This window comes from Halyomorpha halys, unplaced genomic scaffold (genome assembly GCF_000696795.3).
Source record: "Halyomorpha halys isolate HHAL.00 unplaced genomic scaffold, Hhal_1.1 Scaffold155.1, whole genome shotgun sequence".
Taxonomy (NCBI): Eukaryota; Metazoa; Arthropoda; class Insecta; order Hemiptera; family Pentatomidae; genus Halyomorpha; species Halyomorpha halys.
In genome coordinates, this window is record NW_027115270.1 from 236,288 (window position 1) to 289,189 (window position 52,902).

Here is a 52,902-nt window from a genome sequence, read left to right on the forward strand (position 1 = left end):
TGAAAATTTCTATAATTATATAAAATATGATTTTTATGATAATCAGGATTATCTAAAATATTACTGAATTAAAAACAAACATAATGTACACCAATTCTACACATAATAATTATGAACAAATAATTACACATTTAAAAATAACATATTAAATTGAATACCAATCTTGGCCGAAAAGTACAACAATAAATACTTTCAAAGTAAATAAATCTAATGAATTATTTGTTGTTAAGTATGAAGCTTTTTTCCCCACCAATCCTTGTTATTACATAACATTACTAAATTATTATAATTTATGAAAATAATAGTAAATAAAATTTATCATGGATATATTATTCCTTCAATACAAATAAATACATTAGAACTTCCAAGAATAAATAAGATCACTGCAGGACTGCCAACCTTTTGTCTTCAAATCCATTTACAATATTAAAAGCTATGTTTGAAACAAAACATTTGCAATATTTTAAGCTCATTTAATGAAAACTGTGTGAAAATTTTAAATATTATGAATGATAGTTTTATGTATATGGTGAAACAAATTATTATATTCCTTATGACTACCAATAAACCTGAAATCACTTTGATTTCAAAATCAATACTGATTTAATATTGATACTGTTTCCTTACCATAGAGGTATCAGTCTTCAGAATACCTTAACATACATTTACCAAACATCAATATATTAATAAAAAAAAGGGAGTAAATAAAGGAAAACAATTAGGATACAAATTAGAAAATATATACATCACTTTTAATTACAAAAATGAGGTGATGTTATTATTTTTAAAAAAAACTATACAATATATTTTTTTTCAAATCATAAGTAAATAGAATTATAGAAATTCCATTTAGATATATTTTTTATAAATATGTAATCTAATAACAACTTTTAAAACAATATTTGTTAATATTATTCATGAACACTGTTGTTCACAATAACATCCTTTTATTTTTTCAATCAAATAATACAAAAATGTAAGATTTATTATTCCTAAATCATCTTAATCTCTTATCAAAATCTTGATAAAATATTAATTTTAACTAAAAAGCTTATACAATCCAATAATCTTTACTTGTCTACAAACCAAAAGCTGACTAATTATTGAATTTTTTATTGATAAAAAAAAATCAATAATTGTTATGAAAAATAAATAATAAATTTCAAATACACAGACCTTTGTAAAAGAAACAAATTAATTTTTAAGACATCAATTCATTAATTCAAGAGAAACACAAAGTAATACCATAACGTCAAACCTTTATCAGCAAAGAATATACATTAGTTGTAAAAAGGCGCCCTGGATACAAAATTGATAAACGTTATCATACATGAGAAAGTAGGGCTAACTGTGCATTCAAGCCAATAACTGAGAGGAACATTTTGACAAATATTCAATTAAATAAATGAATAAACTCACCTTTGCTACTTGAAAATGTTCAGGTTTTAATGTTTCAACGATCTCCTGGTCATTTCTTGGCTGCTGGGAAACAGAGGATCGTAAACCATCCAAAACACCTTTGAAGGTAAACTTTTTCATTTCAGCAATTTTATGACGCCCATCTAAAGAAGAAAAATTAATCCTCGCATATCCCCTTCAGCAATGTCCACGCAGATACTGCTGACAATGCTTTGGCATAACAGGAACAACAGGTACCCTCCGCAGATCGTCTCCCGGGCAGGCAAGTCCGTCACCTAAGCCCTACCGACCCAATATCGGTTCAAAGCCGGCGGAAACTGTTATACCAAAGCTATCTACAATAAGAATAATAAAGATGCTATTCAACTTAAATATGATAATTAAAACTGGTTAAATGAGAAGCTAAAAACTTGATCAATAACTTTCCACGCCCGTGCTAACAGCTGGAATGACAGTGTTCTCTCCTGGGTTCCACAAGGTTCGAGGACCAACCATAGAGTGTAGCACAAGGCAACCGAGAAGGTTATCTAGCCTGCTTCGCTATTTGATAACAGGAGCAGCACCGGTCCTCCAAAAAGATAATAAAGTGATTTGAAATGTGCTTTGATTGAATTTAGTTACTAGTTAACAATGATTGTTAAAACTACTGTTAGATTTCTATATACTTGTAAGCAAGCATTTAATAAGAACACTAAGCTTGAGAGAAATCAAATATGGTATGTCTTGTTGATCCATAGATTTCTATTTATTTACTTTGCCACTTAAAATTTTCCTACTCATCACTGATAAAAAAATTTTTAGAGGCTCAATTTCAAAGAATAAATTATTATTTTTTTTAATTTCTTTCTTTCATATAAACATGTATTTGTGTGTTTTTAACTTAATTTACATTGAACTTCCGTATTTCCTCCAATTAAAATGTATTAAGTTAACACACCACTTATGGAGTAATCCAATTGTTGAGTTTTTAACTGTTATTCAAAATCAAATTGAGTCATTATAAGCTAAGTATTATTATTATATATTATTAGCATTGTGGAAGTCAGTGAAACAAATTCATTTCTTTTAGTTATTGAGTTTAACGGCTTTATGTACTTTCAGCAAAGGCAGCATGTCATTAGACTACTTAAGGAAGGCTATGAAATAGTTCACACCCTGTTCATTCGGTCTACATTAAAATAAATATAATGACTGGATTTAATTCTGTATCTACTTTTGATGTATGCACCATAATACCAATGTAAAAATTGGTATTAAACGTATTACTAGAACATTGCACAAAGTTAGTACACAGCCACTCGTAATGTGAAGTGACACTTGTATACTGTTACCGTGCTATATACAAATTAATTAGTGTTATTGTAGACAACACTTATAATATTCATCACCTTGCTCTGACTTAAAAACAGTTTATATTGTTTTGAGTAATAATTCTAGCAAATTTCCAGATTAAACTCAATGATTAGTTTGTAATTCTACTTAACCTGAGTCCTCAAACTCATCCATAACTTAATTCATTAATGTAATCTAATATTTAATTGGTGTTATGTTTTTATTATTTAATAACTATTCACTTCAAGTTCAAGATCATTCTATTATATTATACCAACTAAGCAGAATTACTATTAAAAGCTTTCAAAAATATTTTTCATGCTAAAGTTGTTTATAATTAATGAAAGTTAATATTAAAAATTACATTTCAGGATTGTTGGGGCATGTTTGGGTGCTGGCCTAGCTACTTATTCAACTATGATGAAGAGTGCGGAAATGGCTAGTTTGAGCATAGACAAAAGCAATTTCATGGCAGAACCAATCACTGATTTAGCAACATTAAAAGCGAACCCATCAGATATGAAAACCAAAATGGAATTAATGATAATGAAAATTCAGGTAGATGCTGGAAAGTTCTTAATCAGCATTAATTAAAACTGCTTTTTACTGAATTTGTTTTTCCCTTGTTTTTCAGAAAGACTTTTGTAAAGCTTTAGAAGCTGAAGAAGATCAAGAAACTAAATTTGTTGTTGACAGATGGAAAAGAGAAGAAGGAGGAGGAGGAATCACTTGTGTTTTACAAGATGGGCGTATCATTGAAAAAGCGGGTGTCAACATATCTGTGGTATCTGGGAATTTACCAGCTGGAGCTATACAACAAATGAAATCAAGGTAAATCCCAGATTTTTTTTTTTTTAGTCAAACAGGTTTTCAATGCCATATTATTTTTCAAATTCAAGAGCAAAAAAATATTACAATTATAAATGATAACTTTTTTGAGGTTTTATTTTAACTATAAATTACTTTCACATTATTCACAATAATTCCCTCCAATTATTTTGTAGTCTTGTTTATAGTCTCTTCCAGGGATAAATCACAAATTAAATCAAAATTTTTTAATCCGTTAGATTTAGATTGCATTAGTATTTCTTGTCTTTTTGGTAATTTTAATATCAAGTCATTATTCTCCATGTAGTTTTATGTGATAAAATATTACATGGAAAATAAAGATTAACCTTCCAATTAAAAAACATTGTACAATTTATTATGTATCTTATTGTACTTTGTGACTCTTTAAGTGACACTCAATTTTAAGTATTAAAATCTGGTGTGCATATTTTCTATTGGTTATATCATATTTTCTTTACTGAATATTCTGTATCTAATATGATAGGGGAAGGGAATTTGTTGGATCAGGACCTTTGCCATTTTTTGCAGCTGGTGTAAGTTCCGTAATTCATCCTAGGAATCCTATGGCTCCAACCATTCACTTTAACTACAGGTATTTTGAAGTAACTGATTCTTCTGGGAAGAAACATGTAGGTGGCATATTTTTTTGCTTTATTTATTAATAGTCTGAGTAATTTTTTTATAAGTTTTTTATACACAGTGGTGGTTTGGTGGTGGAACTGACTTGACACCATATTATCTCAATGAGAAAGATGCAGAACATTTCCATTCAACATTAAAAGCTGCTTGTGACAAACATGACAAAAGTTACTATCCAAGGTTTAAAAAATGGTGTGATGATTATTTCAAAATTACTCACAGAGGTATGTATATAAATTACATTAATTTAAACCTTAAAAATGTCTGTCTATAACATTAAATATTTTTGTTAATTTATTTATGTTTTTTATTACTTTTCAATGTGAATCCAATAAATTCCAGACAACCAAGTTTCATATCCTAATACATTTTTCACTCTCTAATGAAGCAGTAACATGTTTGAATTTTTTCACCTAATAAATACATGTAGCCTGCTGGGCCCTCCCAATCCAAATTATTAATATAATTAACTCAAAAGATCATAGCATTGACAACATTCATTTGAAATTTCCATAAATGTAATCCCTTATAAATGATTTTAAATTACTCATATTTCTTTCAGACACGTTAGATATTACTTGGCTGTATGAAAGTGAATACACCAAAAATACATTTGTACGTAATTCTGCTAAATTTGTTCTCTTTTCTTAATATTCTATATATCAGGTGGTATTCACATTATTATTATGATTTTACTTTGCATTTAATAATGTAAGTAGCGGTGATTAAAATTTGCAATGAAACATCAACAAACAGAAAATGTCAATTTTCTGACTTCATAAAATTATGATTAGGTGTTAAATTATTGCCTTATAATGGATTAAATTATGTTTTTGATTTATAGGATATAAATATTTTTATTTTATTTTTTAGGAGAAAGCAGAGGTATCGGAGGAATATTTTTTGATGATTTGGACACACCTTCAGAAGAGAAAGTATTTAGTTTTGTTAAAACCTGTGCGGAATCTGTCATACCTTCCTACGTTCCTATATGTAAAATCTTTTTTTATTTTGATTGACTTAATTATTCATATTAATTCTTTTGCTTTATTTCTTTTTAATGAATGATTATTTAAAAAAATAAAAGGCTTATTTTGTACAGTAAATGCTCATAAGGATGATCCTTATGGTTATTTTGAAAGAGAATGGCAACTAATCAGGAGAGGACGTTACGTAGAGTTCAATTTGATTTATGATCGAGGGACTAAGTTTGGCTTATACACCCCTGGTGCCAGATATGAATCCATATTAATGTCCCTTCCATTAACAGCGGTAAGTTCCCATTCATTAAATGAAGGTTAGAAACTATTATTAAAATGATTAATAATGATTATTTTTCTTCTCAGAAATGGTATTATATGCATATTCCAAAAGAGGGATCTAAAGAAGCTGAAATGATGGAAGTATTAAAAAATCCAAGAGAGTGGGTGGCTGAAGGAAAGAGTCGATAACTTTCCTTAAATGATTTTTTATTTTGGTGTCTGTCTCAAACTGGTCGGAAAGGATTATAGTTGTTTATTTCAACTTTGCCAGCATCGTGGTACAAGTATGTCAAGACTGTTTTAGTCTAACTTTTTTTAGACTGCAATCTAAATTCAATTTTTACATGTATAATTGAATCAGTCATTTGTGAAATGCTTCATTTCCAAAAAAAGCTTTGATTAAGTTTGAGTTAAAAAAAAAGTCCTTAAACATTACAATATCTTCTATTCATAATTTCTGTATTTTAAGGAGTACATTTAGGGTTTTATTGCTTATGCTATTTTTTGTGGAATAAGTAAAGCTTGCCCTGACGAGTAAATCTTGATAGTAAACACAGCTTTGGAATAGAGATGAAGTGTTTCTAAAATGAAATTCAATTATTCATATTTGTTTGCTAGGGGTAAAGGTATTATGTATGTTTATTTTTTTATGAAAGTAAGGTTTAGAAGTGAAAATAACTATAGTCTAAATGTGATTGTTGTGTGAAATAATTGAAGATGGTTTTGAGTTAAATAGCTATAATTCTGTGCAATAGGCTTAGTACCCTTTACTTCGCCCATATACATTTAGATTATAATGAAATGTATTGTTAAGATGTACAGGTATTCTTAAGTTTATAGTTGTTAAAATAAATTTTATTTTGATAACATAAGATTTGTCTGAAAGTTTTATTTAGACTAAAAGAACCAATCGTCTTGTTATCCTTTATTCCTAAAATATCTTTCCTGGCCTTACAATACCTACTTTATATGAGGAAAAGATGGTTAGGCTGCGATAAGAAAAGGACACTAATAAGTTAAAAATGTTATTTATTAGTGCCATCATTTCGGCTAGAATTTCTAGCCTTCATCAGGGCTAAGAGGAAAAAACACGATAACAACCAATGAATAAAAGGATATATAGAATGATTAAAGTAAATAAGTGTACAGAATGAAAATTAATAATAATAAGGTAATGAAATAAGTGGGAAATAAAACCTAATATAGGTAATTAAATATGTAAGTAATATTACATAATAAAGGAAATAAAAATATAAAGTTATATAATGCAAAGAAATATAGATTATTTTAATTTAATAATAATAAATTATGAAAAAAAAAACTAAGAGATAGAAAATATACGTAATTAATGAAACATGTAAATAAAATACTAGAATAAAGAAACAAAATATAAAGTTAAGTAAGACAAAAGATGTGATTAGTAGATATGACAATATTAATATATGTTGTACATAACTACTGACATGGGTAATGAGAGATAAAAAAATAATAGACAAGAAGAAGGGAGTAAAACAAAAAGATGAGAAAAAGAGAATGAAACATAAAAACACCAACCTGCTAGGAATGAGATGTATAATCCAAGTAAAGTGGCACATGCGGTGTCATTCTAAATTCAAAAAGTACATTGGAACGATGGCGGAGCTACTGGAAGGTCAAGACTTCGTTACAAGTTACTCGGATGTGTAAAAATAAGAAATTTAAAACAAATAATAATAATAATAATAAGTTTTTTATTTGTGTTCTTCTCTGAACACACCCCTACCATCTTCTCCTCATATATATTATCCCCTGTCAACTATCTTCTCATCATTATGAATACCAACTATATTTCTCAGCAGTCCAACAAATAAAGTGTTATGAACATATAACAGATCATAAATACTCTTGTTTAAATGAATTATGTTAAAACTATTACTCTACAACATGGATCCATGTTTCCATGTTTAATCCTCTAACTTTACAGAGCAGCAAGATATAACATCATTGCACACCATAATCCAAGGAATTGAGTAAATTTTGAGTTATTTTTTAAATTATTTATATGGCTTTTGCACTCAATACAATATCTTAGAGACAGGGAAGCAGTGAAAATGATATCATTATTTTCAGTTTCACATATTATGTTTAATAAAATATAATTATGTTTTAATTTTACTTTCATTTAACCAGTTTTAATCTTTTAAAATAATTTAATCTTTAAATCTTATTTTCTTCTGTTTGTTAATGATCAATGATCTTATTTACATCCCTAACTACCTAAGTACTTTATTTATATTTGTTTCAGTTACTTTAACTCACACAGTGATTTGATTATAATCAAAGGATTTAATTATAATCTAATTTAAGCTTTTCTTTTCCTACCAAAATGATAATATCTATCACAAGTTGCCAAAGTTACAGTAAACTGCAGTGTTTAAAAAATAAAGGTTATTAAATATAATCATAATGTATCTAAGAAATCATTTAATTACTTGTAAAATCCAAAATATTCTATCAGACTATCAAAACTCATTTCGTTTATTATGCAACAAACCATTATTGAGCAATATATAAAAAATAATATTTTCTATACCAACATATTATTTATTAAAGAATATAAAAAGTTAATGCCATTTTTGCTTACAGGTAAGAATAAATGAAAATATTTTGTAATTTATAGGAGGATCCAAACTCTTTTTTTTTGGCTACTTGTGATAGTAGATATTATCATTTTGGAGTGAAAAGAAAAGCTTAAATTAGATTATAATTAAATCCTTTGACCATAATCAAAAAGCTTAACAAACAATCAAATTGATATATCTAGGGCCGAAGGCAACTTTAATAGATGAATCTCTAATTAGAATAATATGTTAAATTACATGAAATAAAAACATATTATTTAATTGCAAGACTATCAATTCAACTACAGTAAATTTATCCTATTCATCGCATTAAAATAAAGATAATTTGTGGAAACATTTTGTAATCTTTGTGGACCTACCTGATGCTAGGGATGCACTGGTCCTATACCACCATGTCACTATTCCAATGGCAGGCAGATTACTGCTACAAATTATCAGTCCAGCTTTCCAGTTCAAATGTCCTATTAAAATATAATCCATTAGAAAATTGGAAGGATGTATTATCCATCTTTTCTAATAAGTAATCAATTTTGTATTTTAAATATAACACCTTATGATACTAGCTTAATTATGATACCGTCTTACAAGTGTTATAAACAATTTGAAAACGTCTATTTTTTTGGAAGTGCTTGAGAAAAAAAAAAAACATTGTAACATCAAAATACTTACATGATATAATTCAATAAGATATGATTGGAAATGAATTTGTGTTTAAAATGATTTTATGATATTAAATTTGTGATACATAACATAATAATGAAACATCATCTTTAAGAATATTAGAGGAGCTCAAGTTAAGTATGCCTCTTGTCCATTTTCTGATTAAATTTATTTTTAACAGGAAAAACATGATTTTGTAGTGAATAGCAAACTTCAGAGCCCTATGACAGAGGCAGGAAGCAATATGATACAAATCATTATTTTCAGACATACATTTCTGCTAACAATTTACAATCCAGATGCAAAATGAATTTTCCAGAAAATGCATTTTGATCTGTAACTCCTCATTCATTTGAATCAGTGTTTCAGTGTCATAATATATCTGACACTGAACTGAAATATGACCAATAATGTAATGAGAGCAAACAAATATTAAATAACTTACTCTTAATTAACTGTAAGAACGACTTTACCATCATTACTTCATCATGAAAAAGTTCCGTAGAACCCGGGAATCCATCATTGTTGCCACTACTTGTAAATAAAATAAATAATTAAGGAAAGTACTTATATTTACTACTCATTTAATTAAATAAATAAATGCCTCATTTTTCTCAATTTAACCAAATGAAGAAATGCAATTTCTAAAAGGTAATAAACATGTTTTAATTTGTTTTTAAAGGCTTTCTTGCATTCGTTTTGGCGACTCCAGCCAAATTCAATATTAATCAGCCCATACTTCAATAAACATCTTAATACGAATTTCGCAAAATCATCTTTTTGCGATGAACATAATAGACAACAGAGATATGTATAACATTCTGTACATCAAACATCATACAATCTACAGTCTAATCTACTGCCAAAGCTTTGTATATTCACCACTCTTAGTTCGAGTGATATAATTTACAAGTCAATAATAAACCTAAAACATGGCTGTAATATTTTCAGCACTATCTAAAGTATTGGTATAAAACATAATTTGAATATTAGATGGAATACACCAATCAAAAACTACTTTTTTCGTCTGCCGCATGGTTTTCGATCTCTTCCTAGCCCATTTATAAATACCCATCAATTTCACAAAGAAAATTTCGGGATGACATGTGACCATGGCACACAAGAAGGAAGCAGAAAATACTTGTTCTTCATCGTTCCCTTCTTTAATCTTGTCGAGGTGGGTGTGTATAATTAGTTAGTTCTGACTCAAAATTAAGATGTGAGGTACCATACACCAGGAGGCCTCGAAAGTGCGTGTTCAGTAGGCTAGGTAGCTCGATAGGAGATGAGTTTTACGGGAACTAGCTGTAAATCCTCGTAGAATGAAATCTTCACTCTGCAGCCTATCGGGTGTGAAGGGGATGACCAGTCATACGGGAACTAGCTCCAGGTTTTCGCAGGAAGGAAATTTCACTTCGTAGGGAACTAGCCTATAGTCGTAAAGGGGATAGCAAATCCTACAGGAAAACATTCCTTTTTCACTTTAAGCTTCTAATATGTTGATTTGTAGTTTATAATGGAAGAAAGAGAGATTCGGAGAAGACAGAGTGAAATAAAAATCCAATTTACATCTCCAAAAATAGCACTAGAACGTACTGGTCCACTATGTATATTGTTGATCACTGCCTCCTTAGAAGGAGAATTCCCTGAAGGAGAAATTCACACTCAGGTTAATAAAAATCCAAAGGTGTCTTGAATATGTGCTTTTAGTGGATCAGACGATCCTATAGTAATCTTTATTGATTCAAATAATAAACATAGTAGTATACTAATGTAATAAATAGTTGTAACAAATTAAGTTAAATGATTAACAAGAAACAATACACGATATTTGTGTGATGACTGCAGTGGTTCATGTTGCGGTAGCTAAGTTCGTCATGTACTAATAATGGTTTTGGTAGCTGTAGTAGTGATAGTATAGACCAGCATAGAGTGGTGTCGCTACAACCTCTTCAGTTGATTCCAGAATGGAAAGAGAATGAGAATTAAATTTTTGTATTAAATAGTTCCGTAGTATTTTAGAACCTCTTTACGTCAGTGCTTATCTTTTTCTTTTTTTTTTCTTGTGTTGATTTGCTTCACCACAGACAGCCACTCTCTTGCCTCAATGGAAATTCTCAGGAGACAAGAAAGTGGTCAGGATTGCCAATGAAGAGAAAAATATTTAATTTTTTTTTCAGTAATCACTATTAGACACAATTTCCCCTCAATTTTGACAAGTGGGATTCTCAATTGGTAGTTCAAGCCTGCTTTAAGATATTATCAAGAAGCATTACTTGGCAATAACAATTGTTAAAAATGAATCAATCGACTTTAATTTAAAAAAACAAAAATTAATATCTTAATAGCACCAAATTTGGAAAGTTACACATAGTCTTGGAGCAAAACAGACAACATTTTCTCCGTTAGTTGTAGCTTGATAATTAAAAAAAGAAAAGACTTTTTTCCCAGTATTCATAGAGAATAACCGGATATTATAGGTTTGTTCTAATACAATTTTTGACAATCATTAATCTGCTGTGTACACTTGGAATATAGGTGATGAGGTATGTATTCAGTCTAGGCATCAATTTGAGAGGTGCGGTGTACTTACATCAAAAGGCCTCCGGCAATGCTCATTCAATTAGTCTAGATAGATAGCAGATAATTTGACTGGAGAAAAGTTTCGAGCGCAAACGATGATTGATTGTTGATGAATGAGCAAATGATTGCTGCTCTTCCATTTCAGAAGACTGAGATGGCCAGAATTTGACCATCTTCTCAGTCTACTGCCAGGGTATCTAATCCATCGTCCTTCTTACTAGATTCATTGACCAGTGCTATTGTCTTCTTCCTTCATTATCCAACACATAAAGCTTATGGTGTCGAATAGCTGATATCTACCCATTTCTTAAACACTTCTCTATCCGTGACCAACTTCATCCAGAGTGAGTCCTCTGTTCCTTGACAGGTCCGATATCCGAAGAGTCCTCTAACTTACTTAATTAGTCCACGTGATCGTTTTCGCTATATTTTGGCTTCTCATACATTTTGTACCATATCGATCGACATTTTTTGCAAAGAACCAAACTAAATAAATTATCTTATGTGAATATTTTCGATATTTTCCTGTCTTTTTCCTTATTCTTTTAACCCCTTCTTACCGAAAGCTTTCCTCAGGAATTTCATCTCTGCCGATTTTACACGGTCTGTTTCCAATCAATTGGAATTGAACTATCCCATATAATTTTCGATACATGCTAACGATTGAAAGAAAAGTCTGCATTTAGTTAATCGGAATTCCTTCATCTTCTAATGCTTGATCGAGTTCCATCTGGGGTACATTATCAATTATTTCTGAAAGATCGAGGAAGGCGTGGATAGTCTTTTTTTACCGTTCAATAAACTTGTCGATTATGCTTCGAACTGTGAAAATGTTGTCCTGGGTTCGTTCTTCCTGCAGCTCGTATTTTACCTATCTTCGTGTTATTCTTTCCAGTATTCTGGAGTACAACTCCAGGATTATGGATGACATGCCTATTGAAAGACTGGCCTACCGAAGCTTCTTCATCTTCTTCTAGTTTTCTGACATTCACCATCTTCTTATCGACCATTATTGTTCTCACTAGCTTGTTAAAATAAATCAATGAAACTACAGTGTTTTGTAAGCTACCCTGAGCTTGTTCTATTCTAATCAAAAAAAGACAATGTGTTTCTAATAAAGACATTTTTCAGTACTTATAAAAATAAATGTATTGCATACCACTGGTCCCAAGGTATAGATCGTTTTATCAAAAGAATTAGAAATTGTTTTCGTTAGCTAATTCCTTTACTTAAGTTATCTTTTTATTTTTAATGAGTTGTTGATTTTCTCTCTTTTTTTATAATATAAATAAATAATAGTTCAGATGCACTATCTTAATTATAATACTACTTATTTTATATAGACGAGTCTCAAAATTTACCTAAGTCTTTAAAATAGAGATTACTTTTATTTAAATCAATTTTTGATAAATTTAAAACTTTATGTGCTTTTAGTTTTATTATTTGAACTATCAAATTCATATTATCAACGTTTGGCGCTATTGATATCGGTTTATAATACCTGAAATTGACTGGGTTTTGGTTTTAAATTAGTATTTTAAAAACTTATTTATGAAATGAACTAACGTTCTTGTGATATATCGCTTTGAACTTTTAATTATTTTTTTTAACCTATCATAACAACACAAAAATTTCGAAATCAGCTGTTGTTTGACAAATGTGTTCTGTGATACCTGTCACAGTAATGGAATTCTGTGTCTTAAATTCGTCAATTTAACAAAAATGTTCTAGCTCTAAATGAGCTGTTTAGACTTTTTAAAAAATTGTGAATTGTTAATGTAATACTGTTATTATTTCATCCAAATACAATCAGTTGATAAAAACCAATGAATTTATATTTGAAAAAGCATACATTACATCTACTAGTTTTTCGATTAAGTTATTTAATTTAACATGGCAAAAGTGATTTTCAATTATGGTGGAAATTAAAGAAGCTGTAATATGCCTCAGCACAATTCAGTTGTTAAATTCATTTCCAAAAGAGAAGTAGATGTAGGTATTCAGTGATTTATGTTGTTGTTTTCTATATACAGTATTCTGTTCTTTCCTGATTAGTAAATCATTTTACTTAAAGATGACAATATATGGTATTTTTAGGCACAAACATGTAGAGGTCTACAAAAAAGACTTCATGTTACAGAGAACCTAATAAATCGTTTAGGCCTAGAAAAAGAATTGGAAGGGCACACCGGTTGTGTCAACTGTTTAGAATGGGATTCTAAAGGAAGGTATACTGTTTCTTGTCACTTTGTTCATAATAAGTAAAGAACATATAAATTTATACTCGATCTTAACCAATATTTTGATATCACTGTTCTTTGTTTAGATATCTCGCATCTGCATCCGATGATTTTCAAGTTATCATTTGGGACCCCTTTTTGTATAAGAAAGTCCAGGCTATTCCAACTGGTCATCATGGAAACATCTTTTCTGTTAAGGTATATCTTAATTGTTATTCCAATTAGAATTTTATCTTTGAGAAATGAAGTAATGATGTTCATGTCAGGGGTATTATACATTTTCTTTTATGACAAATTAAGAATCAAACAAGTTCGACTACTGCTTGTCTTTATAAATAGTTTTTTTATCAGAAAGTTTTTATTATAATAAATTATTCTATTTATTTTTGGCTATCATAACATTCCTTTTAAGGTTCTTTCATGATTGTTATTTTCACAATATAGAATTGTATCATTATTTCACTAATTTAAAAGTCTTTATTATATTAATGCTGTAGTGTTAGAAACTGCAAGATTCTATAGCCTGATAATCTAATTATTAGTTTGATGAAGGTTGCGCTCTTCAGTGAATTTTCTGTTTACTGTTAAATTATGAGATATGACATTAGATATCATAGATATTGAGAAAATTGTCAATTGTAAACAAATGCTTAATGTAAACAAAGTTCATTTAATTAGAAATCATATAGTTTGTTATTTAGATTTCCAAAGAAATGTATTGATTTAAAAAAAAATTGTTATTAATTTAATTTTGGTGATTTGATGGCTATGCAATATTACTTTTTTTCCTTAGTTTATATCCTGCTATTATGCATATTTTTTATACTTACATGTTTGAAACATTGTTTTAATTACCATAATTTTAAAATCTACAAGAAAATTTACAATTTTGTAGAACTAACTATTTATATTTTTAAATACCATTATCAATGGGAGGCAGGCTTAGACTCCCACAAGGCAATGCATAAGATTAGAAGTTGTATTTTGATAGAAGTTTAAATTTTATATAATTTTTATAACTTATGAAGAAGTTTTGTTTATCACAATGTAGTGTTCATTGTTTGTATCAAAATTCAATTTTAAAATACTCACTACAATGAATCATTTTATTTACTGAGCTTTAATAATTATTGAAGTTAATTCATCATTTAATATGCTTTTAAAAAATTTTAATTACAATTTTAGTTAAAAATTTGTTGCCAATATTTTTTGTCGCAGTATATGCCTGAAACCAATGACAACACTATAGTAACAGGAGCTGGTGATTATGAGGTGCGAGTACATAACCTTGTTTGTAAAGAAACCACAAGAGTTTGTGTTTGTCATGCAAGTCGGGTCAAGCGTCTTGCTACAGCTCCTGACCAGCGTGAAATATTTTGGAGTGCAGCAGAAGATGGCATTATTAGGTATTTGGATCATTATTTGATCTTAAAATTAAACAAATAGATATGTTTAATCGAATAGTTTCATGTATTATTTCTTTGTAACATTAAAATCACAATTAAGTTAATTTGATTCTTGATGTGGGTTACCTCTTGGTGAACATGATTTGGTTTATCTTATATACATTAGTAAAGGACATGAGAAATTCTTTCAATGATTTATCTTTGATTCAAAGCCTAAGTGACATATCTGTAAATTTCTGTGAACATCATGATTTGGATGATGGTGGCTGAAAATTGTTATAAATCAATTGATCATTTAGCTAGTAATATTACTTATTCAATTAGGTACTTTTAGTGAAGAAAATGGAAAACCTTGTTAAAATATAATGCAACCCAAGATAGCTAAATTTGCTGACACTACACCCCTTTGACTTTTGACCATCGACATATATATACACAGTGAATCCTTATTCAAACACACCTTGTTTAACCACAGATTCGGATTTAACATGGCTCTAGTTCTGTTTCTGAACCCTGGCTAGTTAAAGTAAGATTCATGAAACAGTCCTTGGCCCCCTCAACGGTTCTTCCCCAGTCCTCCCTCTCTGTAGCACACCTGATAGATAGTTAAAATCCTTGGAGAAACTGTCCTTCCCTCTACCTTGAGGTCTTATTCCATCAGGGTCCTCATAATACAGTCTTCTGACTGTCCTCTCCTCACTCATTCTGATTATGTGACCCTGTTGCCTAATTCTTTGCACTCCTAGGAATTGGGAGACACTGAGATATAAAATGTGTTCAGTTCTTTGTTTTTTCTCAGTCAAAAGAAACCATTCTCATGTATATAAACATGTCTTAATGTCTTCCTTTTGAGTCTGTCAAGACGCTGATGCTTCCTGCAATGTTCAGGTTTCAAGTGTTTTTGTCAAGACAGGTTAGGTGAGGGTTTTACACAGTTTGAGCTTGATTTTGCAACTTAGCAGTCTCCTTCTAAAAAGATATACTAAAATAAGACTAGTTTGTTGCAATTATTCTTTACTTTATTTCTTCTTCCCTGTCTAATAAATCATTGATCAAAGAGGCCATTATTAAGTCCTTCTTTATGACGAACAACAGGTGATACGAGTTTGTTTTGATAGTACTCTTTGAAAATCAAAATTGTCCTTTCAAATTTTGAATCTCAATATATGTTTTTGAACTCCTTAGAATGCCATAGTGCACAAATGAGTGATCCCTTTAAGGTTAAGAACCACTACTCAAGATGATCCTGCAAAGGTTAATTAACCTTTCAATTAAGGAATTAATTGCTATTAGAATTGTTATTATTATATTTTAAATTATAATAGTGAATTATTATACATGGCATATTAGGTTCTTTAATTAAGCAGTCTTTACTTTTCTATTAAGTAAATGTGATAGGTGAATGTTGTGGTTTGATTTAATTTTCAAATTGAGAACAATGCTAAAAATGTTTTCAGAGAACCTAATTTTTTTAATGAAAAATTTTTGAAATAATTTTAGGCAGTTTGATCTAAGGGTTAAACATAGTTGTATGAAAAATGAAAAAAATGTTCTCATTGATTTGAGAACTTATATGGGAGATTATTATGTTGAAGCAAAATGTATATCAGTTAATCCAATAAGATCTGAACTCATAGCAGTCGGAGTCAATGATCCTTATATCAGGATCTATGACAGGCGGATGATTAAGCCTGTGAAGGTAAGCCTTATTTTCCCTAAAGTAATTATTAAATAATTATGATTACAATTAATATATAAAATACTATTATTTATGGTTACTAGTTTCATTTTATTTAAATCTGAATATTAATTTAGAAAATTGTTTAAATAGCCACTGCTAATAAATTTTACATTTTTTTTTTAAACTGAAATACTATATCAAAATTAGAAGATCGTTGACTGACCTTGTGTAATATGGGTGTAAGATGGTCTGGGTGCGTTCAAAACAACTCAAATAGTAATTAAACTATTTATTATGAGCCAGCATTTTGCCTCACTTTACGGGGCTTTGTCAGGCCTAAAAAAGATATGAAAAACTAAAATAATGTAACAAACCAAGCATTCACCCAAGTTACATAATATCTTGACATTGTTAGAAGTAAGTTTTGCTCGAAATACAAGAAAAACAATAGTTATCTTATATGTCAGGTTAGTATCAAATGACCATGATTTATCCACTGCATGAGCAATGTGACACTATGTATTGCTCCAGTTATTAATGTACCTCACAACTTCTTCAGGGCAGCTATAAGATCCGTTTGAAAATTAAGAACATGAACCTTCTCTCTTTTACTAGAAGAGAGATTAACAATTATCTGATGGTTTTCAAAAAAGGAAAATCTAAGGTTTATGCAGGACTTCAAAAGTGGATGCAGTACTTAAAAAAGTATTTTAATATTTAATAAAATGCTTGCATTAGAAGACCTTAGTTATATCTATCTCTCTGGATGACTTATGACAACTCATTGCTCATAGCAATTCAGATCATCTTTTACTGTCAAAATTTATGACTTTACTTGGGAGCTGTGCCTCACCATGTGATATACCAGTTCTCTCAATAACAAGTTTCAAAAATTAGCAGAAGATTTGAAAGTTAATGCTGACCTGGAGAGGACTTAGGTACGTTTTGTAAGGAATATGCAGTGAAGTAGAAACAGAAGAATGAGACCCAGGAATCGGTTCATTCATATTTACTATGTCACCTAATTCATGTACTGAAGGTCGATAATAAGTTGAAGAGACCATTGTAGGCTACAGGCTTCATCTTATCAAATGCCTATAAACTTGACTGCAGTGATGTTGGTTCGATTTCGGCCTGGGCGGGTTGACATTTATTTTGTAGCAGTCCCACGGAATGAAAACTTGATCTTCTAACTCTGGTTACTATAGGGTGGTTGATAACCCTTCCATATTCCAGAAATGGTGAGAATAGGAGTAAACAGAAATAAAAAAAAAAAGATAAGTTGTAGTGCTACCATGTTCTTTGGAAACCAACTAACTTATCTTAGCCAACAAATGATATTTTTTTCGGTGGTAACTGGAGACGGTCTTCTGTTGCCAGTTCTACTAAGTAACAACTAAACAAAACTCTTATCACACATACCTAACGTATAGGTCAGAGGCATGGACCATGACTACTGAAAACGGGAAGTTAGTTGTTATTTTATATTATATTTAGAACTATAAAAGTCAGGGACAACTGAAGAAAGAAAGAAATATGGTATAAGAATAATATGGGGAGGCAAATAATTGACATGATATTTGATCTTGAGAATTGGTCAAGAAGCACTACTTCTTTCAAACTGAACCCCAAACTCTCCCGGGGTTCTTTTTCTTTTTTTCTAATTTCCAAATTATTGCTAATTTATTATTCTGATAAAGTTTTAATTTATCAAGTGTTCAAGCTTAGATCATTTGCTCACTGTATTAGTTTTCTTTGAAGGAAAACATATAGAATATACTAATATTGATACAATCCTAGTTAAAGGGGTAAAAGAAAAGTATTAAATATTTAAATATATATATATATTTAATACTTTTCTTATTAAGAATACTTTTTAAAAAACACTTAAAAAGAATTTCTTTTTTATATATATATTTTTAAAAAAGTATTCTTAATATGTAACAAACCTTCTTTTTAATTTAACATGGCTATTAACAAATTTCTAAAGAATTACATTATTGTGTTATGTATTGGTTCAATGTCGCTTAAATAGTTATTGTATTTCATTATTCTATTACTTTCTTTGATTTATTTGTTTTCCTTATATTATCACAGGGACCAGTAACGATGTCATCTTTGTCAGAAGATAATCTCCCTCAAGGATGTGTACAGTATTTTGTTCCAGGTATTAATATATCCGAATTTGACATTTACACTTATTTAGCTTCTGTCTAAAAATTCTCTGAGCTTCTTCCTTTAGCTTGATGGGCTTTGTTTTACAATGGCATGAGTGGAGAGATAATATGGTCTATTTTCCTTTTTGCATATGTACATCATCATGGTTAAAAAATATATGTTTATTAAAAATGTTAGAATCAACAAAAAACTTGATGTTTCACTCAGATGATTTTTATTTTTTTTAATTTCTTTTCCTTTTATAATATTTAATTATTTTACGTGCTCTGTGCCCTTTTATATAATACAGGATTAAAATAATCAAGAGAAAATAATTTTTATGGAAGCTTGACCAGATTGATTGCCACCATGTCTTATTCTTTATTCAATTTAATAATTGGTCTACATAACTTTTGATACATAATATGGCTTTAAAGTCTGTGAAAATTATGAATTTTCAAAATTTTCTATTTGTAGGCTTTTCTTATTATTATTAGTCAAAATATTATTAGTTATGTTCATTGACATTTATTTGTTTTGATATTTTTTCAGGTCATATTCCTTGTCGTAGAGAGCTTACGGAAAGAGAATTAAGGCAGTATAGTGCTACTTACGTTACTTTTGGTCCTAATGGAACTGACCTACTGGTCAATTTAGGTAGTGAACAAATTTATCTTTTTGATATCACTACAAAATCTAGGAGTCTTCTAATTAAACTGACAAATGATAACAAAGGTATTAATTTTCTTCTTATTAATTTTTGTTTATAATTTACAATTTTATATTTAACATTTTCCTTTATCTGTGTTTCAGAAATTTCTGAACCTTTGAAAGGATATTGTAATGGTATGCGAATTGATAATGAATTTATGCCGTTAAAACTCAAATCCCAGCTGCCTGAACATATTAATGCATTAAAATTAGCCGTGAGTAATGTATTTTACTATTTTGTAAAAATGAATTACTGAAAACAATATGTTCTCGAAGAGAAATTAAACATGGTTCAAAGAAATATGCAAAATTTAAATTTTGTTTGGTAGAGACATAAATAAGACATGAGCTTTTCCAAGCAATATATTTCTCTATATTCAAGGATGTGGCCTTTTCAGGTTAGAAGCAGTTATTTTAGTCTTTATGTTACATATTCCTTTCTCTATTCTTAGTGCAATACTTTACATTTTCCAACCTCTTAGCTTAAACTTATTTACAGTTCTTTTCTTTTCAATTCATATGCTTAAGAAAGGACTTCAATTTATATGGAGGAAGTGTTAAAATTTATTAATATAACCTGTGTTTGATTTTTTAAAGTCTAAACTCACTTAAGATAAGATTCACTAAACTCATAAATGCTATGTTACAGTATCTCATGTTAATATTAAGTTATTTTTCTGAAATTGATAATTTTTCATTAATTATCGTTTGTAATTTATTGAGAAAGTGGCTTCCTAGGACAAAGAAGGCTATCAGAAGCTAAAGGTTCTAGTGCAACTTAATAATGTAACAATTCCCACTTGAAGCCTATGGATTATTGTAGTGTTGCTGTAGCCTAAATATTTTATCAGACTATTTAATCCTGAAAAATCTTGAGAAATGATTATATTTCTTTTTCAGGGGAACAGTTTATTTGAAAAAGAACTTTATTCAAAATCAATTAGAATTTACAACCAAGCAATCGAATCATATCCAAACAGTTCAGTGATCTATTCTAACCGTGCTGCTGCCTACATGAAGCGGGATTGGTAATATGTTAAATTTTTTACTTTTAATTAAATTTCTGTTTATCTTTTAATGCTTTTTAAAATTATTTTGTAATAAAATATTCTGAGTTTTATTGTTGGTAAAATTAATTGTCTGTTAGGATTGGTGATGTTTATGCTGGACTTAGAGACTGCTTAACTTCTTTAAGCTATGATCCAAATAATATAAAAGCTTTTTTTAGGTATGTAGAAAAAGTTTTATTTAATATTTCAATCTAGGTTATTAGTTAGATTTTTTATTTTATTTTTTAATAATTGACATGTGTGGATGAGAGGTTTCCTTGTGAAATTTTATGAAAAATCAGGATTTTTTCTAAGATTGTTCTAATCCTTAAACTGTAGTAGCTTTCATAAGTTAAATAAAAATCAAGTTTTCCTCTCTTTCTTTTTGTATATATAGATGAATCATTAAATTCTCATATTCATACTTTTCTAACATAACACCTTCATCCACTCATGTTTTTAAATTATTATTTTGCTTTTATTTATACAGGTTTACAAATTTCACTTATTTATTTAGCCTGGTAATTTTTTTCTATTTGTGATGGCAATGCTTCGCTATTGCTATATTTGAAAGTCTACATAGATTTAATGAACATAATTGATAGTTTCATAGTTGATATAAATAATTGTATTAAGTTATAATTAAACATTTACATTATTATGATTTGGTAACATAAATTAAACCAAAATATGCGATAAAGAAGGAAACAGAAATTTGTATTTTGTTTTAAAAGCTATATCGATAATTTTTTTTCTTTTTAGCACAAAACTCTAGGCCCTATCTATGTCTAATTGTGATGTAGAGGAACCCTGTGTCTTGGGTACATGTGATTAAATTATTGATAAAATACAAATTCACTAAAATAATGGTTAGTTTCTCATTGCGTATGAGGAAAAATTCTAATTACTGTTTCATTCAATTTTAGTTTATTGCAATGCTCTTGAGTATACAATGTTTTTGGTAATAGCAATTCCATATATACAAATTTGTACATATAAATGGTTGGACTTGCAACATTCAAATGATGCTTTTATATGTATGAATGAAGTAATAAGAAAAGATAGAGGCGACTATGGTAACATTCAGGGAATTTGAAAAAAAATTTTTATTTGAAACTAATATTCCACCCTTATAAGGAAGGGTATTAAATCTAACTTTTGTTGTATTGGGTTAAAAGAGGTGAAATTCAGATTTCCAACAATTTTATTCACACAATTTTCAATATATTAATAAAATAACTATGTATAGAACAAAAATGTTTACAAGATACATATTCATTGTAGTATATTTATAATTATAAGTAAATAAGAACAATAAATCAGTTTTGATTTAGTTGGGTTATATTTATAAAGCTCATTTAACTTTTTTTAAATATTTATAAAGCTCATTTAGCATTGGTTATATTTCATTATAATTTGTTTGAATTTAGATTAACAAGATGTTTGTATGAGTTGTCTTGGTACGAAGAAGCTTTGGCTTCATTGAACAATTTTAAAGAGAAGTTCCCATCACATGCCAAAAGTGTAGCCTGTGCCGCTTTGGAGAAAGATATCAAAAACAAATTAAAGAATGAAGGTTCTTGTTTTCTCATTTTTTTCTTATTTAAACAGTTTCTATAATCTATTTCTGTGGTTCATTCTTTTTTTTTTTAGGAATGGAGGACAGTGATAATTCACCTGCTGTTCGAACTGAAGAGCTTGCAGATATTAGTGCAAAAGAAATGTTGTGGAGAGAAACTGCTAAAGATTACATTCTCCGATTTTACGGTCATTGTAATACTACTACTGATATAAAAGAAGCTAACTTTTTTGGCAGGTACTGTTTCTGATATTGTCATTGTTTATTTTTACTGATCGGGATATAAATACATTTTTTTTCCAAAAGAGCAAAATAAATTTTACAAAGGTTATTGGTTGACCATATAGAATTGAAGGTAGATGTTCCAGTAAAAAAAAGTAAGAAAAACTACTAATTTGAAACAAATGTTTCAATATTTTTGTCAAAATTTTATTTTAAAAAATTGTGAAAATCATTTTTATCAAAATTCTTCATTGAGGATATCTCTTTCTAATGAAAATTCCAGATTGAAGTGTGCTGAAGTAGAAAAGGTGACAAAGTTGACTTCACAAATAAAAGATACTGTATTCACTATAACCAATACCTACCCACTTTTTTTATTTTGATATTATCAAAATACTTGAGAAAAAGAAATGGTGTGATCTGGGAGAGTATGAAAGATTATTAATAGTTTTGTGTTAAGTTATTAATTATATGGATATTTTGTCTTTGAATAAATAGATAGAAGTAGAAGGAAAGGTATGGGCTGATGTTTTTAAAAAATAGCAATTGGTTTAGCTTTTACCTTGAAATACTTTAAAAAATTCCATCTTGGGTTATAATAAGATTTACTCTATTAGCAATTTTCCACCTGTAATGGAAAATTAGTTCCAAGCTTTACTTGGCATTCTAATGTTAAATATTAGTTCGAACCCTGTCATTAAATTATTGAATTTTTAGCAAAATTCTTCGCCTGTCTAATAGTATATTGTTTTTTACTAACTCCAAAATTTGAAACAATTTTAATTTTTTTGTTTCCATAAATTATTCCAGATTTCAAGACAAGGCCATTATACTGAAATAATTTTAGGTATTTCTTGGTGTGCTGTTTAACATCTCAAATCATCTTATAAAAGAAGTATAAGTAAATTTAAAAAAAGTTTTATCTCCTTTGCAATCCTGGATTTTTTAACTAGTGATACTTAGGTAGGGTAATGATGGCATAGAGATATTGCTTATTTAGAAATGACAGCCTAGGGCCTAGGCAGTCCTTTATGCAGTGTTGGAACAATGACACCAGATAACAAATCTATTACATGTTTTAAAAAATTTAAATTGTAAAATTACCAAAATTCATGACATTATATTTTGATTTTAGCATCCAAAAGAATATTTTAAAAAAATTATTTACTATTAATGTTTATTTATTGTTTATTAGTAACCTTTTTGACCGCCACTCACCTCATTAATTACATCCGATCAGTTAATTATTTTCTGACGCAATTTATTTTTCAGCACAAAAAAAATAATAATTTTATTTACCTTTTAATAAATTTATATTTTTAGTCAAAAATAATTTTGTATTTTTCATCAACAAATTTTCATGTTTAAGTGATGGCCAGTACATCATTGCTGGTTCCGACGATGGTTCTATATTTATTTGGGACCGTAAAACCACTAACAGCATTCGGATTCTAAGAGGAGATTCGTCAATAGTAAACTGTCTTCAACCCCATCCTAATTTTTGCTTGTTGGCAACTTCTGGGATTGAACATGTCGTTAGGCTTTGGAGTCCTAGACCTGAGGTTAGTACAAATAAACATACTATTTTCGACTTTGATAAATATATCTTTTTTCTGGCATAAAATAAATAAATATGGTTTTGTTTATTTATGTTGTTCTTTGCTGACCGCACCCCCCGACAAACTTCTTCAAGCATTAATCTACGGTCAACTATCTACACCTCATAAATATTCCTTCACGATAATCCTGTTATAGGAGTATTGTTTCCAATTTATATCAAAATTTAAAGCCATAATAATGTAAATAAGGGCAGAAATTCTTCGTTTTGATAAATTCTCAGTTTCCATTGAACTTGGAAAACTTAGTCAATTTTATGAAAACACCAAAAATCAGGAAAATTCCTTTGGCTTAAAGATGTGAATGCGAATTTGCTGTTATGAATCAGAATCATCATTTGTCACAACAAAAATTATTTTTTAATGATACTTATATTATTATTACATATACGAGAGATAGTACAAATTAAGATATTATGAGCATTGGTAACCTAGAGATATCTGATGGAGGTCGATAGCCCCGGTTATCTATTTGTATGAAGTATTAAATAAAATTTAGTGATTAGTCAGGCAAGGTTTTTGCTTATCTAGAAACGTGTGGCTGTACATGTTTTAAAATACTATCCTGTAACATTCTTTACTAATTATAGTGCTCATTGTTTCACTATCATTTTCTTATGTTCTATACCATCATTCAACTATCATTTCTTATGTTTAAGGAGCATTTGTTTGGTATAATGAGTAAAATATTTTTATTCGAATATTACATAATTATTTATTCATTTGCATATTATGTATGTATGTTTTGTTATATTAACCTAGATAAGTAGGCCTTGGTTGACGCTAAAGAAAGATTTCATTAAGATGGAATACACAATAGCACTGTTTTGTTGTTGTGAAATTACTTAAAGATGCTACTCAACAAACATTTTAGAAAGTGGCTAGGGGAATCGACCTTGCCCAAACAAAATATTCAAGAGAGAAACTTCTTCACTTTGATTGTTGCAGTTCACTCACCTTAGCTATTAAACTGTGTTTTTTTTCTTTTAAAAGAAATACATTCTTTTAGGTAACATTGTGTGCTGCCTTTTTAAATTGCATGAAACTTATAAATCTTGGGTATTGCTTTTACTCCAGAAAAATTATTTTTATGTTAACTTCATTATACAGGGAAATTTATATGCTGATAGTGTAATTATTAGATAATTATAATTTATTTATCATCATCATTATTATAATTTACGTAGTAATAGGTATGTTTTAAATAAAATTACTAAAACATTAAAGAACTTCAATTTATTCATGTGATTTCATGAATATCATTATGATTTTGGTAAATATATTTGTTTCTATGCATCAGGATCTAACTTGACTGAAAATGTTATGAATTGAGTTTTACTAATTATGGAAAAATTAATACCTTATTTTAAATACTTGAAGGTCTTCATATTTTAACTGAAAACTAGTCGACAAATAAAATCTATCTTGACTTTTTTTAATATTAATTATCAAAAACATTAATCATCATCGATTTGATAATAATAATAATTTACTTTTTTTAAAAACGGCAATTTCGATATTTGCAAATATATTCTTCTTCATTAAGATTATTTATTCTGCAACACATCCTAAAATTTATGACCTACAAAAGGTACTATCTAAATTTGTTCTTCCATTACAATGAGATAACTTGTCTAAAATGATTCGATATTTTGAAATGTATTTTTAGCCTCGAGGTTCCAGATAATTTATATTCCTTATTATTATCATTTATCCAAATTCATTATAAAAATTATCGAATTATATTTATTCTAGATAAAAAGGAATATCACCTTGAATACACCCACTGCTTTTAAAATTGTTGAAACCCTTGAGAAAAAAAATTTCATTTGTCATTTCTATTTTCATACTTCTAGGCTTAGATGAGATAAAATGTTTGTATTTATGGCTTAATTCTGCATTTATAAATTTGTAGGATGGACATGAAAACGATCAGGAGATAAAGGAGAAGGATGAAGTTGCAAGTACGAACCAGCTGAGAATGCGTGCTGACCCGTTCGACATGGTGCTTATGAATATGGTGACATCGAACTCACAAGGCTCAACGACATACAACTGTAGAACTAGTTAGCTATATTCGAAAGCACAAGATCCAATTAATACTTACTTATCTCTTCCTCTGTTGGGATTTAAAAAAATATATTAAAAAATTATTATTTGTTTAAAAAAATTTTAGGGTGGACATTCATCGTTTTCTTTTCTAACATTTGATTGAGGAGTTTTCTGTTGGCTGCTGTTTAGTGCTTTATCAAAATAAAAACAACTAATCCTTAATAACTTTTTTTAAACTATGAAAGTGTATATATTTCCAACAGTTTACTGAGTGACTTTTTATTTGTGTAGAAATTTTTTTAGAATAACTTAAATTAATCAACAGAACATATAATATATATTTAAAAAATAAGTATATTGTGATATTCATTACACATGAATCTTTATTGCTGTTATATTCATACATTTATATGTGTGTGTATATTTATTATATATATATATACGCATAGAAATATTTATTTTATGTAGTTAAAAAAACCTTTTAGTTTAATATATTTTGTTCGCTTTTTTCCTTTTATTTAAATACTGTTTACTTATTGCATTGAGTGTTAGAAAATTTATATAATAAAGTTCTTTTTAAAAAAATCTTGAAGAAATGAAATTTGGGTTTTATTTTATTACCTCTTTTTTTTTTTTTTTTAAACAGATATGTCACAACCATATATTGTGTTATACATAGGTGATGAAGGTAAAATAATACTTATATAAGGGTTAAAATAGGGAAAAAAATATTTATGAGAGTATAAACAATACTAATCAGTCTCCAAGAAAGATTAAACTCTTATTATTATAAACATTCACAAATTTAATAAATGGAAATATAATTGTATATGTTATAAATTCTAAACAGAATTTGCCATTTACCAAAAAGATTAGATTAAAAATAAATAATACTTTTATTATAGCTCAAGATTATTTTCAAAAAAATGTTTCATGAAAACTGAGAGTTGATATAATAATGTGAACGGACATGAACTGATGACATTGACTGATAATGAACTTGTGAATGGAATCCTTATTTTGTGGGTGACGACCACTTAAGAGTGGTAGGGCCATTGGGGAAGTGTCCACTTCCTACTAGTGCAAGGTGAACTACAAACCTATCCCACTGACACTCCAGTCCTTACAGTCTTCAGTTCATTACAGTCTCTCTGCCTCAAAGTGAAGCCGCTCCACAAGTTATGGCAATGACATCTGCCATACTGGTGAGTTGATAATGCTAATTAGTTTTAATAGTCTAACTACTTGTACTGGGTTCTAAAAAATCTAATTTTATTATTTATCCTTAATTTTTTTATTCAAAATATAACAAATTAAAAGTGCTGTAAATTTTATCTAAATTTAGTAACAAATAAATATACAGGCATCATCTAATATTTTACAGAAATACCGGCATTTATTACTTTTAATTATTAAGTATCAATAAAAATTATTGAGGAAAAAATCCTTAGGGCCACATTAAACTCATATTGTTTAAAATAAAACATATATATGTAATTTTTAACAGGTCCATTCTGTACATATATTTATATATAATGGATATATTTTTATATGGATATAGGACGTTATATAATTTTAACATTTTAGCTGTGTTTCAACCCTTTTCATTGGTTATTTTCAATTTTTTTCTTCTCCACCCCAGTCAAATCATTAAAATTTTATGTTTTCATAAATACTACTCCTAGAAGTAATAGTTATCAGTAAAGGTCCAATTTTTCTCGGGACTTTTCATCTGCAATATATTAATCAATATTAAACAGATTTTATTTACAGAAACAGGTTGAAAACTCCTATCGACTGTTAAAATTATATAAGCTAAGATTTTATTTCATTCAGATATTACCTCAATTATTAGGATTGATATTTAATAATTACAAATGAATCCCACAAAAAAATAAAATAATTAACTATATTAAAGTTGTTCATGATAAACTTATTATTTTCTTTAATAGTTTGAAAATAGTTTCTGAAAATTCCTTTTCAAAAGAAAATAAAACAAAATGTTACTGTAGTTGAGGAACAGAAATTCAAAAATATTTTATTTTCAATTTCAATTTTGATCAGAGCAATTCAAGAATCTTCGTAAGTTATATTCATAATGGAATCATACATGATTACCAATGAAGTGACAGTCATTGGTTTTTTTTTTATAATGCAACAGATTATAAAATTATAAGAAAGTAGTAATTAGTAATCAAATTACTTTCCCTCCTCCCCATGTTGCAGTAACTCTGATGACCTCTACTTTATAAACACAAATGTTATATATATATATTAGTAGTATTGTTCTGTGTTCAATGTTTTATTTGTCAGTTCACAGATGAGTAAGTATTCGAGTGGTAGGTTGGTTCCTTCTTGCTGAATGTAGCCCTTATAATACTCCTAGTTTGAAATTTATTAATTTAATAAATGTTTTTTGTAGTAAATATATTATTCTATTCTCAAACTAATAAGCTAATGAAAAAAATAATAAAATGAAAGGTTAATATTTATTGAACCGAGTTGAGGAGTTTTCTATAAAAAGTTAATCTATATCTACTTCTGAAAAGTAAATTTTTTTTTTTGAAAAATTAAAATCCTACACCAAAAACATTATATTTTTATTTCAAAATTTAAATTTTGCCTCGACAAATAGGTGTTATAAATCAATATTTTAATTAAAATCTATTATTGGCTAACATAATTTTTTAATTATTACTTTCCTAAAGTTTGACTTGACTTTTAATAGGAAACCTCTCAATGACTAATGTAAATATATATAATATGCTGCATAACATAATTATTATTTCATTTTGGACAGCTGTTTGCAGCAGTATTTGTTGGTGCAAGTGGTGGAAAATATTATTTTGATGATACCAATTTGGAAGAAAATGAAAATCTTATCGAACCAAAACTAGATCCATGGCAAATTTTCAACAAGCCGAAAGGAAAATCCACTTTGAAGAACCTGATTCTATCATTTCAGAAGTACGAATCAAAAAGAAAACTAGTATCTGCAAAAGAAAAAAATAATTTTAGACAACCAGAAGAAGTTACAACCACGACAAAAGCAGAAACTACTTCTACCAAATCAGATGATATAATTCTGGGTCAAGTCTATCCAAGTTTGCATCAACAGACTGAAGGGAAAAATAAATTTGAGCATTCTATAGTTGATGGATGGGTATTTTAGAATTCGCTGAGCATAAAAGAGTTTGTATATGAAATAATAAATACTACTTGAAGCAGCTCATGCATTATTACTACATCCCAGGTACAAGTGAAATCTGTAAAAAGTTTAAATAATTTTAAACAAATAATAAATAGAAATGGATAATTTAGTTAGAAATAGATTATATTTTCTAAATCAGGTTTTATTGTGTTGTGAAATAAGTACGATATTACTATCAAGCATTATTCCAGCGGTTCTCAAACTTTTTTTATATGACACCCTTGATGGGTGAAAACTATTTTGTGGCACCCTTGTCAAGATAAAAAAGTTAATAATGTCGGCACAATTATCCTTAGAGTGGTTGAATTTGTTATAAAAAACAGTGCAAAGTAAATGCTAGAATGCATAGCATATTTGCTATTTTTATCTCAATGTTTTTCTTTCTTTTTTTGTAATATTTTGAGAAAGTGACATTTGCTCAAGACATCCCATTTTGAGAACCGCTGCAATATTCCTTACAAAGAAAAAAAATTGTTTGTTAAGCCATAATATTCAGCTTGAATATTACAGGCATTTTGACCAAAAACAAAATAAATTAATGCAAATTGTATTTCTATTTTAAAAATAATTAATAACATAATACAATGTTGACTGTTTTCAAAGAAAATGTATGAAATATCATTACTTGAAAAGCTGAACTATGAAATAAAAGAACAATCTTTAAGTTATTATTGTATGTATATAAAAAGTATCCACAATTCACCAATTTAAGACAAAATTCACAACAGATTTGGAAATACAATAGCTAAAGCATCAAATAAAACTTAAAATATTCATTCAATTCAAGATTCATCATTATATTTTGGTAATTTATTAGTAATTGGTATTTCAATGTGATCTCCTTACTATCATTGTAGTTTAGATCAGGTATATTTCCTTGTTTATTTTTTTTTTACAAATAAAAAAAATTAAAGCAAAATAAAAACCAATGTAGAGAAGCAAATAGGTATAATAAAAATGCAAACATGTAAATTACACTTATACATATCTGTTTTATTATTTAAAATATGTCATGTTAATATAATGCAATATATACATATGTGGATATCATTGAATGTAGACACAGTATACGGGGAAGTTGTTCGTGGATGTCAGTAGGATGAACACTTATAAGTATGAGTTTTTTTTTTTGCCCTAACGTTTCAGCCTAAATTATAGGCCTTCATCCTGATGATGCACTTACTCCCTGGAGTACAGAAAATTCTGTAAAAGACGTATCAGGAGTACAATTATTGAACTTTTCGCTATAGTCACTCAACTTTGGCACAAATTGGGAGCACTGATGTTAAACTGTCCATTGCAGCTGCCCTCAACTTAAGTCAAAATGTCGGCATACATAAAATAAGCAGTACTCATTAGTGATCTCTCCACTGACCACATTCTCCTTACATAATATTATGATATGTCACACAATGTTTACAGTACCATTCTTTCAACGAGCACAATTCATACAGAAATGATGTTTGTGATAAACTAGAACTAAAAAGGGCACAAATATAAGAGCATAATAAGAATTAATTATGTTCCATTTATGTATCTTTTATTAAATCATTATTTAATCCCAAATCATTTAGAAATATATATTACAAATATATTAACACCAAAGTAGAGTAACATATCTGTATGTATCTATGGTCTGGTGCTGAAAGGGTCAATATCAACAAACACTCTTTTTAGAGTGAGTTACAATCCTAAAAAAAAGAATTCTTGTGCTTTGAGACCTCTCATACAGGGATGTGCATGGATTTGTTTGGAAGGTAAAATTGATAAGAAGACAAATATTACTCAAAATATAAAAGTAATACTTAAAATGCTGTGTTGGTATAATAAAAATCATATTTTTTCATAGATTTCAGGAGATAGAAAGATATAGTTAGTATATGAATATAATAAGAAGACAGAATAGCTTTCAACCATAATCCATACATATATATTTGACTGTATTTATTTACTAATAATTAATTAGCCCATATTTTTCTTTTGTTTTTAATGTCCGTTCTTATCTATTTATAAAGTCATTAATAAAAAAACAAAACAATAAAGTTAATCACCAACTCCATTATTTTTATATTCAGGACAGTCTTATCAACAAGGGCAAACCTATTTTCTGTGATTTGGGAATTTTATTTTTCTGTTGTGATGATTTAAAAATCTGGATCTTGGATCTAAAAATCTGGTCTGTCCACTCACATGACTTACCTTAACAGTTTAAGTATAATAATATTACTTACTTTACAAGACAAATTGCTTAGCTATATACAGCTTCAAATTTCAATGAGGAAACCATACCATAAATAAGCCTAGTTTTATAATAATGCATTCGTAAATGTCAAAGAAACCAATTTTACGTAATTTATATATTTCATGTACCCACCCAATGTCAAAATATTTTTGCCTGAATATTTAAGTTGCATAATTACAAATATAAGACAGATTTATATGTAAGAATTGTAATATAAAATTAAATCCAAAATAGAGGCCACCTAATGCTAATTACTAATGTTAATATTTTTTTAAATAATTTATTTATTGATATTTACAACTATACAACAAAAATATACGCAAAAAGAAAATTGCATGACAGTCTTGTGGAGAATCTACCCATTAGTAGCACTCCAATAACATTGCTAGAGAGGAGGATATCAAGGCCCTGTTATTTTCAGATACCTAGGAGGATTATCAGGTAATGAAGGAGAAGCAAGGTTAGAAACAAGTGGATTTGGGTGGTTAGGGAGTTTATCATGGAAGGAACCATATAACCATATTTGGTTCTGGTCAAATCAGCAACATATGGAACATGAGGTCTTGATGGATGACTTATTTGTGACAAAGTAAGGAGCGTTAAGGATTCTGAATTGGATACAAAGAAAATTCCATAGTTTAGTAGAGTAGCCCCAAAGCTCAACTCCAGAAGTCCAAGCCTTATCATGGTCATATAAATGAATTTTTGTAAATTAATTGAAAGTTTAGTCTGATTGTCAAGTAAGTGTAATAGTCTTGAGTCGACGAGAATATTAATTTTTAAATTATATTATATTATTATAAAAGTTTTCATTACTTTATATTTTTTACATAAAAGACTGCCTTTGTTATTTTTTTATAAATATTATATTTTATTTTAGTTACAAACTTCACAATATTATAGCATCGAACAGAATCTGATTCGAAAGTATACACCACTGCTTAGCTTTGATGGTGGACCATTTGACAAATATTTTTTAAAATTTTGTGTTTCAGGCATTACATAGATTGTACTGAAGGCTGCGGTAATTTTGTGACAACAGCTTTGCAACAAATAAGACAACCATGGTAGAAAAAGTAATTTCAGTCGACGCTATTGTTCTTTAAAATGCATCAAATTAAAAATAAAATACCTACTTTTTTGTCAGATGGGCCACTATTAAAGCAAACCAGTGATATATCATTAAAAATGAAAAAAAAAAAACAAAAAAAAAAAACTAGAACATTAGAGAAAAATGTTGAAAAGGAAGAAAAACAATTTTAATTAAAACTTATAAAATATATAAATTTTTATTTATTTTTTCATTCCTAAGAATTAAAGAAAAATGCTCAACATAAATATTTATATGTAGAAAAATAAGAAATAAAATAAAAAACTTATTACTAAGTTACAAAAAAATTTCATTTTTAAAGATACAAACAAAATTTTTCGATATTGCAATATTGATAAAGATATAACGATAAATTTAATAGAAACTATCAGAAAAAAATATTGATATTTTCTCAACTCCTAATAACAGAGGAGTCCAAGCAATTTACCTCCACATCTAAGATAGAAGTTCCAATAACTTCCTCCAGTGGTAGCACTAGACTTCAAGTCCAGCCTCAAGAATTGAAGCTCCTGAAGGTTCCCTCTTTCCTATTACTAAATAAAGATTTTACCCTATAACCTCCTTTTTTATTCGACTATTTTCCATATTTACTTTTATCTATTATTTATCAATTATCTAACAACCTTTTTTTTTAGTTAGATCCCATAATTTACCTAACTACCTCATTTTTAAAACCTGAATTCAGAAAATTTAGAGAATATTAAAGAAAAAATAAGAACATATAATGATAACATCTTTGTGGTTTGATTATTTAAAAAATATCTCATACGAAAACTTAATAACATAAATTGGAATTTCAATAATTTTTAATATGATGGTCAATGAAATATGATATATATTACAAATAATAAATATTATTTTTACCATAGCACTGTGGTCAAAATCTACAAAAAAAAAAAGTATGATCTTTTTATTAGTTGGTAAGATGAAACCTATGAATATTTTGTCTTGTATGGAAACGATAAAAAATGAGTGAACTTTTTGTTTTTATACCAGTACAGCCATTTTGTGATGGAATTATTAGCTTATCTCATGGTCTGATTATTGGTTCTGCCAAATAAAAATTCATTTTTCATTGAATATAATAATGTTATACATATATGTAATGTTTATACATTGCAGAGGCATGTAAGACCAATTATACCACTACTTGGATCCACCTAATTAAACATGTAGTTCATGTTTAATGAACTCATCAATGTATTCATTAATATGAATTTTAAATGTATGTTCATATTTGATGATGAAAAATTTAGTTAATTTCAAGGACTTTTAAACTGGGTATGTTTCCTTAAAACTTCTAATTTGAAAACCATTAGGTCTTTTTCTATTTTAGCTTAATAAGTGTTTCTTTCAGATTTGGTATGAAACCTATAAACGGCTGTTTCTATGAAACAAAATGATAGACATATGGTAATGATGAGTTCTAAGGATGATTTGGGGCAGTGATTCCCAAAGTGGGCACTGCAGTGATTCTGGGGGGCGGTGATGGCCACGGGTGCAATAAATAACTACAAGTCACGATCAACAATAAAACTGCTGAAGAAAATAGAGCCGAGGATTACTAACTAAATTGGTTGCAGCACAGCTAGTTTATCCTTCTCATTAAGATGATTTCAAATTTCTAACTTTTTATTCTATTCTATTCTGAGTTCAATAGATAGTTTCATAATTTCCAAGTTCAATGTTTCTAATTTACACCTTTCTTTGCTATATTATACAAAAAAGGTAGAAACATTAATACATACATATTTTCTATTAAAATTTTTAAAAATTTATTACCAGGAGGTGCTATGTAATATTTTTCCTGGAAAGGGGGGGGGTATGACCAAAAAGTTTGGGAACTACTGATTTGGGGCTACCTTTAACTATCGTGCTAAAGCTGAAAAATAAAAATTATCTCAGGATTTTCAGAGAAAAGATGTGGACGGCTGTTTTTCTTTTCTATTTGATACTAGTATTCTGATTTAATAGGTTTTTAAATGAAAGAAAATATAAAAAGTGGTATTTCTACACCACTCTGATAGGTTTAAAGGGATTACAAAATTATGTCCACCAGAAGTGGTGATTTTACCCAATGTGTATTGCAAAAAAAAAATAAATTATACAACGCTATATGGTAAGGAGAGTGACATAAATGGTTAAATTCTACTAGATCAAATTGAGTTTATGAAGTTAATTGTAGATTATAAACCTAACATAAATCAAATTATTTATCAGTAATTTAGAAAAACAAACTAACTTATTTGAAAGTAGTGAATAATGAATGAGTAATTATCAAAAAATAAAAATCATCTATTTAAGTCATTATTGGGTATACTTTTATAAGATATTCTGTAACTACCTTGGTCCTAGAATAGTACAAGGGCCTGGAGGAAAAAAAAGTCAGTAATTTCATCCTAATTTTTTATTTCTTTATTCAAAAATATGTAAATCACTAGTCAGATTTGATAAGTCCGCTAAGTATAGTTAGGGGGAATAAAAAATTACAACTTTTTCAAAATGTTAAAAAAAAATTAATTTTTCATTGAAAATCCATCTTTAAAAATTCCTACAAAACTATTAAACCTAACAGGACATAATTTAAAGTAGAGTAAATTTTCTAAAATAAGAGCCCTAATAGAGCTGTTTACATTCAATAGTTCACGAGATACAATTTTTTGAAAGCAAAATTTGAAAACTAACAAAAAATCAGTAGTTAGTAAATTTTATTAGGGAACTATTATCAAAAGTACTACTCCTAATAAGAGAAATGTTATAAATTACTTTACAGCACATTAAACTAGCTTTAATTTGAGTGCTAATAAACATCTGTACATATCATGATTCCTGAGATATAGAGTTCCCAAAATAAATTCACTAACTACGGACTTTCCAGTACACTTTTTATGAAATGTTGCTGTTTAAAAAATTATATCTTCGGGAATTATTGAATGTTAATATCCCTTTTACGGCTCATATTTCATTTTTTTTTTTCCTTATCTCCTAGAACAAAAAGAAATAAATATTTACATTTACAAATATATACAAGAGAAAATGATATGTACATATACTGGCTATTTGATTTATCTTGTTTTGCCGGAATGGCATTATAAAAATAGTTGCCAGATCCGCTGAATACGGTGTCAACAGTGATGGCATATGTCTGCCTGGAAGCTCATATTTCAGTAAATTTTCTCTCTTTAAATGATGTTCTAGTAGGTTTAGTGTTGTAAGTAGTTTCAAATATATGGAGCTCTGAATGAAAAATTAATTATTTTTAAATGTTTAGTAACAGCCTTGATTTTTTATTTTCCCGACTATAGTTAGTAGACTCATCCATTTTTACTAGTCATTATACAAGGTTCTCATTAAAGTAAAGGAAAATTACTGACATTTTTTATCCCCTTGGACTAGAAGCATGGAGCATACAATGAACTCTATACTCCATGGCTAGAAGAATTTCTCTCTATTGGGGACTAATAGAACTACAGCTAAAGCTTTTGAATGATTAGATAGTGGCCTCTATGGGCATTTACGAAAACTGCAAATTCAGCTCTATTGGAATCTTCTTTTAGAAATTCCCATGATAAATATTATTGATCTATATACTTTTAATAAATGTTTATTTACATATTATTTGTTACTATTATTATCTAAAATACTGCACCCTTGGCTCTTTATAGGTTGTAGCGGTACAAATTTATTTATTTACAATCATGTAATTATTTAAGCTAATAAAGTATACAGTATCCTAAGGAACAAACTTTTTTTCTTTTCATAAGAAATACAAAATCTTTTTACAATGGATGGCCACAAAGAACATTCTGAAAGAGATGCATCAAAGACTAAAAAGGAGCTGGACGAGGAATCGCTTTACCAATATGTTTAAACAGGTTTATCACACAGCATTACAAAGACAGACCATAATAATAATCAATAACAGTGGAGAGAAAAAAGAACATGGTTACTCTAGGTATTTTTTTTAAACCAATCTCGTTAGAAATATTCTGGATCACTTTCAATTCCATCTTGTTCAAGACTAATATTATAAATTCTCATATAATATTTTACTGTATAGCCCACTCTCCTCTGAAATGAACTGCTCTTCCATGTTGTCAAATTATTTTCATATGTATGTTTTATAAGCTGTGTTTTATGCACAGGGTCTTTGACCAAATTATGCCAGGAGCTGTACTTGATGGACTTAAAATTAACAATAAACCAAATAAGTCCATTCCATAATCTCACTGCTTAACAGGCAACTGAATTTCGATCACTTTGATAAAATGAAGTTTTATATTTTTCTTTCAAGTGCTTCAGATCTTTTTTTGTAACTTAAATTTCAAACAATTAAGCAATAATTATGCTCAATGTGAAGTGAATAAGTTATTTTAAATTTATAGAATAGATGGAAAACGCTTTAGCCTTCAGATATTTGAAAATTTTAAAAATAATAAAAAATTAAAATTCCTTACTTTTAGAACAGGACTATTTAACTTGTTTTGATTCTGTGGGACCACCACAAAATAAAAGTCAACCCCACCAGGCCAGACATGAATCAGTGCCGCTGCAGTTAAGATGACACCTTCACCCTATTGGCTACGAACAGCCCCTAAGGCTGTTGAGCTGAAGAAGGCACTATATCCACACAAAACATAAAAAAGTATGAAATTAAAGTTACGTCCTTGTGTGAGTAACTTGCTGCTTTTAATATTGCCTCTTTTTTCTCCTTTTGTTATGTAGCATTCACTTCTCAATTTCAATTAGCTTCAAATTGTTTGCGCCGTTATAGAAATAATTCAGCAGAAATAACTAGGCATTTTATTTCCGTCTATAGAAGCCCAAGCCATTTTTCAACAAAAGGCAATTTAAGACTGTGCAATAGAAAGTAGGAAATGGATTGAAATACAGAAAATAAATTTTCAATATATGTTCCTATAATTTTATTTAATAAACAACTTCTTGAAGTGAAATGAAAAGTAATTTTATTCTGAGACTTCTAGTCCCTTAAGAATAATTACAGAGTACATTTGAGTGTCAATTGTCCAGCATATAATGGTTCAATAACTAAAAATAAAACAAAATGATAAAAATAGTAATAAAAATAGTAAAACAAAAGTGATAAAGTTTCGAGCTTGATATTTATATACTTAAAACATAAAGTAAACAAACAATAGTTGACAATTCGATATTGAAAGAAATTAATATATATATTTCCATTTATTTTTAAGGAAATGGTTCTCTGAGAAGGAATATACAATTTTGTGGGTTGGGATCTTGTATTTAAGGAGTGGACATAGGAACATGGGGTAACAAACCAAGAATATAGGGAAACTTTTTAGTTTTAAATGTTCTAAGGAGATCCACAACCAGGAAGTATTTCTAATGGAAAAGAGGGTGAAGTCACTTTAATTCGGTGTACCAACTGGAGACATGAGAGCATCTAGGGATCCTAGAGATAAATCTAATAAAAAAATTCATTAATCTCTTTGAGTCTCATCTCTTGCCTACCTGACAATCCACCATAATGGTTTTGAGAGGTATAGAATCAGAGTCACAGGAACTGTTTTTCGGAGTAAGGTTTTCGGATGATTTGGGAAATTCCAGGAAAAGTGCTGATCAAAAATCACTACAATGTTTCTAACTTAGATGTGGAATTGAATGGGTTGGTGATTGGGGTAAAGTAGGGGAATGGTAAGGAAGATAGCTTGGTAATTTAGGAAGGTGGTAAGGTTAGTAGTAAAGCACTTGACCACTTTATCAATGAAGGAAGAGGAATATATTGGTTCTAGGGATTGGGATAATGAATGGAGAAAAGATTTGAATTTATCAGGAGTTTGAGAGTCAAGAATCAACCAGATCATGATGTGAAAGGAAAAACACATAAGGTTGAGAGAAGGATAAAAACTTTTGGGAGGAATCTATTATGAAAAGGAAAAGGCAGGAACTTGTGAACTGGGTAAGCTGAAAGGAAACAAGAAAACGGTCTAAGGAACAAAACAGGTCTACCAGGTATGATTTATTAGGAGAATCATAGGAAATTAATGTTGAAATCTCCGGCTATTATTACATTGTTGAATAAAGGGACATAAGTTCTTCATAAAACAGAGAGTATATTTGATACATTCAAATTCTCAAGATAAACACAAAACTATTCAGAAAAAATATATAGTAGTTACAGTACCAAATTAAGAAAAAAGCCATCTCATAGGCAGTTTCAAGTACACGAATCACTTTACACTAAAAGAATTATCCAATTTTTTATTAAGCAATATGCTTAACAATATTCATAATTTTTTATAACAACTAAGAATAAATATTTGTAAGACAATTCATACATGAAATGATTAGGATAAAAGCTTTCAAGATATAGTAAAAATTCTAAAAAAAACAGACACTCATGGAGAAAAATATTTTGTCATTATACGAAGGTTTCCATTAATAAATGGTAAATAAAAAAACAACACAAAATGAAACAATAGAATTGCCTACATTCAATTGCTTCAGCTATGATACCTTGTTTAAAAAAAGGAAATCAAGGCATTAATCTAGTGACATATAATCTTGAATATTTTGTAGGGTCCTTTCTAACTTTTGAGAGTTCTTTAGAAATGTCTCAAGATCGATCCATTAATTTTTTTTTAAAATTGTACAGATTTTTTTGGAATGATAAAGTATCATATTTTATCGTAATTTTTCATGTTCGATAAAAATTACAATTAAGGCCAAATAAACAAATATTGAAATTAAATAAGTGGAAAGAGTATCGGAAAAATTGAGGAGGACTTCAGAATAAAACAATCAAAACAAAACAACAAAGTTTTAGTTCTTTTATTTTAACTTACTATAATTTGTAAATTATATACATATCCTCAGAAATTTGACAAAAGAACTAATTTTAATTTATGGTTAATGACTAAATAAGACATACATACAAATGAATTAAATTTGTACCTTTTTGGTTGGATCTTTAATAAAATTGTCCCTTAAGGTACAACTCCGTAATGAAGGAGAGTCAGACAAGAAGAGTTTGACTGTACGATAGTCACAAAAATTTACCTTTATTTTTTTGTACAAAAATAAATATAACATATAGACCATGCCAAGGTACATTAACCCAATAATTAATAGATATAATACCAGAATATTTGCTCCTTACAATAAAATCCCAATCCATTTTCTCAGAGTTCTTAGAAAAAATAAGAACTATAGAATATTGTAACTAGAACTCTGATCCTTCTTCATTGCTGAAAACTCACTAAAAGAATTTATACAACAGAATCTGACTTGTTACATTGAGCTAATGACCATTAAGTTTTAAATGCAATAAATGAAGTGAAATTTTAGAGGGTAACTAGACGAAATTCAACAATTAGGATTATATCAATTTACAGCATCTTTAGAAATAAAATTTACTCATATTTCTTAATAATAGCACTAAGTACTTAATTAGACTCTACGTAATTGGTAATAATATATTACCAGACAACTCAACGGTGGGTTGAACATACTATGTTAATAATTTTGAAGGTGTTTTTAATGTTTTGTGTAGCAGAAATAAGACTCTAATAGACTGTAAGAACTATTATTTATCATTAAAACTGGTTAATACTTACTTCAATTATATATATATTTAATATGGAAATACGAGTATAATGCAGTAATTATTAGATCCAACTTACCAGCTGTGACAGTTTTAAATTGGTCCTTTTTATTATATATGGTATTTAATTTTTACTAAAACTAGGATAGTACCCCCTGTCTGCCTAATGGCGGAGAAACAAACCAACATTTTACTAATTATACAACTGTTCTGGTTATGCATATAGAATATATTAACAATCTCCTTTATGTATAAATGGCATTACTGACAACTATTTTATGATTACGTTAGCAAGTCTTTGCAAGATAGCATTATAATTTTTTAAAAAACTGTTCAGGTATATGAAAGATCGAGTTGGTAAATATCTTGTGGTTTGGAATTGGAAGACTGTTGTCCAATCCTATTATGACTGGCATTTCCTTGTTGAGCTAAAAAGGTGAGTGGCTTCAATGTTTTTATAAGTTAAGAACAATCTCTTTTATTTTCTGTTCAAATGTTCTTGCTTAATTTTTTATCTCATAATGGCTTATACTTATGATTATCATACATTTTTATAGAAAGAACTTTAAGTATCATTCTTTTTTTTTAAGTATTAATTCATTTTTTCTAACAACCAAAGACTTTATTATTTTGCTATTCCTATTAAATATAACTGTTGGCGACAACAGTGTTTTGGGAGTCCTGAAGATTAGCTAAAACTTGTGTTCCCATATAATCAAATCAGCAAATAAGAACATTTTCACTCCTGGAATATCATCTATTATGACTGATGGTTCATCAGTATTAAATAACAAGTAAAAATTTAATATAGGATGAACTGGAGTCATTCATTAGAGCTTACAGAATGAAGGAAAGCCCAAAGCCGTTTCATAGGGCAAAACATTGGCTGGCTCCTAATAAAGAGTTCATTTTCTATTTTTGAGTTACACTTGGACCACCTTCCTTTTGTTAATATTAATTGTCGGATTGTCTTATTATATTGTTTTGGTAACTTGGCTTACTATCTTTAGGGATCAGCTGAAGTTGTTGATTCATTCAGTTACGAACAATGAAGAATTTTGAAAGAAATATTTGATGAACTTACAACTGGCATTATAGGTGGGAAAAAGTGCTTATGATGTACTCTTTATTAATATTATTATTTTTTATCTATTTGGAAGATAATTTTGTCACAATCAAGTTTTTAAAATTTAATTCTCTATTAAGAACATGAAAAGTATTTATTGTTAGTGTCAACAGTTCTCTGCCTCCAGATTCAAGTATATACCATTAATGCCTCTGAATATTGGACCCACTAACATCCAATGGGACCAAACTGATAAGATGAGAACAGTACCATCATAACAAAATAAAATATTTAAGTTGTTTGATTTGACTGCTAACAGACTATAAGAACTATTATTCATTACTAAAACTGATTGATGTTTACTTCAATTATCTATGTTTAATATGAAAATAAAGTGCATCAATCATTTTGGCAGTTATTAGATCCAAATTATTACCTGTGAAAGTGTTAAATTAACCTTTTTCTTTATAATTAGTGTTATTTTTGACTCAAAAAACGAAAGTCAGGCTGTGCAAATTATATTCATTGTTGTAATGATTACCTTTTTTTTTTTATTTTCATATAAACATGCACCCTTAATATTTTCCATGATCGGTTGTTTAATTGCTTGCAATTTATATTGCACAAAAGGCAAAACTAAAGATGTTTATATTACCTGTTACTTTATCAACCTGACAATTAACTTGCACTAAGTGCAAATTTTTTTTTTAATATTTATTTATTCCTATTTACAACTGAACATTATAATACATTTAGTAAATCTGATCTAAGAAGTGCAAATTTAAATTAAAAATATATTCATAATTATTTCACATTATCGTCTAACTAAAATTACTGTTCAGCAAATTAGGGTTGAAAACCACCTAATGCATTTTTGAGATGCAATACTGGAGTTATTTAATTTAATCAGTGACATAACAATTAACAAACTAACCTACAACAACATAATAACCTATAACAACAAAATAACCTATGGGGAACATCTGTACATAAGGGAATACTTGAGCAGGGCAGTTTTAATTAAACTGGGAAAGGTAAACACAAGTGATAAGGTGAGTCGATGACCTTTTTGGAAGGAGCAGGATGGTAGAGAGAGTTATGGGGAGATACTGACTGATTGATTGACTGTGAGCACTAGGAAATGAACATGTACACTTTTTTAATATCAATTAATCCAGCAAGACGATAATGTGAAATAATTATGAATATATTTTTTATTTTAATTTGCATTTAATGCAAGTTAATGTGGTAAACCACAGTTACAGGTGACATTTGTCAGGTTGATAAAGTAACAGGTAATATAAACATCTTTAGTTTTGCCTTTTGTGCAATATAAACTGGAAGCAATTAAACAACTGATCAAGGAAAATATTAAGGATACATGGTTGTATAAAAAAAAAAAAGATAATCATTACAACAATGAAAATAATTTACACAGTCTGACTTTTGTTTATTCAGTCAAAAATAACACCAATTATAAATAAAAAGGTTAATTTAACACTTTCACAGGTAATAAGTTGGATCTAATAACTGCCAAAATGATTGATGCACTTTATTTTCATATTAAACATAGATAATTGAAGTAAACATCAATAAGTTTTAATTATGAATAATAGTTCTTACAGTCTGTTAACAGTCAAATGAAACAACTTAAATATTTTATTTTGTTATGATGGTACTGTACTCATCTTATCAGTTTGGTCCCATTGGACTTCAGTAGGTCCAATATTCAGAGGCATTAATGGTATGTACTTAAATCTGGAGGCAGAGAACTGTTGACACTAACAATAAATACTTTTCATGTTCTTAATAGAGAATTAAATTTTAAAAACTTGATTGTGATAAAATCATCTTCCAAATAGATAAAAAATAATAATATTAATAAAGAGTACATCATAAGCACTTTTTCCCCCCTATAATGCCAGTTGTAAGTTCATCAAATATTTCTTTCAAAATTCTTCATTGTTCGTAACTGAATGAATCAACAACTTCAGCTGATTCCTAAAGATAGTAAGCCAAGTTACCAAAACAATATAATAAGACAATCCGACAATTAATATTAACAAAAGGAAGATGGTCTAAGTGTAACTTAAAAATAGAAAATGAACTCTTTATTAGGAGCCGGCCAATGTTTTGCCCTATGAAACGGGCTTTGGGCTTTCCTTCATTCTGTAAGCTCTAATGAAGCCCTGAAACATGGAGTAAAATGTTGGCACATAATAAATAGTTTATTTTCTATTTAAATTACTTAGACTGCACTCAGATGAGCTTCCTTTAATTATTCTTAGAAAAAGTTGTAATACAATAATTAAGTAAATAACGTGATTTTAAATTAGTATTGCAATTAAACAACAGTATCAAGTAGATAGTCACTTAAAAAATTAAAATTGATAATTTAACAATAAAAGCATTACAAATTTAGTTCATGTTATACTTTTTACCTTTGAGTAAAAAAATCCTAGATGACTAATTTTTTAATTTAAAAAAAAAAAAATCATCTTAAATTATCAAAATATACTAATACTTAAATTGGCAGTCCTAAAATTACAAAACCTTTAAGATAAAAATTTTAATTGGCGGGGAAAGGGAAACATTAGCTCTCCCAAAAATCGAGATTAGGTTGTACTCCCCCCATACCCTATCCCTTCAATAAATAAATAAATAATTACCTTTAGAGGTTTTTTTTTTTTTTTTTAAATTGTTATTAAAGAACATGCCATATGGTCAATATAAAGGAGTTACACCCAGGAGGTATAACTTTGAGTGCATATCGAAGAGCAATTCATATGAATAAAAAGATCCTGAATTGTCTTTGCCCATATTTTAACTAATGTTCAAATAAGGTTGTACTAATTATAAGATTTTTTTTATTTTATCTTAGTTATAATTTTTCTGTATTTATTAACTTAAAAAATAAATAAATAGTAAGTAAATAGTTTTCCCCTCTTTTTACTTGTTTAAACAGTAATTGATAAGACAGTAATAAAAAAAAAAATAATTATAAACACAGACCATAATAGTGAATATTCACTTTTTAAGTATAAATTCTAAATAACCATCAATTGGAAAGGTTTAATACACGTTTGCAAAGATGAACTGTAACAAATAAAACATACAAAGTTTATTCCATAAAAAATCTGTTTAAAAATAAACTGAGGTAGTGGTATTCCTACATGTCCAATTTTTATATAAATCCCTTCTATTATATACATATGAATCAGGAGAAAAATGTTAAACTATTTTGAAAAACCTTACATTAATTTCAAGAACTACTAGACATACATACCATGTACATTATTATGTTAAAATGTTATTTATTTGGCTAAAACCATATTACATTGCAACTATATGATCACTGTAACTTTCTTCAAATTTATTGGGCTCAATGTTATTTCTGTCTGGAAAACTCAATTTCAAACTTCTGATTTCTGCTCGTGTTTAAAGTTAAGAAAAATTCAGCAAGGTACTAGTAGAAAAGAGTGTCAAAATATTTTTCCAAATAAAAATCCTGATTTTCTTTAACTGGCACAGAGCACCTTCATCCACTCATGCCCTTATCAGTTATAGTATTTATTGCTTCTAATTTTATTTGTTAATTGTCAAATTGTAAAACTAAATTAGCATGTTAAATTATATTGCATCCAGACTATTTTAATTTAAAAATACTGTTAATGATTTTAAGTTTTAGTTTTAATAGTCTAGAAGCAACAGTTTGATTGTGCAGACTGGTTGAGATGGATGGTAAAGATTTATTAACATGTTTATCATTGGCTTGGTACATTTCAACATGCATAATAACGTGCACCAAACCAAGTTATATGCCATTTTGTTTAATGCAATACTAACTGTTGGCGGGTCAGTAGTTCAAATGAATTTTATATGTAAGGGATGTGTTATTTATTTAATACTCTACTCTGATGAACCACAGAAGTCTATCGTAACAAACTGAAGTCAATATATTATAATCTTCATAATTCTTTACCACAGTTACAGTATTAAATAAACTCTTTAAAATGTATCTTAATGTTTTATCTACTTTTTATAAACAATTATTCTAAAATATCATTGTTTTATTTTGATAGAGGTATAACTTAAAAGTTTTTACTTTAATTTTATTGGGTGTATTCCAAATATAATACTGTAGATTGGGGCTATTTGGTCAACTGGGATTCACCTAGGGCTGTCCTGAAGTCACCCTTCTTATAGCAATGTAAATGTAGACTACAGTACATTTAATACAATATGCCCAAAACAAAATTAGAACAAACTTTTTTTATTTTCAAGTTATGCCACCATCAAAATAAAGTAGAGATATGATTTTAATAAATAATAAAAGGTATATTGATTTTAAAAAAATTACCAGATAATAAAATAAACAACATACAATAGGCAGACTTTAAATCCATTAGTAACTTGCATACAAAATGAAGTAGAATCTAAAACCTGAAACAATAAATTTAAAAACAGAGCTATGTCAATTATCCTTTAGCTTATATAATTTACCTTGTTAGTTTCTTTAAATTTTTACAGAATCCTTTGTTATGTAATTGGTGATAATAATAAAACAAATATTTGTCCCGTCTTTTTGACCTTCTCTTTTAAAAATTTCCCTAACTTCTATTGACCTTGAAAATCTGAAGATCAAGGTCAAAGATAAGTTATATTGTAAATGTCACTTTTTAGAAGCTTGCATAAAATAGAAATGAATAACAACGTAAAAGAATATTAAACAAAAAAAATTGTATTAAAGTTATGTAAGTAATTACTCAAAAATGTTAACAATAAAAATCTAACAAAATAGAATATAAATAGGAAAAATATTCAGATAGTCAAGAAATTGATATAATAAAGGTGTTTACTGCCAGATGTCTGAAAACAATTATTTTTAATAACAAAAACGATAATAAAACAAACAATTGAAATAATAATAAAATACAATATGTATTGAAATTAATTATCATGAAACATTTTCTAGTTTAGTAAAATATTTCTTACAACGGGATTTAAATGTTTTAGAAATTAAAATTTCAAACAATGGAGCTGAAGCAAACACAGTGAAAATTTTCAATTGCTTCAATGAAGGACTCAAGCAGTAAACAGTTATTATAAAACTAATCATTAACATATCATACATGAAAAAACAATATACGTTTTTGGCAAGAGATTTAAATACTTGTAACTGCTATCAGAAAAAAGAAGTCAACTGAAACTTTAACACAACTAAAAAAAAAAAAAATCTAACAAAAAGCTGGATTGAAATTGAATGTAAATAGTAGCCTCTACACTACTATTGGAACATCCAGAAAACTTCCTGTAAAACATTAAAATAAAACAAAATGGGGAAAAAATTAGAACAATAGTAGGATTGTATTATATAGTCATGAACATAATTTCCTAATAAATAAGTAAAAAAGTAAAATAAAATAAAGCCAACTCCTAGGTATAAATTAAAAAAAAATTAAAATTAAAAAACAGTAAATTAGGTAGTTTGGAAATCATATCTAGCAAATTAAAAAAAAAAGTTAACAAGAGATTGTTATTTAATCTAATATTCAATTGTATCCACCAATAAATTAAAAAAATAGAGGTATATACAGGAGTTAACAGGATATAAATATTTACATTAATTCTAAAGTATAAAAATAATACATGAGGGAGAATGAGATGGTCTAATACACTCAAGGTTTGTTAAAACTGGCTGATATAAACTACAGAGGTGATCCCTGAGACTGTCTCCCCCTAGCCTTGCCTTGGCGGGAATGGCCTCCCAAGGCCAGACATCCCCCTCTTCATGTCTCATCTCTTCTCTTCACAGGTAAACAGAGCATAGATCATTGAAGAACAACGAATGCCTAAAAGCGGAAACTGCAACACCATTGCCTTCAAAAAATCAGCCAACGGTGGTGGAGTTACCAAGTTGTGGCACTCTATAATACTGGTCCAAGGTCTGTTGAATGCATGTTATGATTCAAAATCATTTACAAAAATTATATAACATCATTAGATAATCAACAAAACATATCTTATTAATACTACTTAGGTAAATTAAATATTACCTGTTTTAATTAAACAGGCTTACATATATATTATGAGAACATAATACTTGTGAAACATATTGAGTAACTAAATAAAACTACTTTTTCTTGATACTAAAACAGTGATATAAGAAAAAAATATAATATTTAAAAATATACATAATATTAATTATTTGAAGCTACATCACTACAAAATATTGATATTAGGTACAGTATTTAAAGCAGTTTATGAAAGCTCTAATGCTACCTGTTTGAATACAAAAAATATTTAAAAAAACATCTAATTTAAATAACAGTAAAATATTAAAGGACTAGAACATTAAAATATAAAACGTAAAACTAAATGACAGAAAACAGTTCTTAAACAATTTAACAAAACTTGCATCAATAGATTTGAAAAACTTCTACAGCAACTCTTACTACCTTTTGTTATTAATTTCTGTTTGTTCTATATCATTATAAAGTTAACAACTAATTCAAAACTTGATGAAAGTAACTACTTTTCAGCTAGTAAGATTAAACAAAATTGAATATTATGGGAAACTTACAAGAGCTAACAGCTAAGAACACATTAAATAGATGAAATACAACTATCTGGTAGTAAAACATCGTCGAACTGCTGAAAGTGGGAATATATACACCAAAGTAGGGTAACTCCAAACCCCTTGGCACATAAAAAGCCAACGGTGGTATGAAGTTACCAAACCTTAATGCACAAGAAAGACGTTGCAGGCTTCGTAGGAGACGCTAAAAGAGACAGGATCAGGCAGGTTAGAAGCCGGCAGGGATAGGCCAGTTGCTCTTTTGTTAGATTTTAGTCCCTAAGCGTACAGACCATCTGCTGATCCCCACCCTAACATCTGCACCCCTTCTCAACTTGTTACTGTGTTGTCCTAGGTAAAGGTCTGTATAATCGGAGTTAGTTGTACTGCCATGGTTTAATTAAGTAACCAGTAAACAAGACTTACTTGAAACTAGTGTACAGGTTATACTTGTAGGATTAGGAAAAAAAAGAAAAGAAAAACCTGCATACAAGATCCTTTGTCCGTGAGCACGTGGAGCGCTTTAACGGCTGAAAAATCCACAGCTGTCTCACATCTTATTATATTTCGACCATATCTCTTTTAAAAACTGTCCACATCGTAAGCACTGTCGAATGTTACTGCTATGTTGTAGGAGAAGAGTTGAGGTGCGTCCACTGGATATTCTGTCCAACACTTTCTGGAATATTTACAGACAAAATGACTCACCGAAGAGCGCTTTGAAGGGAAGAGAACGCTTGGAAGAAGAGAGAGGAGCTTTATAAAACACAACCGATCACATCAGACTGAGGACTGGGACCGGCGTCAGCGGAGCCGGCTAGGCAGGTGGTGGGGGTAAGTTGTTCCCCCCCTCTCCTCCTCCCCAAGCCAATTTCCCTCCAATTTGCACGCTATTTTTAGACTTTGCTACTCCAGAAACTTTTACCCAATTCTTTTTTAAATTTACGATCATACACTAATCCTGAAAAAAATATAAATTTCATCTTCAACCCATCATTATTAATAAAAAAATTTTAAAAACCAGTCAAATATGGCTAGAAAACTATAAATTCAAATTTTAGTCTAAAGCAGTATTACCAACTTCAGAGCATCATTTAAATTGTAGGAAAAATATTTTTCAAGACAATAATATTACTTAATAATTAAAGTACTTTACAAATTATTTGAATCAAGTCATTCTTAATCATATACATTTTGAAAAAATAATATACATTTTATCTTCATATAAACTTTATGTATTCGTACAAAATTTGAAACAGGAAAAAAAAAATGATAGACATATAAATTAAATTTTTCATGCTATGATGCTTCTGATGGAATGAAATCTTAACTTCTTTCAGTCTTATTTTTTTTTCATAAACTTTTTAAGAGAGTCTAATAAATGTTAGACAAGTATAAAAAAAAAAAGTTCATCGCTAAAGCCTTGAGAACAACAAAAGAATGCCAAAAACCGTCCTTGAAAACTGAGGAAGATAAAGGTCGCTACGATTGAATCTATGAAACATTATTCCTTAGATTACATCAGTCCAAAGCAGAGCAGGCGTCTGTCCATCAAATCAAACAAATACAACTTTATGTCCTATATACATTGGTGTATCACAAATCGAAAATATTTCGTGATTATTTTTAAAACAAATACCAGTGAAAACTGTTTAAATAAACATTTCATAATAGTGTAACTTCTCTGGAATGGACTTTGGGTATGATTCTGTGTCAAAGAGGATTACAAATATGATTCGTAAAATAAGTATTAAGATTACGATTGTGATTTCTTCATGATCAATTAATTTTTTTATTTGCGTTATAAATGGCAAGTTTCAACACAAGATGAAAAATTATAAACTTAACGATATTTTTTTAATATATCGATAACGACAATAAAAATGCAATGAATAGTATTTATTTTAGAAATAATAGAAAGCACGGACTTAAAATAAGATTTTTTTTTGTGTGTGTTTCTCTCGACAGGAACCCAATAAAAAATGGTTTAATAATATCGTTCGCTCTATGGTAGTGCACAAAACACATATTTTAGTTTAATACGTTAGTATATCAGCAATTTACATTTGCTTTATTATAAGGTAAAATAAAAATTAGTCATATTTATTTATATTTTCAAAAGGGATATTTTAATGCTACGCCATTAGAATTAGAATCGAAATCCTTTAAGGATTAAAGGTCAAAGAATATAAACACAGCAGAGTAAACTGACTATCTACGGAGAAAGTACCGAACATGGACGTCGTATAAAATTTAATGCTAAATTATCAAAGGTAAAGGGTAATTTAATATAATTGACATTCAAAGATTTAGAAGTTTAAAAAAATAATGAGCAAGTTGTATATTTCTCAATTATATGATTAAAAAAAGGGAGAATATTTTATTACTTCTAGAAAATATATTAATTGTTGTAGCTCATTAATATGGAAATAAAACGGTGTTTATGACTTCGATCAATGAACTAATAATTTATCATAGATTTTTATAACATTATATAAGAGAATTTGCATTCATATTCTGATTTTTCAAACATATTATAGACTTAATAATTGAAAAAAAAAACTTTAATGATGAAGTAAAATAGAAACATTTCTCATTTAGACTTCTTTCTGACTATCGATTTTCATGACCTAACCCAATGGGGTTTCACTTGTCTAACCGAGAAAAGAATTTTATTGATCCCAAGCTGACTTCAGTGATACAATTCATTTTTCCCTCCATCTGATTTTGCAAAATAATTATCTTGTACTAAAAAACGAAAACTAAGTAAACTGTATCTCACTACAGCAGGAAGAATGTTTAATAAAATAATAGTATCATAATGTAATATTGAAGAATATTAAAAAAAAAAAATTAAAGGTTACTAAGTTATTAATGAATGAAAAGGCTATTTTGTGCTGAAGAAGATCGTACCAACAAGCTTATTTTTTAAAATTTAAATTTTGAATTTCACACCAAATATCCTGTTTCTCATTACGGTTTTGAATAAAAACTAAATAAAATTATTTACTTAAATATAAGCTTTCAAGTAACTAATACAGGGGTGTAAACTTTTTTTATTTCGCCAAAAGTAAAAATTTAGCATTGAACCTTACATTAGAATAGTTTCATTATAATTTTTAATTCATGATCCATGCTTATAAAAATATTTTGCTAATTATGTTTCGAAATGATTCAATGAAGTAATAAACTAAATTGCGTAAATGAAAAATTAAATTATATTTATAATAGTTAACAACGAAACAAGTTAAAAATATTTATCTGTCTCTATTAATAAGTCAATAACAACTTAGTATTTAAAAAATAAAACAAACATACGTCGAATATGAGGGCAATTCGTGAAGATAACGAACCAACAGCCCGCATGAATCATTAGTGAGTTGTTTAAGTCAGTTACAGCTAGTATTCTATTCTGTTGTTTTTTTCCCCTAACAATCCCAAGATATAGACCAAAAACTATACCATCGATTTCTAGCTGACTTATTATTTTATCAGAGAGTGGAGAATGACACATTGATGTATAGGGCACAAAAAGAAAAAAAAAAGATGAAGAAAGATGTATATAAATCATCAACAATCAGAGTCATCCCCACCATACTAGCAAACGAGATAACAATTCGGATTCAAGTTTTTCAAAAATTTCTGAAACTTGGTATTTACGTTCTATGCATAGAATAGTCTAAAATATTAATTTTTGTCACTTGGCTTTTCATTTTGTTTTTAAATCTTTTAATACCTTGACCAAAAACTATTTTTCCTACAAAGCTAAAACTTCTCAGTTCAACAACACAGTTCTCATCAAAATTACAAGAGCTATAATTTTCAATACCAATCAAATATACCAGATTAATTTAAAAATTAAAAAATCGAAACTTTAAAACAATGCCAAAATAAAATTTAGCCCATGCATCCTCATAACATGTATAAGTAAAATATATTTTTTTAAATAAAATTCAAAATTTCGTTTTTGTGTTAAATGAAATTTACATTTTTATCTTAGCTGACAGTACCAAAAATGAACTAAAATTCATTGAATTGGTTGGTTTGACATACAAATTGAATTTTGAAAAATTCCGAAAACATTTTGTTATTTCTTCTGGTGAAAAAGCTCTTGGCTTTAGGCGAGGACACACTATTTTTCTTATAACGCAAATTTTAGTAATAACTCCTACAATATCAGGTTCATTTAAAATTAATTGATTTTTAAGAATATTTTTTTAAATGTAACATCTTTATTTATTTTTCCTAACACATTAGATATTATTACAGAAAAATTACAAATTTGTTTTATCATACTAGACGTTGTTTCATGGAGGGGGGGGGGGTGCGGTTACCGCTCTCTCTCTGTACCCCCTCCTCCCTCCCCAACAAACTTCTTGAATTACAACTAAGGTCAACAATACCTCAACCATAATTTATTATTGTATTTTATAGAAATTATTAAAATTTTGAAATAATTGAAAAAAATATTCAAAACTAATTAATTATTTAAATTCTTAATAATACTACGAACATTTTTCATTCTTTTTTAGTGTTGTATTAGGATATGTACGACCCCATTCAGTATCTTAAAATCGAAAAAAGTACAAGTTACTGGATAATTTAAACATTTTCTAGGATCAAAAATAGTGCATTAAAATTAAGAAAAATATTGTAAAACTGTAATTTATAACAAATTTAAAATGAATAAGTAATGTTTGAACACCAATAATGACTTTTGGAAGGTACTACTTTATTGAAAAATAGAGTAGTGTAGATATTTAAATATATATATATATATATATATATTTTTTTTTTCCTTTCTCCACGAATCCGACTTTGACAGAATAGCATGCGTGATTTCTGTTTTACACTTGCTACCAGGTAGATGTTTAAACCAAAGCAATGTTAATTTGAAATTTAAATCAGTTTTTAGGTTTTTTCTTTAAATATCTCTATTCTATGGAATGAGCGAAGACGTCTAACCATTTCAGTCTTTCGTTGTTTTTCAGAACACAATCTTATAAACTACTTTTTATTTAAAAATTTATGA

At 28.4% G+C, this 52,902-nt stretch overlaps 2 protein-coding genes and 2 long non-coding RNA genes across 5 annotated transcripts; 3 read left to right on the forward strand and 1 right to left on the reverse strand.

Moving 5' to 3' along the window:
• Positions 1 to 1,959: 1,959 nt before the first annotated feature.
• Positions 1,960 to 6,375, forward strand: Coprox (oxygen-dependent coproporphyrinogen-III oxidase). The gene is made up of 8 exons (XM_014417406.3): positions 1,960 to 2,135; positions 3,123 to 3,309; positions 3,386 to 3,582; positions 4,085 to 4,229; positions 4,301 to 4,463; positions 5,113 to 5,232; positions 5,342 to 5,511; positions 5,586 to 6,375. The coding sequence occupies exons 1-8, from the start codon at positions 2,050 to 2,052 to the stop codon at positions 5,688 to 5,690; spliced, it is 1,173 nt and encodes a 390-aa protein (XP_014272892.1). The 5' UTR covers positions 1,960 to 2,049; the 3' UTR covers positions 5,691 to 6,375.
• Positions 6,376 to 13,163: 6,788 nt separating this feature from the next.
• On the forward strand, positions 13,164 to 26,303 carry LOC106678699 (WD and tetratricopeptide repeats protein 1). Its single transcript, XM_014417401.3, has 14 exons — positions 13,164 to 13,357; positions 13,463 to 13,593; positions 13,692 to 13,803; positions 14,824 to 15,011; positions 16,512 to 16,710; positions 18,790 to 18,859; positions 19,402 to 19,584; positions 19,663 to 19,775; positions 20,461 to 20,588; positions 20,708 to 20,788; positions 22,040 to 22,185; positions 22,263 to 22,425; positions 23,780 to 23,972; positions 25,942 to 26,303. Exons 1-14 carry the CDS (start codon positions 13,307 to 13,309, stop codon positions 26,095 to 26,097), a joined length of 1,914 nt encoding a protein of 637 aa, XP_014272887.1. The 5' UTR covers positions 13,164 to 13,306; the 3' UTR covers positions 26,098 to 26,303.
• A 764-nt stretch (positions 26,304 to 27,067) lies between these two features.
• On the forward strand, positions 27,068 to 29,306 carry LOC106678706 (uncharacterized). The gene is made up of 2 exons (XR_010844795.1): positions 27,068 to 27,283; positions 28,879 to 29,306. It is a non-coding gene; the product is annotated as an uncharacterized lncRNA (long non-coding RNA).
• An 8,233-nt stretch (positions 29,307 to 37,539) lies between these two features.
• On the reverse strand, positions 37,540 to 47,332 carry LOC106678705 (uncharacterized). 2 transcript variants are annotated; one of them, XR_001342807.2, is made up of 3 exons: positions 46,943 to 47,332; positions 45,654 to 45,736; positions 37,540 to 37,691 (listed from the first exon to the last, which is right to left on the reverse strand). It is a non-coding gene; the product is annotated as an uncharacterized lncRNA (long non-coding RNA). The 2 variants fall into 2 exon arrangements; XR_001342808.2 differs by having other exon boundaries at positions 46,916 to 47,332.
• Positions 47,333 to 52,902: the final 5,570 nt, after the last annotated feature.

Coding starts and splice junctions, on each gene's coding strand:
- Coprox (XM_014417406.3), top strand. CDS start 2,050: ATGATTGTTAAAACTACTGTTAGATTTCTATATACTTGTAAGCAAGCA. Junction 2,136..3,122: donor CTTGAGAGAAATCAAATATG/GTATGTCTTGTT, acceptor ATTACATTTCAG/GATTGTTGGGGCATGTTTGG. Junction 3,310..3,385: donor TAATGATAATGAAAATTCAG/GTAGATGCTGGA, acceptor CTTGTTTTTCAG/AAAGACTTTTGTAAAGCTTT.
- LOC106678699 (XM_014417401.3), top strand. CDS start 13,307: ATGCCTCAGCACAATTCAGTTGTTAAATTCATTTCCAAAAGAGAAGTA. Junction 19,585..19,662: donor ACTGACAAATGATAACAAAG/GTATTAATTTTC, acceptor TCTGTGTTTCAG/AAATTTCTGAACCTTTGAAA. Junction 20,789..22,039: donor AATATAAAAGCTTTTTTTAG/GTATGTAGAAAA, acceptor GTTTGAATTTAG/ATTAACAAGATGTTTGTATG.